General features: G+C 37.2%; 2 protein-coding genes and 1 pseudogene across 2 annotated transcripts; 1 reads left to right on the top strand and 2 right to left on the bottom strand.

Annotated features, from left to right (window-relative positions):
• Nucleotides 1–11,161: 11,161 nt before the first annotated feature.
• Nucleotides 11,162–12,094, bottom strand: LOC118935906 (olfactory receptor 4C16-like). Its single transcript, XM_036932552.2, has one exon. It carries the CDS (start codon nt 12,092–12,094, stop codon nt 11,162–11,164), a length of 933 nt encoding a protein of 310 aa, XP_036788447.2.
• Nucleotides 12,095–37,491: 25,397 nt separating this feature from the next.
• Nucleotides 37,492–52,687, top strand: LOC118935896 (olfactory receptor 6Y1-like). The gene is given in 5 exon segments (XM_057494856.1): nt 37,492–37,504; nt 37,823–38,386; nt 51,577–51,614; nt 51,705–52,347; nt 52,350–52,687. Coding segments are annotated over 5 exon segments (1,596 nt in total).
• Nucleotides 52,688–61,746: 9,059 nt separating this feature from the next.
• LOC118935898 (olfactory receptor 10R2-like) lies at nt 61,747–62,668 on the bottom strand (annotated as a pseudogene).
• Nucleotides 62,669–66,966: the final 4,298 nt, after the last annotated feature.

Below are 66,966 nucleotides of genomic sequence, written 5' to 3'. Positions count from 1 at the left end.
TGGAATGTCTGATGAGTGGGTAGTCCAGGATCAAGCATGAAAGGAGAGGGATGAAAAGGTCAAGTAGGCCCTGAAAGCACTAACTAAAGAGCCAGTTTACTGCAATATTGACATATCAGTGCTCCGACAATTAACTCAGACCCTAGTCCCCACTTACCAGGTCAACCAGGTCATTAAAGCAGCCTAAGAGTTAATTCAAAACATCAGCAGCCACATACAAGCCTACAGGCTTTGCTTGCCTTTAACCCTTTGGGCCTATATTGGAACCCCAGTGCCCCCATACTGAAGCTCCACCCAGGCAACCGAAAATAATATAGCCCAGAACCAAACATAACTAATTGGCCCCTTAGTCTACAACATCCAGCTCCACCCCACTGTAGACAACATAACGTGCCTGACCATCACAAAGGCAGGCAACATTAGCTATGGCTCCATCCAAACCTGGCTGTGTTCCAAAAACTACACCACCAATCAATCAAAAACTTGTGCCCTCCTGGGAATTTTTCTCCTGTGCAGAAGTACTACCTTCTGATGCCTCCAGATGAACTGGACAGGCCTATGCATGCCAGTCTTCCTCACCCCAGACATGTCTGTCCTGTCTGACCAAGAGGTTGAACAAGCTCTTGGCCCCTTCACAAGAATACAAAAGTGGGCAGTTCTAAGCATGGTTTTATAAGCATGGTTTTATTGAGCACGGGAACACTTGCAGGAATTGGAGCTGGGGCAGTTAGCTTAGGCTCTTCACTTTTATCTCAAACTTTCTCAAGAACTAAATGAGGACATGGAAAAGGTTGCAGACTCCCTCCTTTCCCTATGAGGTCAGATTAATTCATTTGCAGCAGTCACGCTCCAAAACTGATGAGCCCTAGACCTGCTCACAGATGAAAAGGGGGAAACCTGTGTATTCTTAGGGGAAGAGTGCTGTTGATTGTGTAAACCAATCAGGAAAACTACCCACAAAAATCAAAGAAATGAAAGAATAGAATATTAAAAAGGAGAAAGGAATTAGAGACAGGGGTGATGTGGGGACTTGGTCAGTGGTCCTCCTGGTTACTTCCACTGGCTGGTCCCCTCATCTCCATCCTCCTCATCGTCACTCTTGGCCCTGTGTACTCAATGCCCTCATAAAATTCATAGAAAACACTATTACAAATTTACACACCACTCATATACTGGCTCTGCAAGGATATCGGTCTGTCATAAATCAGGATGATGCCCCCCTGAAAACAAAGTGTTTAAAGGGGCTTCAGAGGGGGGAGTGATAAGGAAATATTTACAAGGACCACAATCTAGTTTAGGAGGCCACCTTATCTTCTCTAGTTAGCAAAGACAGCAGAAATGCCCATTTTCCCTCTCCCCTCCATTCCCTGCTCTTCCAGACACTTACTCCCTAAACTCACTCCCTAACCTCACTTCCTACACTTACTCCCCCTTGCTCGCTCATTTGCTGTGCACATAGGAATGTTGCAGATACAGAAGCATGAAGGTAAATACTGCTTCTCTTGACTTTGTTCAGGGCTCAGACCTTGGGAGATAACTCCCCTCTGAGCCTGCCTGTGTAAAATTAAAACCTCAACACTCCAAGTCCTCTGAATGCTGCTTGGTTCTTCTGTCAGTGATCCAGTCCAGGATTTTCAGTGTTTCCCATAACACATGGACTTTTGAGTTTCATCCATGAACTTCAAGTTAACACCTACAGTAATATCTTTTTTTTTCTTTTTAAAATTTTTTTAAATTAAGGTATGATTGATATACACTCTTATGAAGGTTTCACATGAAACAACAATGTGGTTACTACATTCACCCATATTACCAAGTCCCCACCCATACCCAAATGCTGCCACTGTCCATCAGTGCAGCAAGAAGCCACAGATCCACTATGTGCCTCCTCCGTGCTATACTGTTCTCCCTGTGACACCCCACACCATGTGTACTAAACACAATACCCCTCAGTCCCCTTCTCCCTCCCTCCCCACAAACCCTCCTGCACCCCTCCCCTTTGGTAACCGCTAGTTCCTTCTTGGAGTCTCTGAATCTGCCATTTTGTTCCTTCAGTTTTGTTTCATTGTTATACTCCACAAATGAGGGAAGTCATTTGGCACTTGTCTATCTCTGCCTGGCTTATTTCATTGAGCATAATGTCCTCCAGCTCCATCCGTGTTGTTGCAAATGGTAGGATTTGTTTCTTTCTTATGGCTAAATAGTATTCCATTGTGTATATGTACCACGTCTTCTTTAACCATTCATCTACTGATGAACACTTAGGTTGCTTCCATATATTGGCTATTGTGGAAAGTGCTGCGATAAACATAGGGGTACATATGTCTTTTTGAATCTGAGAAGTTGCATTCTTTGGGTAAATTCCAAGGAGTGGGAATCCCAGGACAAATGTATTTCTACTTTTAGTTTTCTGAGGAACTTCCATATTTCTTTCCACAGTGGTTGAACTATCTTACATTCCCACCAGCAGTGTAGGAGGGTTCCCCTTTCTCCGCATCCTCACCAGCATTTGTTGTTCTTAGTTTTCTCGATGCTGGCCATCCTTACTAGTGTGAGGTGATATCTCATTGTGGTTTTAATTTACATTTCCCTGATGATAAGTGATGTGGAGCATTTTTTCATGTGTCTGTTGGCCATCTGAATTTCTTCTTTGGAGATCTGTCTCTTCATATCATCTGCCCATTTGTTAATCGGGTTATTTGCTTTTTAGGTGTTGAGGAGTGCAAGTTCTTTATATATTTTGGATGCTAACCCCTTGTTGGATATGTCATTTACAAATATATTCTCCCATATTGTAAGATGCCTTTTTGTTCTGTTGATGGTGTCCTTTGCCATATAGAAACTTTTTAGTTTGATGTAGTCCTGTGATTTCATTTTTGCTTTATTTTCCCTTTCTTGAGTATATGCATTCAGGAAGAAGTTGCTCATTCTTATATTCAGGAGATATTTGCCTATGTTGTCTTCTAAGAGTTTTATGGTTTCATGACTTACATTCAAGTCTTTAATCCATTTTGAGTTTACTTTCATTTATGGTGTTAAACAATAATCCAGTTTCATTCTCTTGCATGTAGCTGTCCAGTTTTGCCAACACCAGCTGTTGTAAAGACTGTCATTCCTCATTGTATACCCACAGCTCCTTTATTGCATATTAATTGACCATATATGCCTGGCATTATATCTGGGCTCTTTATTCTGTTCCATTGCTCTATGGGTCTGTTCTTGTGCCAGTACCAAATTTTCTTGATTACTGTGGCTTTGTAGTACAGCTTGAAGTTAGGGAGCATAGTTCCCCCTGCTTTGTTCTTCCTTCTCAGGATTGCTTTGGCTATTTGGGGTCTTTTGTGGTTCCATATGAATTTTAGAATGGTTTGCTCTAGTTCATGGAAGAATGCTGTTGGTATTTTGATAAGAATTGCATTGAATCTCTAGATTGCTTTAGGCAGGATGGCCATTTTGACAATATTAATTCTTCCTCTCCAGGAGCATGGGATATGTTTCCATTTATTGGTATCTTCTTTAATTTCTCTCATGAGTGTCTTGTAGTTTTCAGAGTACAGGTCTTTCACTTCCTTGGTTGGGTTTATTCCTAGGTATTTTATTCTTTTTGATGCAATTGTAAATGGAATTGTTTTTCTGATTTCTCTCTCTGCTAGTTCATTTTCGGTGTATTGGAATGCCACTGATTTCTGTGTATTAATTTTTTATCCTGAAACTTTGCTGAAGTCAGATATTTGATATAGTGGTTTTGTAGTGGATTCTTTGGGATTTTATGTACAATATCATGTCACCTATGGTAATATCTTACAAAATGTCTGGAAATATCACTGTCACACAAGAACAATGTTAGTTTCAGTGGTTCTGAGCTATGGCATGATTTCTTTAAAAGAAAGAGTTAAGGATACTTTTGATAGTTATTTCTTATTCTGTTCTTAAAATAGAGTTCCCACGTTGACTATAGAATTGTATTAAAAAACATAAAAGGATTGCAACAAGTAAAAAGATATACCATGTCTGTAGTTAAAGAGGATCAATATAAAGAAGATGTCATTTCTTCACCAATTAATTAATACATTCAAAAATTATAATGAAAATTCTGACCAAAGTTTTCATGAGATCCAACAAACTGATTTAAAAATTCACAGACAGGTAATATCTGGAGTAATTAAGCCAACTATTTAAAAGAAAGAACAAGGAGGAGAGACATCCCTTTTCAGAATTGAAGTGTCTTATGCTAAGTGAAATACAGCAGTTGGATAAAGACAAATACCTTATTAGTGCACTTATATGTGGAATCTAAAAGAAAAAACAAAAGGAACCCTACAGCAGTAGACCCATAGACACTGAGAAGTAACTGGTGGTTATGACAAAGGAAGGGTTGAGGTTGGTGAGTGAAATAGGTGGAGGTGATAAAGCACAAAATCTCAATCATTATATAAATTAGTCAGTGGTAAGAAAGTACAGCATAGAGAATATAGTCAATGGTTCTGAAACACCTTTTTATGATGACAGATAGTAACTGCACTATATAATATGTAATATATATCAACTATACTTCAATAATAAAATTTAGAAAATGAAATAAAATGAAGCCCATCAGACGGACTAAAAATAACATAGTAAAGTTTTGGCAATTAAGGAGTTGATGGAAAGAGAGATTGCTGGGTTTTAAGATAGTAGATAAACACATGAATATTTTGGAATTTATTCTGTGTTTAAGCTGAAATTTCAGTGATGTGAAATAGTAGACTTTCTAGTAACTGACTTTGAATTTAATCTGGAGGAAAATAAATGCACCTTACAAGGCACAAAAAATTATATTTCAGTTGGTTGAAAGATACAAGTGTATCAAGGAAAACTAGAAAAAATATTTGAGAAATGATTAGAATAGGTTTATATCTTAAATAGGAACATTTTACAAAAAGAAAATTCTTAAAAATATATAATACATTTAAAATTTCTGTTTGACAAAATTCCATATGAACAAAATATTTTAAAAGTGGCATAAGACACATTTACAATGATACAAATAACTAGGGCATATATTTGAGCAAAAAGTAATGAAGTGCGACTTGAATGTTTAAAAAATTAACACCCACAGTACACCATGTGGTTTCTATGAGAACTTATGTGTTTGTAAATTAATAGGAAAAGGCAAGGAAGGGAAGATTTACTTCTTAGAAATAAAGGGATTGATGGTCAAGGGGGATTTCAGAGCTTTACAATATTTTGATTTCTTTGTTAAAAAGATTATATTTCAAAATTCCATACTTAAATAATTAATTCAAAAATTCATTATTTTTTAATATGGTTTAAGAAGAACGCAATACATAATGAATGAAATTAAACAAAATAAAAAGTAAACCATGATCCTTTAGTGGAATTCAGTAGGGTCAGATAATTTGGTCTTCACTAGTTACCACCCTGTTACCTCAATTACTACATTTAGAAAAATGCAGACACAGATGCTATTCCCTAAGCACTGTGTGCCATCAACTGTCATAATCAGTGTAGCATTTGTAGACAAATCACATTTCTACCCTCCCCCCACTCCTCTACAGGGAGGTATTTGATATAAGGACACAGGAAACACATTTATATATGTATCTGCATTTATCCCAGTATCTGCATCTCTTTTAACACATATATAACACCTTTTAACACCAAATCCAGATTTGCTTTGATATCAGTGTACAACATCTATTTATACTCTTACAATCCTGATAGGATTTAAATAAATTCCAACATGATCTGTTAAATCTATAAGCTGCTATTACTGAGAAGTCAAGTTTATAATTTGCTCTTTTTCAAGGTTGCTTGTTTTGAAGAACTAACACTATTAAGTCATTTAGTTTTAATGAAAGGAAACAATAAATTCATAACAGAGCATTCCAAATAGTCTGCAAGTTAACAGGCCCTGACATGCATGGACTCAATAAAATGCTACCAGATTAAAAACTTCTGATTCCTTGAAACCATCCTCTCTGCTGCAAAAAAGTTCATGAAGAAAATCTACATGGGACAGCATCCTAAAGGGACATCAGTACACTAAAGTTCACCCTACCTTCCCATAACCTCCAAAAAGTGGTAAAAAAGGAAAAAGCAAAAACTCAGAAACTGATTGTAAGGATCATCTTAGTTTTCTTTGTCTCACAGAAAATGTTTCTTAGGAAACAAGACTGACTAATGTTCCATTCCTAAAATAAAATTGGCTTTTTTTATCCACAAGAGAAACAGGTTCTCATGGGGGGTGAGGATGCTGGAATGAGATTAAAAGGGTTCTCATACCTGCCCACTGCTTGGGTTGAATGATACTAGACAAATTACATGCTCTCTGAGCTTTGGGTTTTCTATCTTTACAATAGTGATAACGTTTGTACCTACCACAGCGGGTACCTCTGAGAATCAAATCAAAAGATCCATATAAAACATTTAGGTACAGATATGTGCATCTCATACATTGCAAGAATTAAGTAAATATTAACTCTTTCATTATTAATTTAAAATTATTTTTATTGTATAAATGTTTCCCCATCCATAAGACAAGAGGGACTCAAGGAATACATTTTCTTCACTGAGTTTAACGTGCCATCAAATACAGATTTCTACAGTTGTATTTTACAACTAACTACTACTGAAAATCCCAAACTAATACCAGGACATGGTGCAGAAAATAGGATTTACCATTTTATAGTTTGGAGAACTGAAATCAAGGTAAAAATTTATTTGTAAAGACCTCCAGTACCCAACAAAGGAAAATCTCTATTTTTATAATTAGGAGTAATTGAATCCAATACTTAAAGAAAAGAATTATTTTATCCCTATATTTTACTTAGGTCATTTTGTAGTTTTCTTTAAATTTTAATAATATGTGTATGATGTAGCTTTGTAATAGAAATCGCCTTTAATTATATAATTTGAACTTTTTCGACTGTAATCACTAAAGTTTCCTTCTATACTACCCTTATTCATTTCAAATAGTAGGAATCATTGCAATGTATTACAGACCTATGATGCAATAAGGCAAGGAATGGAGGTTCTGATCTTTATCTGCCATTCTCTGACATGTGATTTAGGAAAAAGTCCCTCAAATTCTATAGACATTCATATCCTTAAGAATATGAGCAATTGTATTTTTCATGGATTCTTCTAGCTGAAAATATTAATTTTTAAGAAATCAACTGATTTAATAATTCATTTATCAAAATTATTAATTTCCACCATTTTCCTACTCTTTTCTTTTGCTTATTGCTTGCCTTATCCAATTATTTGATTTTTTTCAAACTTTTATCGTTTCTTTAATCATTGTTTTTCTAACCAGAGTACAAAATATTCCACAATTTCTCTTAACTTCTTGAACAAACATCTAGCAATCCCAAGTTTGAAACCAGGATTTCAACATAGCATTCTCCTTTTCCATTTTCTATTGGAATAGACTATTAAAATGCCAAATTGTGATATGAATTCATACTGTAAAATTCCTAAGAGTAATTGTCATCAAGCAGATATATTTTTAGAATACATGTTCATGGGAAAAATAATTGCCTTAGAAAACACATAGGTAAGTATAAATGACTATATAGCTATTCAAAGAGATGGCCTTTCATAGACTCAGCATGCCAAAATAAAAAAGGAAGAAGAAAGATGGAAAAAAGAAAATAAAATAATAACTACATATTATCAGCCAAATCCAATCAGTATATGAAGGGATATCCTTGTCTCCTTGAACTCATGACAACAAATGAAAAAGAAATGTGTCCTAAATCAAAGTAATAAATGGATCTCTTAGGGGAAAAAATAAATGACAGAAATCTCATGCTTTGTTTCTAGCTTTCAAATTATATTTAAAATAAATAGGTCATACAAACTTTATGTATATTCCAAATGGGAATAGGAATTATATCACAGAACTGCAAGGAAAGTGTCAAATGCACCTGAATCTTTCTCACTTGTCTTTTTCCCCTTCAATGCACTGATAAGGAGCAAGGTACAGTTCCCACCGTGCATGGCATTCGGGTCTCTTGGAGAAGCTGCATTGAAAGAGTCAGGAAGAATACATAAAGGCACTGGAGGGACTGGTGCAATGTCTATGGCAGTCCCTCTGCTTATTCTTGGACAAGGCTACTAAAAATAAATTCTCATGATTTAAATTTACCATTGGTTTGGCTTTTCAAGTGTGCTTTTAAAAATGTATCCTTTTAGATTGCTTCAAATAAATTATGTTAAATATCAAATGTAGATTTTATCATCAGTGAACCAAAAGTTTTACAAGTAGTCTTATTACATTCTACACAGGGAACAAACCATAACACCTTCATTATATTATTAAGAATCTTCCTCTGCTTCCATTACCAAAGCCAATTATTTGTTAATGTTGAAGGTATACAGATTTTTCTTACATAATTAGGCCAAATTTAAATATCTCAATTTCCATAAAGTGTGTCCTCATTATGTTATCTTTCCTGAAACCTAATTCTATACCCCAGGCCATCTCATTACACTCCCAATACCTAATTTTGCCAGATCATTTGATTCCCCTTTCATAGACAGACTGAGGTTCTTTTGTTTTGTGTTTTGGTAATTTTGTGTAAGTTTTTAAAATATTGGAGTTCTCTTATCTTCTCAACAGACAGTTAACTCAATGAAACCAGGATAAACTGTACTCTTGAATCTAATAATTTATATTTTAATGATAGAAAGAATAATATAAATAATTGAAAACAGTCATTACATTGTGCTAGTAATTGTGGTAAGGAATTTAAAAGGATGCTTAAATTTAAGGCACATAAAAAACCTATAAGATGATTCTATTAATCTTTCCACAGAGGCACAAATAAGTAATATAACAAGGCTAGCCAGTTGGTAATTAATATATTACAATTTGAGCCTGGCTAAGATGCTTTATTAATACTTTATGCATAGTAATCACCTAACAAATATATCTGGATTTTAACTTTATAATGAGATAATAAGATAATGTATTGAATATTTCAAAATCATGTTTATATTCTGAATCATGCAGTTGTTTCAAGCTATACATTTTTCTCCAAATTATACAGTCCACTCACAGTAGTACTTCAATAGCAACAAAATAAATTACTAAGATTATCTTCACAGTTTATTATTTAATGATGTAAAAGTAACAAACTATTTAAAGGAGTTACTTTTAAATTTTTCATGAACTACTCTTAAAGTTTTGTTTCACTGCCTAAACAACTTAGTTTCTGAGATTTTGATGTCAGAAACACCTACAAGGAGGAATGGTTATTCTCAAGTGGAGTGTGTGTGCATTCACACACGTGTGTGAATGGTAAGAGCAAGATGACTAAAAGTTGCAACACAGCAACAGAATCCAAACTAATTAGATACACAGCCTAAGTATTCAAAAGAAGAGGCTATTTTATGTGTGATGCATTCATCAGAGATCCCGGATGATTTAATGTTCACCACCTCAGATGTTGAAGCCAGGATATCTGAGTTCGAATTCCAGATGTGCTTTTAATCAGCTATGTGACATTGGGTAAGATGTTGTTTTACTGGAATTCAGATTCTTCACCCGAAGATACAATAAGAATGAGTATTTTACCATACTCAAGTAGTATGTATTCTCTGTTATTGTTACAATTAGTATTGTTGCTATTATATCTATTATAAGAAACATTGAAACAATTTCCAAGAAAGTCAGTGAAGAGAACTTGGACATAGTAAAAATACAAAGCATTTTGATTACAATCTTTAGGCTGAAATAAATGATATATAAGGATAAAATAAAACAATAGCTTACTATGCAAAACAATGTTAAATTGAAATTTCAGTTCCCCACTTAAGACCCATCCATGGAATTTACATGTTTATGCATGTAGATATTTTGTTAAAATGATTTGTAAGATACTTAATGATCATCATATATTTAATTGGATCCAGTGATTGTTTAGATTTACACAAAATGTCAACTATATTTCCCCCAAGACCCTTTTCCCTGCATAAGGGATAGTTGTATTTTGTCATAGATAACATTTTGAAGGAGGGTGCAAAGGTGCATATTTAGTAGAAGGAGTAGAACTATTTTCATTTTAGAAATATTGTTTTAAATTCTATGATTTCTGTGTTAAAACTATGATTTTTCCAAACTCAATTACCACTGTGGCAGACATATTTCCAAAATTCCCCTCAATATTTCCTTACATAACCTCTAGGACTATAAATATGATAACGCATCACACCTAGGTTGAATTACATGTGAAAAGGGATTGCAAAATATAATCAAGATTACTAGTCAGTTGACCTTTAGGTATAGACCCTACCTAATCCCATAAACTATTTAAAAACATAATTTTTTTCTGGTTATTAACAGATGAATAAGTAGAGAGATTCAAAGTACAAGAAGAATAAAATGCACCATTCCTGTCTCTGAAGACAGAGGGGCCACATGCAAGGACATTCAGTTTGAGAGAGACCATGAGCTGACAGGCAGCAAGGAAATTAAGGCTTCAGTCCTATAATCAAAAGGAACTGAATTCTGCCAAAAACCTGAATTAACCTGGAAGAAATTCTTCCCCAGAAGTACTTGATAGGAGTCCAGCCCATAAGATGCTCGATAAGAATTCAAAGTATAATCCCATGAAATATAAAGAAGATTACCTAGATGGTATATTGTCCCTTAAAATATGGAGAATTTTCAGTTATTTGTACCTAGCACCTTCTGCTGAGTCAGGGCTTTCAACAACAAAGTTGAAGGCCCATGATCAGACAAGATGAGACCACAGTGTCTAATAAATGAACTGTTTGGAAGGAAAACAGGCCAGGCTGTGGATATAAGCATACAGAAGTATAACTATAAGCAGAGAACACTTGAAGGCAACATAATGAAGAACATCGATCAAAACGACAGGACACTAGGCAGGCAAGAGAGGCAGAGACACAGCAGTGAAAATTAAGGGAACAGACTTCAAATACCTGTTTATACCTGATACTGTCGCTTCCTCTACATAGAACTGATTCAAAACTAACTAGTTACTGTCTGGTAGCATTGCTTACTTTCATTAAAGAAACTAACCTTCATGTCAAATGATAGGATTACATTAGCAACGTGGTAAGATGATAGTATGTTCTAGGGACTTCCTCTAGGTCAGTCCAAACTGTGAAGAAATTTTGAAACTTCCAGTCACCTTTTGTCTTCTGAGACTAAGTTCTTGTTCCATAATTTCCTCATGGCATTTTTCACTTCTGCATTCCTTAGTGTATAAATCAGAGGGTTGAGCAAAGGTGTTGCAAGTGTATAAAACACCGCTATCATCTTGTCCATGGAAAAGGTGGTTGCAGGGCGTGTGTATATAAATATGCAAGGACCGAAGAACAAGATGACCACAGTGATGTGGGAGATGCAGGTGGAGAGGGCTTTTCTCCTCCCTTCAGCACTGTGGTTCCTCAGAGAATGCAAGATGATAACATAGGAGAACACCAGCATGACAAAGCTCACTGTACAGATGGCCCCACTGTTGGACACCAAGAGGAGATTGACCACGTAGGTGTCTGTACAGGCAAGTTTCAACAAAGGCTGCAAGTCACAGAAATAGTGATCAATCACATTGGGACCACAGAATGGTAAACTCAAGGCCAGAAAAATCTGAGCTAAAGAATGCACACAGGACCCCACCCAGGCCATAGCCACCAACACACCGCAGACCCATCGACTCATGATGGTCACATAGTGCAGGGGCTTACAGATGGCCACATAGCGGTCAGCGGCCATGAGGATCAGGATGAAGATCTCCAGGCTGCCAAAAAAATGGAATGAGAAGACTTGGACTATGCATTCATTGAAAGAGATAGTGGCCTTCTTCAAAAGGGCATCCACAATCATTCTGGGGGCAACGGAGGTAGAGAAGCAGGTATCAGACAAAGACAAGTGGAAAAGGAAGAAGAACATTGGACTCCCAAGTGCCCGGCTGGTCTTGATGGTCGTGATGATCAGCAAGTTACCCAGCAACGTCCCCAAATAGAAAAGCAAGAAAGTGACAAACACTATTTTCTTCTTAACAGGATCCTGGGTCAACCCAAGCAGAATGAACTCAGTCACATTGTTGTTCAGCTGCATGATTTCATGAGTGAGGTGAAAGGGGTGAGTGTTAAATGGTTTATCTGTAAAAACAAAGGAATTAGTTCATGGTGATATGTGATTTTTAAACAATATTGTAAGAAAAATAAATATTCCTCATCTTGGACATTTTAGCTGTGGTTTCTTGATAATTCAATTCAACACTTCTTTCCTCAATCTGTAGTGACAACTTCATAGGGTTACTGTGAGTCTCAGGTAAGCTTGTGAAAGTTACACCTTCTTAGTACCTTTGAAATACAACCCTCTGTGTCTTTTGAAAGATTCTGATTAATTTTGCAAATTCAATGAATATAAGTTAAGAGATAAAGCTCCTCTTTATTATTTACTTGCTTTTTTTTCACATTCAATAAATTTTGGGAAGCATGTTTTGACAGGGTATCACTAGGCATTTTGTATTTATTTCACTGCCCTTAGAGGTTCATGATGTAAATATATTTATCCATATATTTGTTATACATATTTATATAAATGTATATTTTTATAAACATATAACATGCTTCACTTCACTGTACACCTGCTTCCAGATAGTACAGAGAAGAGGAACTCTTATAGCCCCTTGATAATATTCTGTTACCTTGAAACACTCATGATATTTAGTATCTGATACACATTAATGTAGAGAAATGAATGTTATTTGATAATTATTAATATCTAATATATCTCCATTCCTATTTTTTCCTCCAATTTTTGAAAAAATACCCCTTGGAGAACCCAAAGTTCCTGAGGATACATAAAAGTGAAAAGGGGGCATTATTACTCAGTAGTTCATGTTTCCACAATTTCTATTTATGCTTAGGCATTTTAGATCTGAAGGAAATCACTTCTGGAGGTGTAATCCATATAGAACCAGATTATGGTTTTAATCCCCCATAGAGTTTATATTATTCAGGTACATGAAAACCCCACATTCTCATAACAGAGCAGAGATTCAGAAGAGGGAGGGAGATATAATTTTAGACAAGATGAATGGTGGATGCTCAGGTACTTACTCCATTCAATTTGTTCTGTTCTGACAAGTTAATGACTATTCAACTTTGAAATTTCACCTCTTCTAATGAAGCTTTCTTCAAATTTGGAAAGGAAGATTATGAGTAGCTTCACTTCAAGAACAAAATCTTTTCTCTAGATATGTCTTGTCAAGATGATGTTGAAAGGGACACTATAGGCAAGTAAAAATATAAACTGAAAATTTGATGTATTTAAATATAACTTGGAAGGCTTACTTATCCCATTGTGCTAAACCCATCTATACCTTCATCTATACCTCTAATATTGTTTTGAAAGTGTATACAGCCAAAGCATGGCCTATGATAAACTAAATATACACAGAATTTCCCTTATATATTTTTTCCTCTCCCTCCCTTCATACATTTTCTTTTCCTCAAAAAACTTTAAATAATCTTATCTTCCTCCAAATTAAAAACTACTCTTGGGAGAGTGTCTGACAAAGTTACTTTAGTATTGTAGTAGGTTTTTTAAACTTGCTTTGTATTGTTTAACCTTTGGCAAAGATCTTAAATTATAAGGGAACTGAGTTTTGGAGTCTTAATCAATAAAATAAGTCCATTCTTTCCTTATTCATTTGGAAGAGTGATCCATCACAAAATATTTGTACTTGAAAATATGGCCCATGATTGTAGCCAGCGCTTTGAGAGTATGGCTTTTGTAATATATATTATTAACCCCTTTAGACTCTGCATTTATAGAACAAGAGTATTTATGCATTTGGACATACATCTTAAAGATAAATCAAGAAGCATAAACACATGTGGTTTCATTAACTCATTCATAATTGTGAATTCTCTTCTAATGGTTAATCAGTAGTCTCCTTCCTTCCTGGAACATCACTTCGTTTCCAGCTACTCCTACTGTCTCAAAACTTCAGGACACAACTGCTAAGAAATGTCCTCTAATGACCTTAAGTGATTACTTTGTGATAAAGGAAATTCTCTCTCCTGTTCTCTAAAGGCTTTTTTAAAATAACTTTTCTTAAATATTACATACTATGCTTAAATTAAATTATATATGTGCTTCCTATAGCTTCCCTCCTGGTATAAGAATCTTTGAGAACTACACATTCTCAGTATTTTATTCTCCATAGTTCTAAACTCCATGACTTGTATACTGCAGATACTTAGTAAGTGCTGTTAAGTTACACTTTTTCTATTACCTCTTAAAATAAATCACTTATTTGATTGTATTATTCTGATTAAAAAATACCTTCACATCGTTAATCTGTTGTGGTCTTCTGTATATACGGTCTATGTATGGTAGACATACCAAATGATCCCTATTTATAAATGCAGAAAAAAGAGGTCAGTTATATATAACTTAGTATATCAACTCCACAATTTCCAGTAGAAGTTGTCCTCTGAATGGCACCACATGGCTATGTAAGATTTTGAGACTCTGACACACATAAAAATAATCATCTTAAGCATTTTGCATTTCTTACACGAATCTTCGGCCCCTAAAGAATACAAGGAAAGCTTTGACATTTTCCCTATCCTCCTCCTACAGATGTACATTTTTGTGCATGTTTCTGAGGAAGACAATATGGCTGTTTTTTCCAGAGGCATATAAACACTTTTTATCAGGTTCTTAACAGAATTTGACATGAATACACACTACAACAATCTGGAAACAAAACTGCAATAATAAAATAGCACATCCTGTAATAACTACTGTACTTATTACAACTTTTCAAATAAGTATAAAATACTTTAGAATGCTAAATTTGTCAGAAAAATAATAAACTGTTTGGGGTTGGTAACAGAAGAGCTGAAAGGAAAGCATATAGAAAAAGGTGGAGAATTAATAAGGGTGGAATACAAAGTGTTAGGTGAATCCTTCTATCCTAAAAATTCTGTTTTATTGCAGAAGCCACAGTGAGAATCAATCCTTTCCTTAAGGACTCTCAAACTATTCAACCCTCTCTGATTTAGTTACACTAACCTTCTTTCTTTGGGACAATCCCTTGTTATTTTTACACAAAATTTGCCATTCTCTGTGGCAGGTTGTCACAAGATGCTTTATTCTTCAAAATCCCAAATTAAGTGATCAAAACTCCCCTCCAACATATAAGGCATGTTAGCTTTCACCTTCATTATAAGAGTTTTTAGTCTCCACATTGTTGTGTTTCCTCTGAACTTACCATAATTGTTTGATTTTCAAACTAAATCTCAAATGTGTTTCAACTGCATTAAATTCTTAGAATATTACTTAAGAACCATGCAAAGAGCAATAGTTTTATACTGTGATACACTACATTCTATTTAAAGCTGTCTTGTGGAGATACAAAAGCTGCTATTCTCTAGAAGCTACCTTACATGAAAAGTGTTTGTGACCTTTACATTCTGCCAACTCAAGAAACTCAAAAGACTGTAATCAGCCTTAGGACATGAAATGCTTCCTTCTATCCCCACACAACAATGATGGTTTTTCACAAACAGGGTGCTCATAAAATATTTGTTGAGTTCAAAAGATTGGTTTAATTGAGCTTATATTTCATTATATTTATTTACTACATTAATAGTAAACTTTTAAAAATATTTTTTCTGTTCCTTTCCAAAGGAAGTAGGAGTAATATAGTCACAAGACATATGGAAATATATTTAAAATTCATGTTGAATTACCTATAAGATGCCTGAATGCAAAGCTGTGAGGAGTCCATCAACTCCCTGTTGGAGTGCTCTGAATCCGTGTCAAGCATTTCCTTCCCATTTTGAAAGCAGCCTTCTCATAGAATACTGGGGAAAAAAAACATTCCCTTTCTGCCTTCTAGAGGGAATATTTTAAGATGTATTGACCTAAGGTATTAGCATCCTTGACAGCAGTATTCCCTGAAGTTTCCCTTCCCCTGTTAGTCAGAAACAACCCAGATGTTGTAGTGAATTTAAATTTTAGGTTTGTCCAGTTCGACCATAGATGGGGAAGTTAACCTTCCTCAGATTCAAGAACCAAATACAAATAGAAGGGTGGTGGACTAGGTGCCTCAGGCTGACCAAAGACACCAGGAAAAAAGAGGAAAGCACAAATGGATGGCAGAGAGGGTGACAGAGAACAGGGAGAACAAAAAATAGTGTATTTGGTTAAAGAAGAAGTAGATTACTAAAAAACTACTCTGATCCCATTCAGCGCCTGTGCTTTGAGACACAACATTTTCTAGCTCTTGTAATTTATTTGCAAGTACACTTTGGGGAAGGCAGTATGATGTCTTGAAACCAGAGGTTTAGGCTGTAGGCTATAGCTCTCCCCGACCAAGGAAACACAGGTTTGTCAGCCTGTGGTATCAGCACTAACATGTATGCTGAGCAAGTTAACTTCCATTAGTTTTGCTAATATCAGTAAAAGGAAATACATTTTATTGAAATAGTTTTACTTCTTCACCAAATATTTATTGAATGCCTTTTGTATACTGAGTTCTTTCTTGGCCACTTTACTTAAGTTATATCTTTTCATTTACATAACTCATCCATGAGGTAAAATTCACAATGACACTCATATGAGAGGAGACTAAAACTCCTGGAAGTCAAATAGCTCGCCCAGGTGGCATGTGCTAGGGATTTCAGTGTGGAGACTGGTACTGCTCCTTTTCTGATGCTTTGTTCTCCCTCCACACACTTTCCCAACATTAGCCTAGAATGAAAATCAGGGATAACAAAAAAATGATGATAGTGAAATAAATTTCTAATGGCTAGTAATGGTATCTCAGGTTGAGGAGTTTAGAATTTATAGTAGGGACAGGAAATGCCAGGTTCTTCCCATAATAATTTTCATGATGTGGTGTGGAATGCAGCATTAATAACCAGATGCATTCAACCTATGGTGGACTTTTGCTGTTTTGCTGAAGAAATATCTACACAGTTTTGCAGATAATATCCTATATGCTCATAATAATGTTAAAGATGAGTTGCAAAACTGTTTTAGTGGGTCTCGATTGTTTTTGCCTCACAGGAGCCCATTTTCTTTCTTTGACAAACTGTAGGTTCTCCATTTTCAGCATATAAAGTGTGAGTGTGACTGCCTCCCAAGGGTGCTAATATGGCCCCTGTGTGGTTGAGTGGAAAGCATTTCCCTAGCCTGTAATGACTGAGTCAGGGATCTGTTAGCAAATCACATATGGAATCAATGTTTTTTTGGACTATGGAGCAAAGTCATTACTTTTTCTCCTGATAGGGTTTCTGAGAGTACAGGCCTGGACCTCTGCTGGTAACCGCACCTCAAGGGGAGACAGCCTGATGGCAAACAGAGTCAGCACAGGGGGAGCAGAGCCAACAGATACACAGAAAAAACCCACTCTTACAAGAAAATTTCAACTGTATAATTCACCCATTATCAAACATTTTACCATCTTTTATTTTATTTATTTTATGTTGTTATCTTTTTATACTTACTAAAGTAATATAGTGAATACTGTAAACTTACTATCATCTCAAGAACTAAAATATTACCAATAATTAAATCTATTTTCAGATCCTTCCCTATCTTGTCCTCTGCCTTACCCTAAAGGTAACCAATATCCCAATTTTTTAATAGTCCAATTATCTTGATTCTAAAAAAGATCTTTACCACATATATATGTTTTTTCATCATTCCTGGTTTTGAATTTTAAAGAACTTTGCCTACAATATGCAGACTTCTAGGAACTTCTCTTGTGTTTTCATTCAATATTATGCACTAAATTTTCTATCAGTTGTTAAATATACTTGTAGACTCATTGCTAATGCTATACCATATGCTATTGTGGAATATTTCAAAATGTATTTATCCATTATCCTGTCAATGAATATTTATCTAGTATGAATAGTAACTCTGAAGATTTTTAAGCATGTCTCCTAGGATATTGTAATTGGTAGGATACAAGATGTGGTAATATTCAGCTTTATGAGATAATAGCATAAATTTCCACAAGGATTCCAGGAAATGCAATCTAACTATGTGCCAAAAAAGAAGAGGACTAGACTATTTGTGGTAAAATCTAATAACCACTACACAATGAGTGAAGGATTAGGCAAAAGAATGTCCTGTTTTGTTCTTGTTGCTTTAATTAAGAACATGGATAAATCTGCAATCCACAAAAAATCTGGGTTTAGATTTTTTATGTCAATTTTAGAGCTATTTTTTAGCCACTTTATCTGTGACATATGTAAAATAAAAATTTCCAAACACTAAAATATACATGTCCTGTGAAGGAAAGAGAGTTTCTTTGAGGCAAAAAAAGTTCCCCTTACTATTTAAATATTATTAAAATACTGATCTGGAAAGCTTGATTTGAGAGAATATGATTATGCTTCTGTTAATGAGAATATTTATAAAAATATAAAAATTTATAAATATATATAAAAATATACTAAAATTTATAATGTACTTATAAAAATGCTTTCATCTACTCCTGAATACCTACATATTAATTCAAAATGGCTTGCAGGGGTTAGGAAAGCCATGGTAATGAAGGACCTCAGATTATTGCATAGTATCATAAGGTTCTTTGTTCTCTAGAATATAGTCTAGGCTCAAATGCCTAGCCAAATAGAAAAAGATCTTCTGTATAAAAAATCATAATGAGATGTATAATATTTACTCTGACTGATTTGTTACAGAATTCTATAAGTAGATGAACTTCCAGAACTTTGAGTTGTAAGCGGGCATGATACCTTCCAGCAACAGACTGTCTGCAGGTTATTTAGCCTATAAGAAATTCCTTAAAAATGAGGAACTCAAAGACATGGCTTAAAGATAGATTTACCTTTATCATATTTCATAATTTAAAAAAAACAATATGAAGAGTTGGGGAGGAGATGAATAGGTGAAGCACAGATGATTTTCAGCGTGGTTAAAACTCTGTATGGCATACAATGATAGACACATGTCATTGGGCATTTGTCAAGCCCAAAGAATGTTCAACACCTGGAGACAACCGCAAAGTAAACTATGGACTTGGGTGATTATGGTGTGTCCATATAAGTTCACCAGTTGTAACAAATGTAAATTTCTAGTAGGGGATCTTGATACTGGGAGAGGTTATGCATGTGTCAGGGGCAGGGGGTAAATGGGGAAATCTCTGAGCCTTCTTCCCAATTTTGCTATGAAATTAAAACTGCTCTAAAAAAATTTAAGTCTCTAATAAAAAATCTAAAATGATTTATTATCTGATGTATATACTGTTATACACGTATATCAAGTGTTTCTCTAAAGTGTAATCTCTTGGGGTGATGAGCTACACTGAGTCAGTGGCAACGATGTACTCTTTAGATCACGCTTACTTACAGATGCCTTGAAACTCCAGGCCCTGCCTTTGCCTCATGAAGCAGTGAAGGAAAAAGTGGATTCCCTCAGGTTCATAACAAACTGGGGTCAATATCTCCTTTCAGCATGGTCTCTGGGTCTCCAAGGCTGATGTAATGTTTCAATTATTCAGAATACTTGGTGCCAAAACCACTTGTACACTAACAGGCCCTCTGGTTTATCAATGCCCCCATGATAATTTCTTCTAGCAACCACTGGTTAATTGGCAAGAAACTTCAGAGCTGAATCCTACTACTGAGCTACAGAAAATGACTCCTACTAGCAGGCTCCAATTCCCCCAACATAATAAAAGATTCTCTGAAGACATTACATCAGTCCCTTGAATAGTGTCTCTGTCTCCAGAGCCTTGTCCAGTCTTGAGTGGCAACTGAGACTTCTTTCCTTTCTCCCCATCTGTGAGTTCATGCCAGCTCTCACTTTACATGGAACATATTCCTGAGATCCCTCTTCTACCCCTTCCTGCCATTCAGAGCATGGGCACAGTGCCATCTTCACATTAAAGATTGTATGTCTCTTTGAAGTTTTCATTGTTTATATACATAGCACCCAAGAGTACTTTTCAAATGTGTAGACAACTGTTTCTTAAATTTGAGTATCTTGCAGAAGACTTTTAAACAGGGATGCTCAGAAGTGTAGCTTCAGTCTTGGGACTCAGCCAAAATCAATTAACAGCACACACTCTAGTATTTGAAAGGCTGAAGAACCAAATGCCTACATCAGTGTCATTTCTGATATCTCTGCCTTTCAGGGATATGAATAATTAGGTCACTCCCATGTCCACTCCACATAATGGTACTATTACAAAGTACTCATAGCATTTAGATTTATTGTTAGCATGTGAATATTTTTTCTCAAATGTAGGTGATCATTCTAGGTGTGACTTGGAAAGTGTCTCCTTATTTTGTTTTTCCACTTTGGTTTTCTTTTGCATATGAAATATTAAGCAGATCAATATTCTTATAATATCAAAAATTATAATACTAACCTGTTTTCCAAAACGTGATCACAGATGTGACAGCCACTGCTACAATTGGCAGTAAATCACTTCAAAAACAAACATAAATAGGATCACAAGCAAAATGAAATTGCACATTTTCACTTTTTTAACCAAACATCTCATGATAAAGGTGGAATCCTTTTCTAGCATCAAGCTAATTGATAACATTATCTGATAAGGCTGCCACGGTTCAATAATATTTAAGCAGGATTTAATTCTATAATATTTAAATCTGTTGAAGTACATGAAATTTATCTTTTAAAAATATCTTTACTTTTTGTTTTGTTTGGGGTTTGTAGAGCATGATGACCATTGGAAGGGCTTTTGATAAATTCCTATGATGAGATGATGAGGAAAGGTTACAGGGCAGTACAGAAAGAAAGAAGAGAAGAAAGTAATGGGTCAGGATAAAATGCACAATCTTTGGAGGGAAGAAAAATCAGCTGTTTGTGGAACTGCCTGGGATGGATGGTGGATACTCTAGGTATTACTTCCAGTACCCAAAATGATCTCTCTGGATTGCTTCTCAGCTGGGCATGTTACATTAGAAACTGACCTATGGTTCCCATATGGTAGAATAAGACTGGAGAACTAACAATTGCCAAAATGTCTACTCTTGCTGCGTGGCATCAGAAAAGGGTGCTAGTGAGTGTGTAGGGAGGTGACTGTGTTATCAGTGGTGTATGGGAAAGTTAACTCATGAGTGATATTTTTAATCAATCTGTGGGGCACATTGTATGGGACCTAGGCCTCTGGGAACACAGAATCAGAGCCCCTCCAAACTACCTCTCCATCCAGTTATTAGGTCATTGGAATCCACCATGAAATGTGCTCTAAGATTGGAGTGGACTTTGATTAGACTTGAAGTCATCAGTAGTTTGCTCTTTGTCATTTTAGTATAAGCTCTGACAATTTCAAACCTTAGGGCCTATGGGTTCTTTGAATGGAAGCAAATGCCATTCAACACATATTTGGCTATTTCTGTCCCCATCCCAGTTATCAAAGGCAACAAAACCAACCAGCTGTCTAGGTGAAAACTTCATCAATGAGTTTCTTTTTCTTTTTTTCTTCATATTCTATGTATCATTTACTGTGTCTGAATTTTTAAAAATATGATTTACCATGTATGCTACTTTTCCGCCTACTGATGTTTTCAGATGGGATAGCGACCATTCTGATTTTTTAATGTACCATTCATTATACAGGATGAGGAATTCTCAGAGTGTTTTTTCTTGCAGAAACCCTGAACTAAATGAAATAGATATTTTTAAATGAAAGAAAAATCTTAAAAGTTACTTTTGTCAATGTTATAAAAGTTAAAAGTCAAACTTTTATATGAAGACTAGAGTTTCGACATATTCTTATAACTACTATTCTCCTTGACTCAAAATTACTTAAATTTTTGAAAATATTTGTTGCCTCAAAAAGGCTATAAAATTCTTGCCAATAGTGTAGATAGCCAACATACTCTTTTTTTTTCCAGGTGATTATTTTATTTGTTTATTTTTTTTTGAGAGGGCATCTCTCATATTTATTGATCAAATGGTTGTTAACAACAATTAAATTCTGTATAGGGGACTCAAGGCACAATCATTAATCAACCCCAGGCCTAATTCTCAACAGTCTCCCATCTTCTGAAGCATAACGAGCAAATTCATACATGTGAACAAATTCTTACATAGTGAATAAGTTCTTACATGGTGAACAGTGCAAAGGCAGTCATCACAGAAACTTTGGTTTTGATCACACATTATGAACTATAAACAACCACGTCAAATATGATTATTCGTTTGATTTTTATACTTGATTTATATGTGAATCCCACATTTCTCCCTTATTATTATTATTATTTTTTTAAAATAAAATGCTGAAGTGGTAGGTAGATGAAAGATAAAGGTGAAAACATAGTTTAGTGCTGTAAGAGGGCAAGTGTAGATGATCAGGTGTGTGCTTATAGACTAAGTATTAATCCAAGCTAGACAAGGGCAACAAAACATCCACGGATGCAGATTTCTCTCAAAACAGGGGGGGGTTGAGGTTCTAAGCCTCACCTCTGTTGATCCCCAATTTCTCACCTGATGGCCCCCCTGCGACTGTGCCTGTCTTAGATTGTTTCTCCCTTGAGGAATCTTACCCGTCTCTGGCTAACCAGTCATATTCTGGGGCCATACAGGGAAATGAAAAGGTAAGTGAGAGAGAAGCCATATTGTTTAAAAAGGTTAGCTTTTTACTTCTTTGTAGATTTATGCCCTGTGGCTTCTATGCCCAGCATTTGTCTTGAGGTATCTTTACCACTTGGAAGAATTATGATACTCGGTAATTTCGATATGAGGCACGAATTCTATTTAAGGGTTGTAATTAGGAAGGAAGAAGAAAAGCTATAGAAGTAGCAGGCAGAAGAAAACATGGGAAGATTGACTATTTCTTTGACATATCTTCTTTTAGAGTAACATAAGCACAACATACTCTTTTATTTTGGCAAATTTTTAAAATTGAAGTATCAATGACATACAATCTTATGTTGCTTTCAAACATACAACACAGCGGTTCAATGATTACCCATATTATTAAACACTCACCCCCTCTAGTGTGGTTACTACTTATCAACAGAGAAAGATATTATATAATCACTACTATATTCTCCATGCTGTACTACCATTCCCATGACCAATTTACATGGTGATTGTGGATGATTCCCCTTCACCGCCCTCCCCACCCAACCCAGCCCAACCCCTCCCCTTTGTTAACCAGTAGTCACTCCTCAGTGTCTATGAGTCTACAATTTTTTTCTTTCTGTTTTGATTTGCTTTTATATTATACAGATAAGTGAAATCGTATGATATTTGTCTTTGCTTGGCTTATTTCATTTAGTATAACACCCTCTAAATCCATCCATATTGTTGTAAATGGTAGGAGTTCTTTTCTTTGATGTCTGAGAAATATACATATGCCTTATTTTAACTTATATTAACTCAATCTATTTTCTTCTTTAATTATTTGAAATTTCTTAATTGCCTGTAAGGTATTTAATACTCACAGCAATCATGACAATCACTAATATTGGAGCATCTTAACCTGCAAAAATAAATCTGCATCGACTGAAAGGAAGAAAGACCACCAGTAGTGGTAACACAGTTGGCCCTTGAACAATGTGAGCATTTTGGGGAGCCAATCCCCAAAGTAGTCAAATCCTCATATAATATTTTTGTCTCTACCAAAATGTTAACTATTAATAGCCTATCATTGACTGGAATTCTTATCAATAGCATAAGCAGTCAATTAACATATATTTTGCATGTTATATGTATTATACATGGGATTCTTACAATAAAGTAATATTGAGAAAAACATGTTTATTCAAATTGTCAAAATATCCAGTAAAATATTTAATATATTTACTGAAAACAATTCACACATAAGTGAACCTAAGTAGTTCAAACCTGTGTGTTCAAGGGTCAAGTATAATATGATTTCTATGTCAGGAAAGTCAACATTAGCTCATATATTCCTTATTATAAAATGTGTTTTGTCACAAAAGAATTTCTATCTTAATACTTTTCCATCCATGTATCAAATATTGAAAACCTAAATTTAAATGTTCACTTAAAATAGCCACAATCTCTTCCTAAATTCCCTGAAAGTAAAGTGTGTGAGTCCCTATAAGACAGCCCACAACTAGGCTTAAAGCAGAATGTATTGTAATTTTTCTCTAATTTTGGTATCATTAATGTACAATTACATGAGCAACATTATGGTTACTAGACTCCCCCTATTATCAAGTCCCCACCATAAACCCAATCAGAGTCACTGTCCATCAGTGTAGTAAGGTACTATAGAGCCACTACCTGTCTTCTCTGTGTTATACTGCCCTCACCATGCCCTGCCCCTACATTATGCATGCTACATGTAATGTCCCCTTTTCCCCGCTGTCCCTCCCTTCCCACCCATTCTCCCCAGTCCCTTTCCCTTTGGTAACTGTTAGTCCATTCTTGGGTTCTGTAAGTGTGCTGCTGTTTTGTTCCTTCCATTTTTTTCCTTTCTCATTATACTCCACAGATGAGTGAAATCATTTGATACTTGTCTTTTTCTGCCTGGTTTATTACACTGAGCAGAACACCCTCTAGTTCCATCCATGTTTTTGCAAAAGGCAGGATTTGTTTCTTCTTATGGCTGAATAGTATTCCCTTGTGTATATGTACCACATCTTCTTTATCCATTCATCTACTGATGGACACTTAGGTTGCTTCCATTTCTTGGCTATTGTAAATAGTGCTACAATAAACATAGGAGTTCATCTGTCTTTTTCAAACTGAGCGGCTGCATTCTTAGGTAAATTCCTAGAAGTGGAATTCCTGGGTCAAATGGTATTTCTATTTTGAGTTTTCTGAGGAACCTCCAAAATCCTTTCCACAATGGTTGAACTAGTTTACATTCCCACCAGCAGTGTAGGAAGGTTCCCCTTTCTCCACATCCTCGCCAACATGTGTTGCTGTTTGTCTTCTGGATAGTGGCCATCCTTACTTGTGTGAGATCATATCTCATTGTGGTTTTAATTTACATTTCTCTGATGACCAGAGATGTGGAGCATCTTTTCATGTGTTGTGGGCCATCTGCATTTCTTCTCTGGAGAAGTGTCTGTTCAGATCCTGTACCCATTTTTAATTGGCTTATTTGCTTTTTGTTTGTTGAGGTGCACGAGTTCTTCATATATTTTGGATATCAACACTTAATTGGATCTGTCATTTATGAAAATATTCTCCCACACTGTGGGATGCCTTTCTGTTCCATTGAAGGTGTCTTTGGCTGTACATAAGCTTCTAAGCTTAATATAGTCCCAGTTGTTCATTTTTGCTTTTGTTTCCCTTGCCTGGGGTGATATGTTCATGAAGAAGTTGCTCATGTTTATGTCCAAAAGATTTGGGCTTAGATTTTTTCTAAGAGTTTTACATTTGGGTCTTTCATCCACTTCAAATTTACTTTTGTGTATGTGGTTAGACAATGATCCAGTTTCTTTCTCTTACATGTAGCTGTCCAGTTTTGCCAACATCACCTGTTGAAGAGGCTGTTCTTCTTTCCCCATTATATATCCATGCCTCCTTTATTGTATATTCATGGGCCATATTTTTTTGAGCTAATGTCTGGACTCTCTATTCTGTTCCACTGGTATGTGGGTCTGTTTTTCTGCCAGTAAGAAATTGTCTTGATTACTGTGGCTTTGTAGTAGAGCATGAAGTTTGGAAGCAAGATCCCCCTGCTTTATTCTTCCTTCTCAGGATTGCTTTGGCTATTCAGGGTCTTTTGTGGTTCCGTATGAATTTAGAACTATTTGTTCCACTTCACTGAAGAATGCTGTTTATATTTTGATAGGAATTGCATTGAATCTGTAGATTGCTTTGGGCAGTATGGCCATTTTGACAATATTAATTCTTCCTAGCCAAGAACATGGGATGAGTTTCCATTTGTTAGTGTCCTCTTTAATTTCTCTTAAGAGTGTCTTGTAGTTTTAAGACTATAGGTCTTTCACTTCCTTGGTTAGGTTTATTCCTAGATTTTATTCTTTTTGATGCAATTGTGAATGGAATTGTTTTCCTGATTTCTCTTTCTGCTAGTGAATCATTAGTGTATAGGAAAGCAACAGATTTCTGTGTATTAATTTTGATCCTGCAACATTCCTGAATTTAGATATTAGTTCTGGTAGTTTTGGATTGGAGTCTTTAGGGTTTTTTACGTACAATGTCATGTCATCTGCAAACAATGACAGTTTGACTTCTTCTTTACCAATCTGGGTGCCTTGTAGTTCTTTGTTTTGCCTGATTGCCATGGCTAGGACCTCCAGTACTATGTTGAATAACAGTCTGGAGAGTGGGCATCCCTGTCTTGTTCCTGATCTTAGGTGAAAAGCTTCCAGCTTCTCGCTGTTAAGTATGATGTTGGCTGTGGGTTTGTCATATGTGGCCTCTATTATGCTGAGGTACTTTCCCTCTAAACCCATTTTGTTGAGAATTTTTATCATGAGAGGATATTGAGTTTCGTCAAATGCTTTTTCATCATCTAGAAATTTATTATATGATTTTTGTCCTTTTTGTTGATGTGGTGGATGATGTTGATGGATTTTTGAATGTTGTACCATCCTTGCATCCCTGAGATGAATTCCAGTTGATTGTGGTGTCTGATCCTTTTGATATATTTTTGAAATCGGTTTGCTAATATTTTGTTGAGTATTTTTGCATGTATGTTCTTCAGTGATATTGGTCTGTAGATTTTTTTTGTGTGTGTGTGTGGTGTCTCTGCCTGGTTTAGGTATTAGAGTGGTGCTGGCTTCATAGAATGAATTTGGAAGTACTCCCTCCTTTTCTATTTCTTGGAAAACTTTAAGGACAATGGGTATTATGTCTTCTTTACATGTCTGATAAAATTCAGTGGTGTATCCATCTGGCCTGGGTCTTTTGTACTTGGGTACCTTTTAGATTACCGATTTAAATTTGTTGATGGTAATTGGTCTGTTTAGATTAGCAATTTCTTCCTTGGTCAGTTTTGGAAGTTTGTATTTTCCTAGAAAGTTGTCCACTTCAAGGTTTTCCAGCATGTTAACATATAGATTCTCATAGTATTATTTAATAATTATTTGTATTTCTGTGGGGGCCATGCTGATTTTTCCCTTCTTATTTCTGATTCTGTTGATGTGTGTATATTCGCTTTTTCTCTTAATAAGTACAGCTAGCAGTTTATCTATTTTGTTTATTTTCTCAAAGAACTGGCTCTTGGTTTCACGATTTTTTATATTGTATTATTCTCAATTTATTTATTCTCTGATCTTTATTATGTCCCTCCTTCTGTTGACGTTGGGCTTTATTTGTTCTTCTTTTTTCCAGTTTCAATAATTGTGACATTAGACTGTTTATTTGGGATTGTTCTTCCTTTTTTAAACAGGCCTGGATTGCTATATACTTTCCTCTTAGAAATACCTTCACTGCAGCCCACAGAAGTTGGGGCATTGTGCTGTTGTTGTCATTTGTCTCCATATATGGTTTGATCTCTGTTTTAATTTGGTTATTGATCCATTGATTATTTAGGAACACGTTGTTAAGCCTCCATGAGTTTGTGAGGCTTTTTGTTTTCTTTGTACAATTTATTTCTAGTTTTATACCTTTGTGATCTGAGAAGTTGGTTAGTAGAATTTAAATCTTTTTGAATTTACTGAGGTTCTTTTTGTGGCCTAGTATGAGGTCTATTCTGGAAAATATTCCATGTGCATTTGAAAAGAATGTGCATCCTGCTGTTTTTCAGTGCAGAGTTCTGTAGATGTCTGTTAGGCCCATCTGTTCTGATGTGTTGTTCAGTGCCTCTGTGTCCTTCCTTATTTTCTGTCTGGTGGATCTGTCCTTTGGAGTGATTGGCTTGTTGAAGTTTCCTAAAATGAATGCATTGGATTCTATTTACTCTTCTAACTCTGTAAGTATTTGTTTCACATGTGTCGGTGCTCCTGTCTTGGGTACATAGATATCTATAATGGTTATATCCTCTTGTGGGACTGACCTCTTCATCATTATGTTACGTCCTTCTCTGTCTCTTGTTACTTTCTTTGTTTGAAGTCTATTTTGTCTGATACAAGTAATGCTACACCTTTTTTGTCCCTATTCTTTGCATGGAATATCTTTTTCCATCCCTTCACTTTTAGTCTGTGTATGTCTTTGGGTTTGATGTGGGTCTCTTGTAAGCAGCATATACATGGGTCTTGCTTTTTTATTCATTCTGTGAGTCTATTTCTTTTGATTGGTGCATTCATGCCATTTATGTTTAAGGTGATTATCAATAGATATATACTTATTGTCTTTTCTGGCTTTGGATTCGTGGTTACCAAAGGTTCAAGGGTAGCTTCTTTACTATGTAACTGTCAAATTAACTTTGTTATTAAGCTATTATAAACACAATCTGATGATTCCTTATTTCTCTCCCTTCTTATTCCTCCTCCTCCATTCCTTTTATGTTAGGTATTTTATTCTGTACTCTTTTATGTTTCCTTTGACTGTTTTGTGGATAGTTGATTTTATTTTTTGCCTTTAGTTTGTATTTAGTCTTCTTTCTTTGCTGTGATTTTATTTTCTCTGGTGACATCTGTTTAGCTTGAGGAGTCCTTCCATCTAGAGCAGTCCCTTTAAAATACCCTGTAGAGGTGGTTTGCGGGAAGCAAATTCCCTCAACTTTTGCTTATTTGGAAATTGTTTAATCCCTCCTTCAAATTTAGGTGATAATTGTGCTTGATACGGTATTCTTGGTTCAAGGCCCTTCTGTTTCATTGCATAAATATATCATGCCATTCTCTTCTGACCTGTAATATTTCTGTTTAGAAGTGTAATGATAGCTTGATGGGTTTTCTTTTGTAGGTGATCTTTTTCTCTCTCTGGCTGCCTTTAATACTCTGTCTTTGTCTTTGACCTTTGCCATTTTAATTATTATATGTCTTGGTTTTGTCCTCTTTGGGTACCTTGTTTTGTGAGATCTCTGGACTTGCATGGTCTGAGAGACTATTTCCTTCCCCACCTTGGGGAAGTTTTCAGCAATTATTTCTTCAAAGACACTTTCTATTCCTTTTTCTCTCTTCTTCTTCTTCTGGTATCCCTATAATATGAATATTGTTCCATACAGTTCTCTTAATATTCTTTCATTTCTGGAGATCCTTTTACCTTTCTCTGCCTCAGCTTCTCTGTATTCTTGTTCTCTGATTTCTGTTCCATTAACCATCTCTTGCACCTTTGCACCTCATCCAGTCTGCTCTTGTGCCCTTCCATTGATTGTTTCATTTCTGTTATCTCCTTCCAGACTTCATCCCTTAGCTCTTGCACATTTCTGTGCAGGTCCATGAGTATATTTATGACTTTTATTTTGAATTCTTTTTCAGGAGGATTAGTTATATCTATGTCACCAGACCCTCTCTCTGGGGTTGTCTGGGTGATTATTGACTGGATCAAATTCTTCTGCCTTTTCGTGTTGATAGAGGTGGTCGCAGGCAGGTGGCATGTGTGTCAGCTGGGAGAACAAAGTCCCTTCCTGCTTGTTGGTTGTCTCTGCCACATATCTGCATGCCAGGAGCAGCCTCTGGGATTATCTCCTGAGTTGCCTTAGATGGGGCTCTCCTGGGATAGCAGAGCATCCTCAAGGGGTCACAGCAATGCCAGGTGTGTTCTCCTGTGACAATGGCTCCTTCATGCCTTCTGGACCTTACCCCTTCTTCTGCTGACTGTGCCAGTTACCCACACACTCGAAGCCATTCTCTGGGATAATCTCAGGCTAGCCTAGAAAATTGCAGGGGGACTCAGCCACACTTGGTGTGTTCTCCTGCGGGAACGGTACCCCTTCAAGCCTTCTAGACTTTGCTCTGGCTTACTGCCTGTGCCAGTTACCCACACACTGGGAGATAGTCTCTGAGATGATCTCCTGAGTTGCCATGGGGTAGCCACCCTCTGGCCAGCCTAGGGCAGTGCGGGGGCTTGCAGCCTAGCTGGGTGTGTTCTCCTGTGAGAACGGTGTCCCTTCATGCCTTCTGGACCTTGCTCTAGCTTCCACTGCCTTTCCTGGTTAGCTGCGTGCTGGGAGGAGACTCTGTGTGATTGCTGTGGGTGGGGCTGCTCTCTGGCTGCTCTGCAGCTCTGGCAGGTCAGTTGGTCTGCTTGCAATGCCCGTCAGCAGGAACAAATGGGAGGCTGCTTATTGCCATTATGGGCTTCAGGGCTGCTTTACCCCCAGGGATTAGAGAGCCCAAAGTTCCTCAAGATTCCCAGCCTGCTGGGCTGAGTGTGCAGGGATGATTTTGTTCAGTTGTTGAGCCCTTGTCCCTTTAACACATTTAAAAAGCATATGATTCCCTTTTGTTCCAAGGGGGGCAGATGTGGGGACCCACTCACTGTCTCCATCTCAGTGCTCATGTAGGGCAGGGTCATGGCTTTGAACCTTACCCCCTCCATGAGATACTGAGTTCTCGCAGATGTAGATGTGGCCTTGCTGATGTACTGCATCTTCTGTTCTCTCTTTCAGGAATAGTTATATTTGTTGTGTTTTCAAAAATATATATGGTTTTCGGAGTTGAGTTTCTGCCACCTTACTCATACTGCAATCTTGAGCCTCCTTGTCTTGTAAGTTACTTTTACTTCCATTTTCTGCTTGGCAGCCATTCTGGCCAAAAGCTGGCACAGGTCAGCCACACTAAAATGCCACTAGGGCAGGCCACTGCTGGAAAACTCCCATGACAGGATAAGGTGGTCACAGATTGGGCACAGAGCATTAGTCTCCCTGCCACCCACAAGACAACATCTGTGCAATCAGGCACACAGTAAATCACACCCAAGTCCAACCCCTGGCCATCTCCCAAATAGGTTTTTTTGGATGCCTGACACTATCTCCTTTCCAGTTTAAATTTGGTTGAACCACCTTCCGGCTCCCACGAAGACCTTCTGCCAGCCTTGATTTCCACTGTCTCCAGCTGTTGGGATTATCTCAGATCATAGCAAGCACCCTTTTACCCTTCACTAGGATGCCACAAGATTAGTCCTCCATATCCATCTTGGAGACATCTAAGGTGGGATGCGTTAAAGTCCTGGGAAGCCAGCTGTGCCAGGACCTCTGGGACAGACCCTGGTATGCTGTGCTCTCTAACTTATTCCACAGGATTAGTCTTTCAGTCCTCCATCCTGTTGCCAGAGACATCCAAAAGAGGAATAAATTTACAGCTTTGGGGATGCTGAGATCTCCAGGATAGACCCTGGGATGCTAGGCTCTATAACCCTTTCATTTCTTCCTAGATGGGCAACCAGGGATCCATTCCAGCTACCATTCCACTGGGCTGTATCCTTTCTCATTGGTCCCAGATAGATGCAGAGACACTTAAAAAGAAAAGACTAGATAATTGGAGCCAAGATGATGGCGTGAGTAGGGCAGGAAAAATCTCCTCCCAAAACCCACATATATTCTTGAAAATACAACAAATACAACTATTCCTAAAAGAGAGACCAGTGGATACAGTACAACAGCCAGTCTACATCTACATCTGTGAGAACTCAGTACCTCACAAAGGAGCTAAGATACAAGCCATGGCCCAGTAGGATCCGATCACTCCCCCCACCCCAGCTCTCCTGTGGGAGGAAAGGAGTCAGAGTGGGGAGGGAGTGGAATCCCAGGAATGCTAAATAGCAGCTCTAGTAATCGGACTGGGAGCACAGACACACATTACATGGTGGGGTGGATAGTAGAGAAACGGAAAAGCAGAATCTGTGAGCAGGTCTCTGCAGCCATCTCCCCTGGAACAAAAGAAAAGCAAGTGCTTTTTGAAAATCTCAAAGGGACAGGGGCCTCAAAGCTGGACAAAAGGGTTCCAGCACACTCATCCCAGCAGGCTGGGAATTCTGAGGAACTTTGGGCAACCCAGGCACCTGGGTGGCAATGCACCCTTGAAGCCCCTCATGGCAATAAGCAGCCTGCCAGTCATTTCTGCAGCTCGCATGGCCCAGACACAGCGGCCAAGCAGCCAGAGAGCAGCAGTGCCTGCCTGCAGAGGTGGAGCAGCAGGAGAGTGGCTGCACACACAGCAAACTCCCAGAGTCTCCTCCAGGCATGCAGCTTCCCAGTCCAGATCCAGAGGCCACAGCCAGCATGAAACTGCCTGGTGCTGGCAATGGAAACTGAAGCAAGGTGTGAAGGGGTGCCGTTCTTACAGGAGAGCACACCCGGCATGCCTGCCCTCCCCGCAGGGCTCTGGGCTACCCTGACAGCAACCCCATCCATGGCAGCTTAGGGGATTAACCTGGAGGCTGCTCCAGGTGTTTGGGTACTGACACAGGCAGTGGAGAAGGGCAAGGTGAACATGCAGGAAAGGACTTTGTTCTCCAGCTGACACACATGCTACTTGCCTACAGCTACCTCTATTGCAATGAAAACACAAAAGAACTTGGTCCAGTCCAGAATTACCCAAACTATGACAGAGGACCTGGGGAAATAGATTAACCAATCTTCCTGAAAATGAATTCAAAATAAAGGTCATAACCATGCTAATGGACCTGCAGAGAAATGTGCAAAAGCTAAAGGATCAAGTTGGGAGGGAGAATACAGAAATAAAACAATCTCTGGAAGGACTTAAGAGCACACTGGATGAGGTGCAAGGGGCTGATAATGGAATAGAAATTAGAGAACAGGAAAACAGAGAAGCTGAAGCAGGGAGAGAGAAAAGAATCCCCAGGAAGGAAAGAATATGAAGAGGACTGTGTGACAAATCCAAACAGAACAATATCCGCATTATAGTGGTACAAAAAGAAGAAGAGATTGAAAAAGGGATAGAAACTGTCTTTGAAGAAATAATTGCTGAAAATTTCCCCAAACTGGGGGAAGAAATAGTCTTTCAGACCATGGAAGCCCACAGAACTCCAACACAAGCGGCCCAAGGAGGACAACACCAAGACATATAATAATTAAAATGGCAAAGATAAAAGACAATGAAAGAGTATTAAAGGCAGCCAGAGAGAGAAATAAAGGTCACCTACAAAGGAAATCCCATCAGGCTATCATCAGACTTCTCAACAGAAACCTTACAGGCCAGAAGAGAATGGCATGATATATTTAATGCAATGAAACAGAAAGGCCTTGAACCAAGAATACTGTACCCAGCATGATTATCATTCAAATATGAAGGAGGGATTAAAAAATTCCCAGAGAAGCAAAAGTTGAGGGAATTTGCCTCACACAAACCACCTGTACAAGATGTTTTAAAGAGACTGCTCGGAATGGAAGCACTCTTAAGGCTAAATAGATGTCAGCACATAAAATAAAATCACAGCAAAGAAAGCAGACAAACCAAATACTAACTAAAGGCAAAAAATAAAATCAACTACTCACAAAAGCAGTCAAAGGAAACACAAAAGAGTACAAAATAAAAGACCTAACATATAAAGAATGGAGAAGGATGAATAAGAAGGAAGAAAAATAAAGAATCATCAGACTATGTTTAAATAGCTTAATAAGAGAGTTAAGATAGACGTTTAGATAGTAAAGAACCTACCCTGGAACCTTTGGTAACTACCAATTTAAAGCCTGCAATGGCAGTAAGTGCATATCTTTCAACAATCACCCTAAACGTAAATGGACTAAATGCACCAATCAAAGGACACAGAGTAACAGGAAAAAGCAAGACCCAGCTATATGCTGCTTACAAGAGACCCACCTCAAAACCAAGACATACACAGACTAAAAGTCAAGAGAAGGAAAAAGATGTTTCATGCAAACAATAAGGAGACAAAAGCAGGTGTTGCATTACTTGTATCAGACAAAATAGACATCAAAACAAAGAAAGTAACAAGAAGGAAATTATATAATGATAAAGGGGTCAGCTCACCAATAGTGTATAACCATTATAAATACATATGCAATCAATACAGGAGCAACAACATATGTGAAACAAATACTAACAGAATTAAAGGAGGAAATAGAATGTAATGCATTTGTTCTAGGACACTTCAACACACCACTCACTCCAAAGGACAGATTCACCAGACAGAAAATAAGCAAGGACACAGAGGCACATAATAACACACTAGAACAGATGGACTTAACAGACATTTACAGAACTGTACACCCAAAAGGAGCAGGATACACATTCTTCCAAGTGCACATGGAACATTATCCAGAATGGACCACATACTAGACCACAAAAAGAACCTCAGTAAATTCAGAAAGACTGAAATTCTACCAACAAACTTCTCAGACTACAAAGGCATAAAATTAGAAATAAATTGTACAAAGAAAACAAAAAGGCTCACAAACACAAGGAGGCTTAACAACATGCTCCTAAATAGTCAATGTATCAATGACCAAATTAAAACAGAGATCAAGCCATATATGGAGACAAATGACAACCACAGCACAAAGTCCCAACTTCTGTGGGATGCAGCAAAGGCAGTTCTCAGAGGAAAGTGTATAACAATCCAGGCCTATTTAAAGAAGAAATAACAATCCCAAATGAATAGTCTAATGTAGCAATTATTGAAACTGGAAAAGAAGAACAAATGTGGCCTAAAGTCACCAGAAGGTGGGGTATATTAAAGAACAGAGAAGAAATAAATAAAATTGAGAATAAAAGAATAGAAAAAATCAATGAAACCAAGAGCTAGTTCTTTGAGGAAATAAACAAAATAGATAAGCCCCTAGCAAGACTTACTTATTAAGAGAAAAAGAGAATCTACACACATCAACAGAATCAGAAATGAGAAAGGAAAAATCATGATGGACCCCACGGAAATACAAATTTATTAGAGAATACTATGAAAATCTGTATGCTAACAAGCTGGATAACCTAGAAGAAATGGACAACTTCCTAGAAAAATACAGCCTTCCAAGATGGACCCAGGAAGAAACAGAAAATCTAAACAGACCAATTACCAGCAACAGAATTAAATCGGTAATCTAAAAACTACCCAAGAGCAAAATCCCTGAGCCGGATGGATTCACCACTGAGTTTTATCAGAAATGTAGAGAAGACACAATACCCATTCTCCTTAAGGTTTTCCAAAAAATAGAAAAGGAGGAAATACTTCCAAACTCATTCTATGAAGCCAGCATCACTCTAATACCAAAACCAGGCAAAGATCCAACAGAAAAAGAAAAACTACAGACCAATATCCCTGAAGAACATAGATGCAAAACTACTCTACAAAATACTATCAAACTAAATTAAAAAATACACAAAGAGGATCATACACCATTATCAAGTGGGATTCATCTCATGGATGGAAGGATGGTACAACTTTCAAAAACCCATCAACATCATCCACCACATGGATGGACATCCACCACAAAGAAGGACCAAAACCACATGATCATAGATTCTGAAAAAGCATTCGACAAAATTCAACATCCATTCATTATAATAAATTCTCAAAATGGGTATAGAGGGCAAGTACCCCACATCATAAAAAGCCATATATGACAGACCCACAGCCAACATCATACTTAACAGCGAGAAGCTGGAAGCTTTTCCTCTATGATCAGGAGCAAGACAGGGATTCCCACTCTCCCCACTGTTATTCAACATAGTACTGGACGTCCTAGCCATGGCAATCATGTGAAATAAAGAAATACAAGGCATAGTCCCACTTGTTCATTTTTGCCTTTGTTTCCCTTGCCCGGGGAGATATGTTCATGAAGAAGTCACTTACGCTTATGTCCATGAGATTTTTGCATATGTTTTTTTCTAAGAGTTTCATGGTTTCATGACTTACATTCAGGTCTTTAATTCTGTACAGCAAAGAACACCACCAATAGAACAAAAAGGTATCCTACAGTATGGGAAAACATATTCATAAATGACAGATCCAATAAAGGATTGACATCCAAAATATATAAAGAGCTCACATGCCTACACAAAAAAAAAGCAAATAATCCAATTAAAAAATGGGCAGAGGAGCTGAATAGACAGTTCTCTAAAGAAGAAATCCAGATGGCCAACAGGCACATGAAAAGATGCTCCACATTGCTAATCATCAGAGAGATGCAAATTAAAACCACCTCGAGATATCACCTCACACCAGTAAGGATCTCCATCATCAAAAAAACAAACAACAAATGTTGGTGAGGTTGTGGAGAAAGAGGAACCCTCCTACACTGCTGGTGGGAATGTAAACTAGTTCAACCATTGTGGAAAGCAGTATGGAGGTTCTGCAGAATGCTCAAAATAGAAATACCATTTGACCCAGGAATTCCACTTCTAGGAATTTACCCTAAGAATGCAGCACTCCAGTTTGAAAAAGACAGATGCACCCCTATGTTTATCGCTACACTGTTTACAATAGCCTAGATATGGAAGCAACCTAAATGTCCATCAGTAGATGAATGGATAAAGAAGATGTGGTACATATACACAATGGAATATTACTCAACCATAAGAAAAAAACAGATCCCACAATTTGCAACAACATGGATGGAGCTAGAGGGTATTATGCTCAGTGAAATAAGCCAGGTGGAGAAGGACAAGTACCAATTGATTTCACTCATATGTGGAGTAGAAGAACAAAGGAAAACTGAAGAAACAAAACAGAAGCAGAATCACAGAACCCAAGAATGGACTAATAGTTACCAAAGGGAAAGGGACTGGGGACGATGGGTGGGAAGGGAGGGATGAGGGCAGGGAAAGAGAAAGAGGGCATTACGATTAGCATGTATAGTGCATGGGGGTCACAGGGAGGGCTGTGCAACACAGAGAAGACAAGTAGTGATTTTACAGCATCTTACTATGCTGATGGACAGTGACTGAAGGGGTATGTGGGGGGGGACTTGGTGAAGATTGATGCCTAGTAAACATAATGTTCTTCATGTAATTATAGATTGATGATACCAAAATAAAATAAAATTTAAATTTAAAAAAAAGAATGACAGGCAAAAAGTTATTAACTATTCAAATGTTGCTGCCATTAGTCAGGGACCAGAGGAAAATCCTGTTACTTTCTTAGAAAGACAGAGAAACACTCTCATTTAATATACTGATCTAGATTTAGACACATATGAGGGACAAGTAATTCTGAGAGATAAAATCCTCTCACAGTCATCATCTGACATCAGGAGAAAATTACAAAAACAGATCCAGACAAACCCTAATAGCAGTGTAGATGAGCTCCTGCCCACGGCCAATACTGTGCTCTGTGACTGTGATCAGGAAGAAGAGGCTGGGGCTCAGGAACAGTAAAGGAGGAAGGACACCTGACATACTCAGCTACTAGCTGCCCATGTGGCTTGGTGCATGTCTAGAGGCCCACCAGGTCCTGACCAGAATTCTAAGAAAGATAGTAAATGTAAAATCTGTTGTAAGGCCGGGCATTGGGCCAAGAGCTGTTCTAATAGAGACAAGCCTCCACAGTCTCCCTGTTACAAATGTTAGGAAATGGGTCACTGGGCTGACCTTTGTCCCATGGGCCACAGGGTCCCTGGGCCATTGGAGCTGCCCATGGTCCTTGAGCTCCTTACACAGGAATGAAGAGGCCCTGGCCGGTCAGCCTCAATCCATGACATCGACATCACTGGACTAGAGTCTAGGGTAACCATGGACATGGCAGGTAGGACAATTTTCTTTTTAATTGACACCAGAGCCTCCTACTCTGTCCTCAGTTCCTATTCTGGACCCCTATCCTCTCGAACTTGTACAGTATTTGGAGTGACAGGGACCCATACTACTCGGCCCTTCACTCCTCCCTTAGGATATCTCCACCACAGCCATTATTTTTCACATCCATCTTTAGGTGTAAAAGAATGCCGTATTTCCATTCTGGGGTGAGACATACTAGAAAAATTACACACCAGGATGATTTTTAGCTTTCCCCCAGCTAATCAAACTCCTCTCCAACATCTAGTTGTTCCCAAAATCCCCTCCTGAGCTTTTCAGGACTGGGAGCAGTCTATCAATCCGGCCATTTGGGATACGGGAATACCAGGAAGGTCTAAGTATGCCACCCCAGTAGTCATCCAGCTCCAAGATCCAGCTAAGTTTTCTAGCAATAAACAATATCCTACAAAACCTGAGGCTCATAAAGGCCTGCAGCCTCTACTTTCCGAATACCTTGAACATGAGCTGCTAGTTCCAACTAATTCACCTTATAATACTCCAATCCTGGCCATCAAAAAGAATCTAGTCCAGGATCTAAGAATTTTTGGCAAGGCAGTTGTGCCACTCCACCTGGTGGTCCCTGACCCATGTACTCTATTAGGAGCTATTCCACCTGACACCTTGTGGTTTACAACTCTAGATCTCAAGGATGCTTTCTTCTGCATCCAATCAGAGAAACAGTCACAGTCACTATTTGCTTTTGAATGGACCACTCCAGGAAACACCTCTGGCGAGCTAACCTGGACTGTCCTCCCCCAGGAGTTTAGAGACTGTCTTCACCTTTGTGGACAAGCCTTGTCCCAGGACTTAGCCCACCTGCACCTGAACAATGAAGGTACACTCATACAATATGTAGATGATTTTTTAATCTGTTCCCCCACAAAACAAGACTCCATTAATCATACCATTCAAACCCTTAATTTCTTAGTTGAGTTGGGATAAAAAGTTTCAAGGGCCAAAGCTCAATTAGTACAACAAAAGGTCACTTACCTGGGAAAATCCTTACTCCAGGAAAGAGAGGCCTTTCTCCAGACTGAGTCAGGCCATTATTTCCCTTCCCCAACCTACTACCCACAAACAACTCAGGACTTTCCTAGGACTAAGAGGATATTGCAGGTTATGGAAATTATGGACTCATTGCACAGCCTCTCTATTAAGTCCTAAAAGGAAAGGATGACTCTAAACCTTTAAACTGCTTAAGGACCTGTTAACACGGGCCCCTGCCCTAGGACTCTCAAACCTAGCCAGGCCATTCCAGTTGTACTCCAGTGAAAGACAAGGAGTGGCCCTTGGATTTCTAAGTAAAAAATTTGGGCAAACTCACCACTTGTTTTCCATCATAACCAATTTCTGCCTCAAAAACCAAGCCGTTTTTTCTTATGTGGATTAAATACCGACTTGTGCCTACCAGCTAATTGGACTGGGACTTCTACCTTAGACCACTTGGCCCCAGACACTGACATAGTACCCAGTAACCAATCATTGACCATTCCTCTGTCTTCTGACATAAGAGGTCAATGAGCTATACAATTTATTCCTATCTTAATAGGCTTAGGAACCACCACAGGACTAGGCTCTGGCATAGCTGGACTATCTCTCTGTCCTGTTACCAAAGCCTGTCCAAAGATTTTTCTGACAGCCTAGAAGAAATTTCCCAAAGTATTATAACCGTTCAAAATCATATAGGCTCCTTAGCATAAAACTGTTCAAAACAGAAGAGGACTGGACCTCTTGACTGCTGTAAAGGGAGGCCTATACCTCTTTCTAAATGAGGAATGTTGTTTTAATGCTAACTAGTCTGGCTTAGTTAGAGACACTGTCCAAAAGCTTTCTGAACATGCCTCCTGAATCCAACAACAACTATCAGAATACTGGGGCAACTGGTCTCAGATTTGGACCTGGGCATCCTGGTTGCTTCTCTTAACAGAACACATACTGATGCTTCTACTAGCCCTACTATTTGGACCATGCTTACTAAATCTCTTAACTAAATTTGTTTCTTCCAGACTAAAGTCCATTGAGGCCAAAGTCCTATTGTTACAAGGATTCAAGCCCTTCCCAAAAATGTAATCAGCTATCTTCCTGGGGCCCCTAGATGGACACCCTTACTGTCCTAATCTCCACCATCCTGACAGTCAACAAGCAGAGGGACCCAAATGACCACATCATGCCTCACTTGCAGGAAGCAGCCAGAGAAGTCATCACCCCCCATTCCAGTGATTTGGGTCCCAACTGCTTGAGGGGGGGAATGTTAGGCAGAAAGACAGAAGTGAGTGGGATGAAAAGGAGAAAGGGCCCCCCAAAGATGACTCAGGGAGTTGATCAAATAGAGCCAGAAATCCAGAAATGACTCCGAGAGTTAATCAGATGAAATCACAGGGTCCAAGAGTGACTCAGGAAATGTCCAGGGCCACCCCGGATAAGAAACAGCTGAAGCACAGGCACAGCACAGCCCCTGTTCCCAGTTCACCAATCAGAACAAGCCTAGAGAGCTGACAGCTGTTAATCAAGGACCTCTCTTCCCTCCCAAAACCACACACAAGAAGCCTCAGAAAGAACGTCCACTCCTGCCTGTCTCACCTTAGGCAGGCCCACTCTGCTGCTCTGTGCAGAGTGTATTAAAACTTACTTTGCTTTCCTGACTTTGGTCTCTCATCTCACTTCCCTGCAGCACTGAGCCGAGTCCTTTCCTTTAACACATTCTTTTAGAATTTTTATTTTTTTAGTTATATTATTATACTTTTAGTGATTTTTATTTCAGGTTTTTTAAAAAAAATATTTTGAATGAAATATGTTTTTCTGATTTCCCAGAAAAAGATCATGACCCCAATATCTCATCTTTGTCATTTGTCAAGTATAATATTCACTCTTTAAAGCTGTAATTCACAGGCCTGAGAATTAGCCTGAGAAAGGCTGGATATTTCTCAGATACTACTTCTACAATTCCAATAGCTACTACAGGTCAGTTTCATTTCATTCTATTTTGACACACTTTATTTTATTTTACTTACTTTCTTAGGTTATGAATGTGTACTCAGTGTAGCCAACTTTTCACCAGAGAAGGAGAACACAAAGGGACCAAGGAAGTGGCATGGAGACAAGTTAATTATGATTCTTAATATAAAATTAATCTCTTTTAAAACTGCAGCACTGATAATCATAATTAAGAATGTGTTTGAGTTTAAAAAAAAGGCATAAATTATATGCTTTTAATTCATAAGACATTACATAAAAAGCACAAAATGTGGTTATCTGCCTCAAAATTTCTGTAACTTAAGAGAGAAAATTAAAATATATACAATTTTCAAAAATAATTGTAAAATATGAGGAAAAATATGAGTTTTTCCAATATACTTTAACTTACTTACAAATCACTCTATTTCTCCTTACCAAAAATAAATGCATATTCCTCTTGAATATTTCTCCAGTCAGACATACTACAGTATATAAGCTCTATACTTTTTCTCATTCTACTCAAGGGTACTGGCTCACCTTTTTAAAAATATTACCCCTTAATTAACTGCTTTTTTTCTTCTGCAGCAGGATACAAGAGACAACCTAAAATTCCTCTTTTTTTTTTGCTTTAAACTCCTATAGTTCTAACTGCAGGTTTTACATACCAAGGAGTAATTATATACAGTTATAATAAGAAAAGCCCATATTTTGTTTTTATGAGGGGTAAATTCACGATAGTAGCTAGGAAGGTAATTTTAAAAAATTCTGAGGTAGTAATTGTAGTTTTGTCCATAAACTTCCCCATGATGGTTTTTAATTAATCAAGTCCTTTTACTGTTCCTTGTCTTCCTCTACATTGAAACTGTACACTTATTATTATGCTGTATAAATAAAATAAGACCCTGTTCAATTCATTCATTCAGATACCCAACAGATTTTTAGGTGCCTGTAAGCACCAGACACTGTATTAACAAACAATGGGGAGGAGTCTCTACTCTTGAGAACTCTAAGTACAGGAATTTTTTAATTGAGTTTCTAAGAGATTCAATCATTCTGTCTTCTACCAAATTTTGCCAATTGAGTGAAGAGAACTTTCATTAAGGAGTAGCATATAGTGGGCTCCAGCTTTAGTTTAAAACGAATACTGCAGAGATGAGGCAATCCCTAGAGAATCCAGCTAATTTATGAGTCACTTAATTAGAAACAGCTTCATTATTTCATTCAACTATTTAGGAAATTCTAAAAATGTCCCAAATTCTCATGCTCACATGCAAGCATATTACAGATTAAATCTGAAATTAAATTAGTTAACTTTTGAACACCTTCAATTTGCTAGGAATGATACAAATACAAATAATAGCATGAATTAATAAGCCTATCATCATATGGCAGGTGCTATTCTAAACACCTTACATAGATTAACCCATGGAATGATCACAATAATTCTAAAATTGGTACAATTTTTACCCCACTTTTTCAATAAAAAGATGAGACAGTGTAACTTTCTGATGGTCATGTAACTAGGACGTGGCAGGGCCAGGCTTCAAACCTAGGGTTAGTCCATACTCCGAACTACTGCTCAATACTAACTTTTGGTTTAATGTTAGTATCACTTTAAAAAAATGAAGAACATCATGCTGGAAGAGGCTTGAGAATTTGTATTCCTCACAGAGCTAACACTGTGTTACTTTGATACATTTATATTTTGTAATATGATTGCCTTTGTGTCTAAGTTTATCACATTACATAATTATAGGACAATATTGTCTATATTCATTACACTGTGCATTAGATCTCTGGTTTATTTTACTACTCACTACAAATTTGTACCCTTAAACATCATCAGTCTTATCTCCCCACCCACCCCACCCATGGCAACCACCATTGTATCTGTTTTTGCAAGTTTGACTATTTTGTCAGAATCCACCTATAAGTGAGATAATGCAGCACAGGTCTTTCTCTGTATGACTTATCTCACTTAACATTATGTGTTCACAGTCTGTCAGTGTTGTCACAAATAGCAGGACATCCTCCTTTCCCATGGCTGAATAATCAATATATATACTGCATCTTTTTTATCCATTCATCCGTGGATAATCATATAGATTGTTTCCATATCTTGGCTACTGTGAATAATGCTGTAATAAACACAGGAGTGCTAATCTCTCTTTGAAATACTGTTCTCATCTCCTTTGGGTATGTACCCAGTAGTGGAATAGCTGGACCATATGATAGATCTATTTTTAATTTTTTAAGGAACCTCCATATTATTTCCCATAGTGGTTGGACTAAGTTACATTCCCACCAACAGTGCATAAGGGTTCCCTTTCAACTACATCCTCACCATACAGTCTCTTGTCTTCTGGATGATGGCCATTTTAGTAAGTGAGAGGTGCAGATCGAAACCATGTTTTCCTTAACTGAAAGTCACATTCTATCTATTGCATTTCACAGCAATTTTTAATATTCTGTATCACATTTTCTGTCTCTGGGTAAGGGTAATGGCATTAAAGCTGTGTTTCCTATTGACTGGAGTTTGGATGAGAGAGGAGGTTCTGTTTCTTGAAGTACATCAGCAAATGCCGAAGGGCTGAATACAACTATTACAGTGAAACTACTTGAAAGGACTACTGACTCATGACCAGCACAGTTCCTCACACTTAGAAGTCAATACTTATTGCATAAATGAATAGTCAGGCTTATACAGATGGTTGACACACCAAAGAACCACTAATGAGGTAGGAAACTCCCTGCAAATGAAATATTGTCTCAGTTTTCTGATTGACAAAAGTGGGAGAACTTTCCTTTTGAATTTTTTTATTTAGTTGGAAAATAATGAACACAAAATGGTGATGATTTTTCCATTAAACTGTAACTATTCCAGTAATAGTGCTTACTGGAAATATGTACTATGGCCCTTGGAATCTGAGGATTTTCCTAGTCTTCCTTAAGGGAATTCTGATATTTTAATAAAGACCTTTATTATATATTCGGGAAGGTAATTTTATCTTGATTAATCCTCATCTTTCTCCAACTCCAGAAAGGTACTAGCTCCTACACTGGTCAGCCGCCTTCATAGTGAGGCACATCAGATCCCAAAAGATCTGCTCCTGGTCTGCCCTGGTTCTGAGTCTGTAGTTCTCAGGCTGACCATTCCTGTGTGTGCAGGTATTGTAACCTGTGTGTAGAATACACACCTAAAGAGTTGTCTAATTGCCATGCCACTGTTTTCTATAGTCTCACTACCTTCTGCGTTCTCTAAATACCCTTATATACTTCTGAATATGTACTATTTACCGATGAGAGTAACTACACGTGTTCTAAATTCTTTCTGAAGGATTGTGTGTGCTCATATACTTGGTAAATACCATTCTTTTTCTGTTGAATGAACTGAATTATAGCATTATCTCCCACGACAAGATGTTATGATTTGTCAGACCATTCTCCAGAAAAAGAAGAGGACACACACACACACACACACACACACACACACACACACACACACTTTTCCCTCACCTTCCTTATCCCCAGAGTGTGGTGGGATAAGGGCAGTGTGTTTTAAATCACCTTAAGCTCTCTCTTGTGCTTCACTTAGTATGGGATGGATCCCCACAGTAGTCCCCTAGGGCACCCTTGAGCCCTACAAAGGCCAAATTCTTTCTTGAGGGCTGTGTCTGTTCGGAGGACCCTGTGGGTGGAGGAAGTTAGTTCATGCTCTCCCACAGCTTGGAAGCAAGCAGAGGCACAAACAGCTCCATCTGCATCTGATTTAAGCTGAATCAACCAGACTTGCCCAGCAACCCCCCAGTAAGGGGCTCTGCCTCACTCCTCCTGGTCTACATGGTTTCTTCTCCTTTCTCAGTGCCCTGGCGGTGCCTGACAAGGCCAAGAAAAGAGTTTAAGTTACATCACTGAGAAATGGTGAGTGGAAAAGAGACTCTCAGGTATTTCCAAAGGCAGAATTTGGCTGGCTTTTAATTACTTATTCTTATGAAGGGAAGCAGGGGACATCGGAAAATTATTTTTATTTAAATCATCAATTCTTTAGAGCTCTCATTTTATTGATTTTTTAAAATAGATTATCTTCCTTGAGCCTGTGATGAGCAGTATAGCAACAGTGCATAGCTGGGGAGAGAACTTAGCTCACATACAGATTAATTTCAATTCACAAAGATTTCTTCATCATCTATGTACATTGACCTATATGAAAATAATGTGAGGGTTTCAGAGATATTGTATAATATAGGGGGGCATGTGATTTTAAGACTCTATGATAGGATCCCACTCTAGATGAGAAAGGTTTGACTCTCCAAAATTGCTCTCCTGGCCTGCTCTCCTGAATACACCTCCATTTAATGCAGCACCAAGACTCCATGCCTTGCAAAGTGCAGAATCCAGGACTAATCTGAAGGGACAGAAAGAGAGAAAGTGGCAGAGAAAAGATAATTAATGTATGACAGTCCACAAATGAATCTGTGTATGTGAGGAATGGTGGGTACATCATAGGTATGAGAGTGCACGTGTGTTTTTATGTTACATGAGGGCAGGGGCTGGCAAAGTGAGGCTGGTTACAGTGTTTATAACTTACAATTCCTTAGAGGACAAAGACAAATTTCACTTCTCTTCATAGTACCATAAGAAGAAGAAGGTAATACTCTCTTTACCCTATGCTGTTTATTCAAAGAGTACATCATGTGATCACTTTTACCTTCAATTTGAGATTCTGAGATAAACTGCAAAGATTAATCATATACAAAATTGTACCAGTAGAAACAAACCACTTTCCTAAAACTACCTAGATGGGAAGAAAATTATTTCAAAACATAAGCCATGGTTTTGAAAAGTTATCAAGGGTTTAGGGGACCAGGGATGTGAAATATAGATTTTTCCCTAAAGTCTTCAAAACCAACTTATAATAGCAGCTGAGAGGTATAGAGGGAGTCACTACATGGCAGCTAATTATTATCCCCTGCTACACACTAGGGAGCTGCAATGCATAGATCCCTGAAGCATATTTGTTTCTAAGAGGTGCTAGGAAAAGGGAGATGGACTAGAACTACACCCCATTAAAACTGACTGGCACATGTAAAAATGTGTTTGTCCCCTTTAGAAAATGTCTTGTCATTGAGGGTCCAAGACTGATATGTCCACCTCTGATCAGCCGGTCATTTTTCCTCATCTACCTGCAAGAGATGGTGGATGGAGCACAAATAGTTGTTTCTCACTACCTACATTCCACTTTAGAGATTCTGGATCCCTCAGAGCTGGCATGACAATTTTTTAAATGTTGGCATTGTCAGGAGTGCTTTGACCACTTTTTCTCTCTTGCTCCTCACTTTTAGCTTAAGGCATCTATTTCTCTACAAACAACAGAGCAGAAAGCTTATCAGTCCCAGTGTGATCACCATGCTTATGGCCCACTACCTACTGGGAAAGCACCCCCATCATCCCTAGGAAATCAGAGCCAGAGCCTCCTGGCTCTTTTCATTGGAAGACTCAGCAGCATGGAACTATTCCTGTAGATTGTGTTTCAGAATGAAATTAAACTTTATCTTCCATGAGACTTTTACACAACTTTTCTGACACTGGTCCCCATTATATGCCTCAGTTGAAATAGTATCATTCAAGGAGGATAACCACAAACTTCAGGGGAGGTAAACAGCTTGATTATAGATAGATATAGATGGATGATAGATATAGATAGATAGATAGATAGATAGATAGATAGATAGATATAGATAACTTTCACACATATAGATCATATAGATCATATAGACATATATACAGAGGAGAGAGATAGAAATTGAATGTTTTAGTCTAAGGAAGGTAAACATAGGTAGAGGTAATAGATTGGTAGGGAGGAAGAGGGAGATTGGAGACTAAATGGACCTGGCAGATGTTTTCATAGATTTAAAGACTATCCTTTGAAAAAGAAATGACTTATTCTTTGCAGCTCCAGAAACCAGAACCAGAACCCACAAATGTGGCAGCATCATATTCTATAGGAGAAACCCCTGTTATGTCCCAATCAGAGATTACTTTTTTAAAAGTAAATCTTTGTTTGTAGATACTGTTTCCTGTTCCTGGAGAGGATCAGGCAAAGGTTAAGTGAATACTAGATTTATGCATTTGAGAGTCACAAAATTGGCAAGGAGTTAAATAATATGATTTCTCAGGTCCCTTGCAGCTCTAAGATCCTGTGTTTCTAGAGCTGAATATACCCTTCCATTTCTTTAGAGGTGTGTGTGCATATGTGTGTGTGTGTATAATTAATACATTGGACTATTAATTGTGACAGTTTATGCAAAGGCATTTTGAAAACCATCTTGACCGCAAGACTCATACTAACTCTTAGAATTATGTTCAAATCAAGCTAAAATTTAAGATTGTTTCTCCCTTTTACACCTACATCATTGGTCTAGAGAAGGAATTGAATTGCGTGGAGTGTGTAAGATAATAAGCTAGTTATGCTTGCTAGGGACTGAAACATCATTATCAATAAATTGCTCCTCTACCACTATATAGTTGTTTGATGTCAATGGGAAAATCACTTCCCTTTCTGGGATTCACCTCCCTTATTTGAAAAAAAAAAAACCTGAAATAAAATTCCACTGATTTAAAATACTGTTATCCTATCGGCTAAGACCACAATGGATAGCAGAGAGTTGGTTACAAAACACAGAGAGATGGTTTAAAGCTGCTGCTAGGTAATGTGTTTGAGATCCAGGGTACTGGAGTCTTTACCTGGATCTCACCTGTCTCCCGGCTCTTACCCTGGCACTTGGATTCTTTACTCCCTAAACTTCTATTCCTTAGGAGAGTTTTAGCAGTTTTAAATGGTACAATTTGAAGCTCAAAAGGAAAAAACACTCAACTCATAGATTATCTTCTGCTTACTCAAACAGAAAAAGTAGTGGGGAATAAAAAGTAATTTGGGTTTTTTATTTCAATTCTGTCATTAAGCAATTAGACTTGTGATCATGAGCTAAATATTTAATATTTCTGGGTCAAGTGTCTCTTAATATTTGTCCTTGCTAACTCTATGATTATGAGGGTCAAATATAATAATGTGATAAAAAGATATGCAAATATGGAGCATCGTCTGACTGTGAAAATACAGCCATATATTCAGCATAGCCTCCTCAGAGATCCACTAGCTATAGATCTTCTGTTGGAGAGAAGGTTGTTAGCCACTTGAGCCTTGCTCGCTTCCTCATATATCTGCCATATGGACTCTATAAAATCTTGGAAGCTATTAGATATGACTAGGATAATCTACCCCTGAAGATTTGGACCCTAGACCCATTACTGTATTTACATTGCATGTGACTTTTGGCAAAGCATACTACCCCCTTGTACATTAATTTTCTTACTATCAAATGCAACAATTATTTATTTAATATATATGTTATCTATACATGCCATATGGTACGTACATGCATACATATTATATATATGGAGAGTTTTAAGGATCAAATGTTATCATACTATACTTCTCATTCTTTTCTTCTTTTATTTGAGTAGTAGAAAGCTTGAAGTTAAGTTCCATGCCTAAATGATAAAGCTGCTCAGTCAGATGTTCAATACTGTATACATACTTCTTTATTTTATTTTTATTTTTTGTATCTTTACCTTGTGATTATTTGTCTGGTGGTACTGCATCTGAACTTTTATATTTCTGCTGGAATTAAGTGAAAGAATGCATAGTTCCTGTGACAACAACCTCCCTCCACCTTGTTTATTAATTATTTCTCTGAAAATTCAACGAGCTGTTTTTATTTCCATCTTCAAGTCTAAGACATCTTCTTTGAAAATGACAATATATATTGCTGAAGATCTGAGAACACATTACATTCTCTTATTTCCTAGAGCATTCTTAAAATGTTGTAGGTAGGCTAGGATTCTTCTGAAGGGCATTGAGGGTCCTAGAAAAAAGGATTTTCAGGCATAATGTCTTGTCTAAACATTTCTGGAATATAAAAATACATCGAGGGAATGAGTTCAGGCACAGAGCTCTGGAGACTGGGATCTTATTACTATGAACCAAGGCAGGGCTTCCCAAACAGTACTATTACTCCCAGGCAACAATAAACATGTTAATTTCATGTGTCCATTTGAAAAGATGGAGATGTAGTGAGAAAAAGGCAGTGAGGACAGTGGGTCTAAACTTTTGGGAAGTAGGTTTCATGTGGGTGGGACTCAAACACAGATACTAAAAAGAAGGAGACCCAGAGCAATCCTGAGAATGAAGATTAAAGTGGGGGGTATTACAGTCCCTGACTTCAAGCTCTACTACAAAGCAACAGTAATTAAGACAATTTGGTACTGGCGCAAGAACAGACCCATAGAACAATGGAACAGACTAGAGAGCCCTGATATAAACCCAAGCATATATGGACAATTAATATACGATAAAGCAGCCATGGTTATACAAGGGGAAAATGATAGCCTCTTCAACAGCTGATGTTGGCAAAACTGGACAGCTACATGAAGGAGAATGAAACTGGATTATTGTCTAACCCCATTCACAAAAGTAAACTGAAATTGGATCAAAGACCTGAATGTAAGTCATGAAACCATAAAACTCTTAGAAGACAACATAGGCAGAAATCTCCTGAATGTAAACATGAGTGACTTTTTCCTGAATGCATCTCCTTGTGTAAGAGAAGCAAAAGCAAAAATGAACAAATGGGATTACATCATGCTGAAAAACTTATCTACAGCAAAGGAGACCATCAGCAGAACAAAAAGGTACTCTACAATATGGGAGAATATATTTGTAAATGACACATCTGACAAGGGGTTAACATCCAAAATATATAAACAACTAACATGCCTCAACACCCAAAAAACAAATAACCCTATTAAAAAATGGGCAGAGGATATGAACAGATACTTCTCCAAAGAAGAAATTCAGATGGCCAACAAGCACATGAAAAGATGCTCCACATTACTAATTATCAGGGAACTGCAAATTAAAACCACAATGAGATATCACTTCATACCAGTTAGGATGGCCAACATAGAAAAGACTAGGAACAACAAATGCTGGCAAGGATGCAGAGAAAGAGGAATCCTCTTACACTGGTGGGAATGTAAATTAGTTCAACCATTGTGGAAAGCAGTATGGAGGTTCCTCAAAAAACTTAAAATAGAAATACCATTTGACCCAGGATTTCCACTCCTAGGAATTTACCCTAAGAACACAGGAGCCCTGTTTGAAAAAGACATATGCACCCCTATGTTTATCACAGCACTGTTTACAATAGCCAAGAAATGGAAGAATCTAAGTGTCCATCAGTAGATGAATGGATAGAGAAGATGTGGTACATATACACAATGGAATATCATTCAGCCATAAAAAGAAAACAAATCCTACCATTTGCAACAACATGGATGGATCTAGGGGGTATTATACTCAGTGAAATAAGCCAGGCAGAGAAAGACAAGTATCAGATGATTTCACTCCTCTGTGGAGTATAAGAACAATGCAAAAACTGAAGGAGCAAAACAGCAGCAGACTCACATAACCCAAGAATGGACTAGCAGTTACCAAAGGGAAAGGGACTAGGGAGGATGGGTGGGAAGGGAGGGATAAGGGGAAAAAGGGGGCATTATGATTCGCACACATAATGTAGTGGTGGGGGTTACACAGGAAATGCAGTATATACAGAGAAGACAAGTAATGATTCTGTAGCATATTACTATGCTGATGGACAGTGACTCTAATGGGGTATGTGGTGGGGACTTGATAATGGGGGAAATCTAGTAACTACAATGTTGCTCATGTGATTGTATATTAATGACACCAAAATTACTTACTTAATTGATTGATTAAGAAAAGAAGTAGCAGACCAAGAGAAAAGGTAGGGAAGATTCATAGGCCATGTCTTTTTTATAAGTGCCAATATCCCACTCCTAGAGAATCCTAGACTGTGGTGAGCAAGGTCATGTTTTGGGCTGAGTGTGTGTTTGTGTGTTAAGAGTTGACTATTCTGTTCTTTAGGATCCTAAAGCTGACATCTCAGCAGGAAGAGAGAAATGGCTGGGGTGGGCAGTGGTTTTCCAGCTCTTTTATTCCATCACCATTTTGTCATGGAAAAATCATAGTCTTCCAAAATTGTCCCACATATTTATGCCATAAAACAAGGTTGTTGAGAAATAAGAACAACAGTGACCGTTAGGGTCAATAGAAATTTAGAAGGGACTTAATGGCAGAAGGTATCTTGGTTTTTCATTTTTTTCAGATGTTTCTTCCAAACAAATCATAATTCTTTAATCTCATACCCTTGAAAGGTCCTACAGTCCTTTCCCCCTTTCTCATTAACAATGGCTTCTGATCCTACCATTAGATCTTTGTTATTTTTTTGGCAGAGTTTGCAGGTATTATTACTGTATTGTCATAAAATAACAGCAATATCCACGGGAACCTAATTTAAACTCTACAGCTCATTAGAAGTTCAGAAAATGTGATGTAGTCATAAACATCCACCTTAGAAATAATGAAACTAATATTCTGAAGGCTTATGTAATATGTTCACTTAGCTAAAGTAAAAGTGTTTAAAAACTCCTGATCTCTATACAGTGCGTTGGATCAGAGGAAACATTACCTTTTATGTTATCCATTCAGTTTTGTTCTCTTAGAAGCTGCTGAATATTCATATCAAATTTGCTATGAGTCCTGTGTGTTTGCTTACATATTGCTTCATTGAAGCTTTATAACCTGGTTAAATCGGTTTAAAAAAAGATTCTCCATTTCACAGATTAGAGGGGTCGTGTGACTGCTCCAGAGTCAGGCAAGTTAAACCTGGGGAATGAGCAATTGAATCTCCTGCCCCCTTCCCAGAGGCAGTACGTGGGGATCTTGCCTATTGTGAAAGGACGGCATGAACGCCATCCTCTCGTGCCCAGGAGTGTTGTATCGGCAAAGAACTGGGAGTCCGGAGGTTCTAATTGCATTTCTGCATGACTTTGGATGAGTTATCTCTCTTGGCATAATTTGAAAATATATATATATAAACTCCCTAAAGCATATTTTTGCTCAAAACTTTCGTTTCAATCATAATATAGAAGGAAGTAAAGAAAGAAAGGCAGGAGAGCTTCTCATGGTGAGTTTGCTGGCGGTGGCCTCATCAATGTCAGTAACCATAGGGTCCTTCTTGGGGTGTGGAAGGAACTGATTTTGTCTGGGCCCAAAGACGGTTGTGATCACCAAGGTTCTGGAGGTCTACAACCATATGGTGATGACACATTTCATTCTTCTGGGATTTCCAACATGACCAGGCTTCCAGCTGCTCCTCTTCTTTGTTTTCCTGGTGATCTACCTACTGATCCTAATAAAGAACTTTCTTATCATCCTCGGCATTCACAGTGATGGAAAGTTGCACAAGCCCTTTTCCTTCTTCCTGAGAAACCTCTCTTTCCTGGAGATGTGGTACATCAGAGTCATCAGCCCCAAGGTGCTGGTAGACTTCTTCAGCCATTCCAGGACCATTTTATTCAATGCCTGCATGACTCAACTTTACTTTTTTGTGACCTTTGTCTGCACTGAGTACATTCTCCTGGCTGTCGTGGCCTTTGACCACTATGTAGGCATTTGTAATCCACTATGCTACCCAGTTATCATGACCAACTGGCTTTGCGGTGCTCTGGCCGGGGGATGCTGGTTCTGTGGACTTGTGACTGCCGCCGTGAAGATGGTTTCCATAGCCCGACTCCACTGCCGTGGCACGCCTCAGATCAATCACTGCCTCCACAATATCACACCACTCCTTAGTGTTTCCTGCGAGAACTCCTCACAGGCAGAGCTAGTGCACTTCCTCTTGGCCCTCACAGTCACTGCCCGCCCCCCTGTGCAGTGGTAGCATCTTACACCACCATTCTCACCGCCATCCTCAGGATCCCTTCTGCTCAGGGCCACCAAAAAGCGTTTTCCACCTGTGCCTCTCACCTGGCAGCTGTAATGCTCTTCTACTCCATGACCCTTGTCACCTATACCTGTCCCAAGCTTATGTATGTCTACAATTCCAATAAAGCAGTGTCTGTGCTCTACTCCATCCTTGTCCCACTTCTCAACCCCATCTTCTACTCTCTGAGGAACTGGGAAGTAAAGGCAGCCCCCAAGAAGAACGTGCTTTGCCAAGGAAGTGGACCCAGGGAAAATGGGGCCTCGAGTAATTAAAAAGCTTCTAGAATCCCTTCAGGCCTGACTTGGGTGATTGCTGCACAGCTCCTACCACACTCTTGCCTTTGTTTACCTGTCAACCTCTAATACTTTAACACTGATGCTGTGTGCATGAGTGTGTGTGTGTGTGTGTGTGTGTGTGTGTGTGTGTGCATAAATGTGGCTAAATTTGGGGGATGATGTAGCTACTATCCCCAAAAAGTAGCTACTGCTTCTAGGTCAGCAGATAAGTTTTGAACATTTTCCAAAAATTACTTGAATTGAAGGCAGATTTTTCCATGTCACTAAAATACAAACCCTACATGAAGTTTTACTAATTTGCTAATGTATTGTCTGTACATTCAACTGTATCTGACACATAGTAGGTGTTTAATAAATATTTGTTGAAAGCATAATTGAATGAATACATATTTGAACACAGAAGATGAAGTTGGAAACTGTGAATAGATTCTGACTTTCTGGCCCTTCCAGTCCTGCCCTCCCACCCTTCTGATTTTCTGTTCTACCTTGTCATTTTTACCTGCTTTTTAAAATTCCCATCTAACTCTCATTCTTTCTGTTCTATTCTTTTCTTGTTTTTTTTTTTACAGATTTGTAGATTTCTCCTTCTCTCTTCTTCTTTCCCTCTGTACTCAATCTCTCTTTCCCCACTATTTTCCCACAGAAGCACTGGCTTATGTTTGTTCAAATAAAGTCCCCACCTTACCTTTTTGTAAATTTATTGAAGTAGTGTTGATAAACAATCTTATATTGGTTTCAAATATACAACACAGTAGTTTAACAGTTACCCATATTATTAAATCCTCACTCTCTCCATGAGGTTGCTCTCTGTCACCACAGAAAGATGTTACAGATTCATTGGCTGTATTCTCCATGCTGTACTGCTATCCCTGTGACCAACTGATATTATGATTGAGAATATTCAGCCATAAAAAGTCATCATCTTTTCTTAATTGGCTCCTTTGTAGATGAAAATGCTTAAACCGAACAATTGGTCCAAGATTTGTGAAAATCATACATTATGTATTTTATCTAACCTGATAACCTCTGTCCTTAATTTTTGTCTGATTTTTACAAGCTTTTTATATTAATTATTTTGTATTGATTACATTTTATATTATTTTTGGCTTGGTAGTGTTTGTTTTAAGGAATCCTTCTGTGTTAATAGAAATGATCTATATCTGTGCTGTTCAATGTAGTGGACACAAAAGCATGTAGCAATTAAGCATTAAAATGTGGCTACTGTGAAATGTAAAATGTAGAAAGCGTATCATTGTGTTTTCAAGATTTTAAGCATTAAATGAAAAGCTTTTCTTAACTTCCTTACCATAGGTTTTAATACCCATTACTTTTCACTTCTCATGTTACAGTTATCTCTTTAAAAATCAGTTTTGTAAAGTAAAATTCCATTCAATAAGTTTCATCTATTTAAATGTACTGTTTGATGAATTTTGGAAAAGCGTATAGTTGTAAGACAACAATCACCAAATAGAACATTTCCACAATCTCAACAAGTTTCCTTGTGACCTTTTTCACTAAATTTCTTACCCAAGCCCTTAGACCTAGCCACGGGTAAACTGATACACTTTTTGCCAAATTACTTTCCCTTTTCTAGAAACTCACATAAGTGGAATCATACACTATGTAGTCTTTTGTGTCTGGCTACTTTCACTTATCATAATGTCTTTTAGATTTTTCCGTGTTGTTACATGTATCAGTTACTTGGAATCAATGAGTACTACACCATTGTATTGACAGAGCACAATTTGTTTTTCTATTCACCAGTTTATGTACCTTTTGGTTTTTATTAATAAAGCTCTTATGATAGTTGTTCTGAATGTAGACTAGTTTCTCTTCAAGAGATGATGGTGGCAGTAGCAGTGTTGTTACTGGGTATTTTAAATTTTTGCTTAAGTTTTGAAAAAGTTACCAAAGTAGCTGAACCACTTTACATGTTTATAAGCAATGTATGAGAATTCCAGTTGATTTACAATATCACCAATGCTAAGAAATCTCAGACTTTTGATGTGGTCATTTTGTAGTGTACGTAATGGACTCTCATTGGTTTTCACTTGCATTGCCCTAATTTGAGCAATCTTTTCATTTACTTACAACTTGTAAATTTCTCTGTAGAAGTGTCTACTGAAATAGTTTACCCACCTTTTAAATTAAATTTTAAAATATTACTATTAAGCTTTAAGAATTCTTATACCATGATACACTTATTTGTCAAATACATGTTTTAGTCATATGTTCTCCCACTGGGTAGCTTGCCTTTCATTTTCTTAAGAAGGTCTTAAGAGTGATTCATTTTCTTACAGTTTTGGAGACTAGCAGTCCCAGATCATGGTCTCAGCCTATTCAGCTCCTGGTGAGAACTCTCTCCTTTTGGTTTCTATCCTGGGACACTTTACCTGGGGGCTCACATAGTGGAGAGAGAGAGCACACCCAATTTACCCTTAATTGCCTGCATAAAGGCCCTAAGTGCAAATACAGCCACATTGGGGTTGAAGCTCCAACATGGGAGTTTTAAGGGGACACAAACATTCAGTCCATTGATATGGACTTTCCCCTCAAATGTTTTTAAAAACTCACCTGTGAAGTAATCTGCAATGGAAAATTTATTTGTAAAATGTTTTTAACTATAAAATCTATGTTTTTAATAGATATAGGCATATTCTTATTGGTTTATTCTTGTGTGAGCTTTGAAAGTATGTCATTCAAATAACATGCCCATCTAATTTGTTGGCTTTATTAACATAAACTTGTTCATGATATTTCCTTGATAGTTTATGTAAAGATATCTCTTCTTTATTGCCTAATATTGACAATCAGTGTCTCTCTCTTTTGTCTTGATCAGTCTTACTAGAGATTTATCAACTTTACTGAATTTTCAATTGAATACTTTTTAATTTTTTTCATTTTCTATTGATTTTCTCTTCACTATTTCATTTATATATAAAAATCTATAAAATAATATATAACAAATACACACTTAAAAATATGTGTATGTGTGTATATGTATATCCTTTTTTTCCTATCTTTTGCCTACAAAGTTAGGTTTCTTCTTTTGTACTACAACCATTTAATCCTATAAATTCCCCTCTAAATACTGCCTTAGCTATATCCCCAGAATAATTTGATATGCCATGTTTTCATTTTTTTAAGTTTAAGATCATTAAAATTTCCTTTGCGATTTTTCCTTTGGCCTATGAGTTATTTAGAAGTACGTGATTTAAGTGTCGATTATCTGGTATGTTCTAGATATGTTTCTGTTACTGTTTTCTAGTTTAACTTAATTTTAATCTGAGAACACTTCTCATATTAACTAAATTTTCAAAAATATTTTGAGACTTGTTTAGGGCCATGCATGTGGCCTTTCTTGATAAATGTTCCTTGCACACTTGAAAAGAACATGTGTTCTCTTGTTTCCGGGTGGAGCATTCATCAATACCAGTGAGGTCACATGGGCTAGGAGTCTTGCCAAATCCTTCTATAGTCCTATATATTAGAGGCATACTTGCTCTAACAGTTACTGAGACTGAAATTCTAACACTTCTCTGTAATTGTGGATTCATCTATTTCTCAATCATTTTCATCAGTGTTTTACTTAATGAAGTTTCAATCTTGTAATGTGCATATACATGTGGGATTTTTATTTCTTTTATGTAAATTGAATATTTTATTTCAAAACACCACCTTTTTTCTTAAGGAATGTTCCATGCCGTAAAATTAACTAACACTCAGATTAATACAGTCACTCTAGCTTTTATTTCATTTATGTGTACATGGTATATTATTTTTCTGTCCTTCTACCTTCAGCCTACCTGTGGTTCATAATTAAAGTAGGTACCTTATAGATTTTAGATGAGTATATCTTGGTATTTTATCTAACCTGATAACCTCTGGCCTTAATTTTTGTCTGATTTTTACAGGCTTTCCATTTTATCTTATTTTTGGCTTAGTAGTGTTTGTTTAAAGGAAACATTCTGTGACAATAGAAATGATCTATATCTGTGCTGTTCAGTGCAGTGAACACAAAATAATGTAGCAATTAAGTATTAAAATGTAGCTACTGTGTCTTCAAAACTGAAATTTTTATTGTATTGAATGTTAATTAATTTAAAATTAAATATCCACATGTGGCTAGAAGCTATTTTATTAGCTAGCATAGCTCTAGATATATAATATACATCTATAACTTACCACTGTCACTATTCAAGTAATGTCATAATTTCATGTGAAAAACCTTATAATCCTTTCTTTTTACTATCATCACCATATATTTTACTTCTATTATTCTAAAGCTTACAATCCATTGCTTTTGCTTTAAGTAACTATCTTTCAGGGAGAAGAAAAGGCAAAAGAAAGTGATTTTATACTTACTAATATACTTAGCATCTTGTATTTTCTCATCTAACTTTGTGTGATTACAAACTTTTATCTGGTGTCATTTCCTTTATGCCTGAAGCTATATTGTTAATGTTTATTATAGTACAAATTACTAATGATAAAAGTTCACAGCTTGTGACAGTCTGAACAAGACTTTATTTTACCTTCATCTCTGAAGATCTTTCTCCTCGGTAAAAAATTCTGTGTTGACAGATTTTTCCCCGTACCTTTCACATGCTCCATTACACTCTAGCTTGCATCATTTCAGATAACAAGTCATCTGTTATTCTTGTTGATCTGTATGTAATGTTCCTTTTTCTCTCATTATTTTTAAGATTTTCCTTTTATCACTCATTTTCAGTAACTAGATTATTATATACTTTGGTGTCATTCTCCTTCTTAATCTGCTTGAGATGTGTTGAGCTTCTTGATCTGTGGGTGCATAATGTTACCTTGATTTGGAAATTTCTCAGCCTTTATTTCATCTAATATTGTTCTGACTCCCTTCTTGCTCCTCCTTCTGGGACCTCAGTCATGTGCATATTTGACAGCTTGATAATTTCCCACAAGTCATCAATCCTCTGGGTTTGTTTTTCTTTTTTTCAATTTTATTTCTTTGTATGCTATATTATAGAGAGCTCCTATTGTTCTGTTAAAGTTGACTGACTTTTTCTTCTGCATTGCCCACTGTTTACCTTATCCAGTGTATTTTTCATCTAGACAGTATTTATTTTCATCTTTATAAATTAGACTTGGATGTTTTTACATCTTTCACTTGTTTTATCATGCTCATATTTTCCTCTATCTTTTTAATCATATAAGATATGTTTAAAATGATCATTTCAATGTCCTTTTCAAATAATCATCTCATCTATGTCATTTCTGGATTGGTTTCTATTGAATAATTTTTCTTCTGTGATGGATTATATTTCTCTTGCATGTTTGAATGTCTATTATCTTTTAGTTAAATGTCAGAAATTGTAGATTTTGTTTTTGTGGCTAGATTTTGTTGCATTATTGTAAGTATGATTGATCCTGTTCTGGAGTGAGGTTTTTTTTTTCATTTACAATCAATTCAATCCTTCTAATTTAAAAATATGGATGAAAGGATGCTAAGAAAAAGTAAAAGGGAGCACCATTTACCGTGGATAAAAATATAACTTTCAGCATCTTTTATTTAATGCAAGAGAATCACTTACCTGCATAAATAGTTTGTTGAGTTCAGTCACAAATTCAGTATTTCAAAACAGGAATGATGTTTCTTTCACCTTTCTACCTTCCATCACATAATAGGTACTCAGTAAATCATTGAAGAAAGAGTAAATAATTAATAGAATCTGAGAGCTGGCCTTATTAATTCATTAGATTGATACCAGTCAGTTGATTCCTCCTCACTTAATTTTTCAGTATCTGTACTAAGCCTGCTTTTTCCTAAAAGATTTCAAAAATCACAGGGACATAAAAATATCTTCCTCTCATACCAGTTGTCTTAGTTCCTTTGAGCTTTTCCAGCCTTCCTTTAGGTCTGCATGTTGGATGGTATGAGCGGTTTGGTATAATAAGGCTGAGAATTTATGTTTTTAAATATGAAAAAATTTAAGACACCTTCATATTTTGTGTATATTCACATCATGTCATCTTGGAATCCCTGTTGTCCCAGATGAAAATAAAATAAAATAAAGTCCTGATTACATGGAGAAGTATTCAGGGAGCACCAATAAATAAGGAATAGACAAATGTAGAGAATATGAAATGGAAATGATATTGAGAAAGGTAACAGGGACTACTTCCACTGCAGGAAGAAAGAAGAAGAAAATGTTAGAACAATTGGGGTGCAAGTACATTTGTGAATGCAGTGACAAGAAGAGCGAGTTTCTGTCTGATACCTTGTGATTTTATCTAAAGTATGATGCAATGTCATCAGGTAGCATTGTATTTGGAAAGAGTGAGACAGAAGGCTCTGGAAAGGGAGAATCATTAATTGTTTTAATAGACGTGGGCATATGTGCAAAAGTTTCTGCAGAGAACAGAAGGTTTGATTTTGTTTCAGAAAAATTATGTAAAATTTTCCTGAATTGTTTTGGGCGTCCATTTGAGGGTGGTGATTATGAACTTATTGTAATAATCTGATTTATTATATAATTTTCTCCAGCAGCATTCAATTGGTAAAGGGGAATGATAGATAAGGTAAATTGCTGGATTTTTAAAGGTTGGGTGTTTCAACAACTTCTGTCTCCTCTTTTATTACATAAATTAACATTTTAAAAAGATCAGGGTCTACAGTGAAACTCTGAAGCTGGTAATCAGGTAGGATGGTTTGAAGTTCTGACTGTAGAACTAGGAAAGCTAATTTGATGAGGGACGGATGAGGAAAAGCGTGTTGTAGGGAAAAGACAATTTCAGAATGCTCTCGAGATCTGGGAAGTATTACCCTCTGTACCTTTTCTTGTACAATTGATTTCATTATAATGAGGTTTTGTTAAAATGATGAAAAAGAAGAAGTCTTTAACAATGGAACATTGAACATAAACTTTAACAATGTCTATTGGTAGTATAATTGTTATGGGGTTATCATTGTCACAAAATCAGCTTAGAAGAGGTATGTGGCAGGGGACATGAGAGATGGCACAGAGCACAAAACTATAGCATCTGTCTCTGTGACAACATAGGGACCTTAAATATCTCAAATGATTTCCTAATTTCAATTCTTTTTTTAAACCTAATTTCAATTCTTAAAGATATGTCCAATTTTCCCACAGACTCCTGCATCTACCATTCAGATTACTATAAAATTGCTGAAGTCTTAGTGAAGTACAGGAAATTCTTGTGGTTTTACAAATTAATCTCTTCTGCTTTACCTACCAATATAACTTTATTTCCAAGAAGGTACATTGTTAAAGGGATGAGTTATTACTTTTTAGAACTCACAGGTGTTGGAGAAGAGTATATATTCTATGCTACCCGTGATGCAATGGAGCCAAAGTCAAGTGTGAGGGCTTCTAAATTGGGACTTCTGGAGACTGGCTGAGCGACTTTATTTTGTGGAGCATCAAATACAAAGATGGAAAACATCTTGCCATACTACCATCACTCTCACAATAGGCCCTTGGCTAGTATTGGTTAACCATAGTACTTCTTGCCATTCACTCATAAATATGTATTAAAATCCAAGCATCCACTATAATTGTATTTTCAAATCATACAAATACTGTTTGCCATTCAAGCCTGTGGAAAAAGAGACAAAATGGGGTTATAAGAGTGGTCATCAATAGGCTAGATATTATAAGTGAGGTATTAAAGAGCTGGATGGCCTAAATAGAAGATATAGATTTAGGGGAACAAATATCAAATATGAGATTGCCTTTAACAATAATACAACTAAGCTAATCCAAATAGGCCTTTTAAGGATAGGATTGTGGGTATATAATACAAAATCCTTCAATCTAAAAAACACGAGTCAGAGAAGAGCACAAGTGTGCTAGTGCTGATGGGGAAAAGATGAGGAAGTAAGAGGATCTTAAAGAGGTACATGCTCTAAGTTATGAAATAAATGAATCATGGAGATGAAAGTACAGCATAGGGAATATAGTCAATAGTATGGTAGTGTGTTTGAAGGGTGACAGACGGTAACTTCACTTACCTTGGTGATCATTTAGTGATGTATATAATTGTAAAAGAACTATGTTGTACACCCCAAACCAATATAATATTGTATATCAGCTATAGTTATGTAAAAAATTGACTTCCAAAAAAGGAAGATGATGATCCTAAGTCACTTGGAGTAGTGAATCATTTCCTGGGGAATCATTTGGAGGATACTATTAATAAAATGAAAAATATCTTGAGAACAATCCAGAGAAAGATAACCAGGATTTTGAATGGCCTGTGAACTCTGACATATCATGAGAATCAAAGAAGTTATCAGCCATTTAAAAGTGTTGATATCCATATTCAAATAGTTGAGTTGCTGCTATGTAAGTGAAACATTTGATACAAGATACACATCTCTAGGTACAATGTCTATGACCAAAAGAAGCAAGATATGTAATGGCTGAACTTTATAACACTTTGGTAGTGTTATAATTTCCTACTCAGCAGTCAAATAAAGGCTATATTACTGCAGGTTAGACTCCTGCAATGACAGAACAATTGGAAGTGACAGACTTGGGTTATTTCCAACACTGATAGCTCATGGTCATATTAATGATGTTCAATTAGGTTTATTCTATTTTCTCCATGATTTTCTCTTTTTTTGTAAAGGACCTTACTAAGATTCTACTATACCATTGACAAGTTGTGATGGCTGAGCCTTCTACACTTATCACCATTCAAAATATGTTCCTTATCCTTCCTGGAAGAGACCAATTTAGTATTCTTAACTAAGTTACTAAGTAACATTCTTAACTAAGTATTCTGAAAGATCAAAGTACTTGTGCAAGTTTAAGACTATTTGAGACTTGTATCTAAATTAATAATTAACCCAAGTTTAAGGCTGTACTCCACTAAGCAATCAGAATAATGCCATGGAGAAGTTTGCTTATAGTATGAAGTTATAAAGTGCTATGTAAATAAAAGACAATAGTATCATCATCCTTATAACTATTGCTATGGCCTCAGAAAGGATGTTTCATGGATGTAAAGTGTTCTCATTATAGAGCTTTAGATTAAAATTCTCCTCTGCCAATCACTTTCCAGATAGCCATCTGGTCATCCTTGTTGCTAAGGCTTTACACCATGGGGTTCGACAATGGAGTCACGATTGCATAGGTCACTGTCACAAGCCTATCTTTGCTGGTCAAGTACTTGGCTGATGGTCTCAAGTAGACAAAGGAGGCACAGTCAGAGTAGACAACGACTACAGTAAGATGGGAGATGCAGATGGAGAAGGCTTTTTGCTTGCCTTCAGCTGATGAGAACCTCAGGATGGTATGGACAATGAAGCCATAAGAGATGCAAATGAAAGTCACGGGGACCATGAGTGCAGGAACTCCACCTATGATGATGAACAGTTAATTGATGGAGGGATCAGTGCAGGCAAGCTGGATAACTGGTGAGATGTCACAGATGTAGTAGTTGATCTTGTTGGGGCCATGGAAAGAGAGTTCAAAGAATAAGAGGGAGCCTATCAGTGAGAACAAAAGGCCAATCACAGCACAGTGGCTGCCAGTTGTGCACATACCTGCCAGCTCGTAAGGATAGAGTACTGAAGTGGGTGACAGATGGCCACATAGTGGTCATAACCCATAACCCCCAGTAACATGCAATTAGCAACAGCAAACCAAGGAAGAAAAACATCTGAGTGGCACAACTAATGAATGAACTTGTTCTGCGCACAGACAACAGATTTAGGAGCATCTTGGGCAGGATAACAAAGGTGTAGCATGTCTCAGAGATGGAGAGGATCCCTAGGAAGAAATACATTGGCGTGTGGAGGCTGCAGTCCAGGCATATGGGAGCAACAATGGTAATGTTCCCACTCAGGATACTCAGATACAGGCACAGAAAAACAGCAAAGAGGATGAGCTGGATTTCTCTGAGGTCAGAGAATCCCAGCAACAGGAACTCTGTGACAGAGGAGAAATTCATTCGGTTAACTTGGCCTGCACGATTGACCTGTAGAGAACAGGAACGAAGGAACAAATTGTTACCCTGTCAGATGCAGGTACTTAGGTCCATTATGCATTGAAGAACAATAAATAGGACAAGATCTTATTAACAAAAAACAGGAGAGGGACTAATCCAAGTAGAAAATGCCCTATTAGTCATGACAATTAACGGAATTGTTTCAAAGAACTTATATTAAATATTTCTAGCAACATTTCTGTATTTCTTACAGTGTTGAAGTAATTTTTCACAGTGCCTGCTTTGAATAGCAATGAAGGAATGGAAATGTCTGAAAATTTACTTTTTAACAATCCTGTCATTTATTTTATTTATAATTCTCTGTGCCTTGGTTTTCTCATTTGTAGTATAAAGATACAGCTAGTACCTCTCTTTAGGGTTTCTTATGAAAAGTACAGCACGTAGCAGAGCACATGCACATTGTAAGCTTTTGGCCAATATTAGGTTTTGCCATATATGTGAATTTTTAGGAAATTGTTGATAGATTTTCTTAAGTCTCTTTTTGAACAAACTTTAAGCGTATGTCTGCCTAAAGTGTTACTTTTTAAACCCTATTATTTTATTTTCACAAAACTACTAGACTGACATTCAAACCCAACTTCTATTTGTGTACAATTTTAATGATAATACTATTGTGTTGACTTTAGTGTATCCTTTCACATTGTCCCACAATCTCTTTGACTCACTTGATAGAGGGAGTTGGAAGCAATCTTATATATATATATATATTTTTTTTTAATAATTATTTTTTATTGAAGGGTAGTTGACACACAGTATTACATTACATGAGTTTCAAGTGTACAACACAGTGGTAGAACATTTATATACATAATTCTAGGTTCCAGCTATCACCCTACCAGGCTGTTACAATATCTTGACTATATTCCTTATGCTATACATTACATCCCGGTTACTTATTTATTTTACCATTGGAAGTCTGTCCTTTTTTTTTTTTTTTTTTTTTTTTTGTGAGGGCATCTCTCATATTTATTGATCAAATGGTTGTTCTCAATGCACAATCATTATTCCACCCCAAGCCTAATTTTTGTCAGTCTCCAATCTTCTGAGGCATAACAAACAAGTTCTTACATGTAGAACAAATTCTTACATAATGAATAAGTTACATAGTGAACAGTACAAGGGCAGTCATCACAGAAACTTTCGGTTTTGCTCATGCATTATGAACTATAAACAGTCAGTTCAAATATGAATACTCATTTGGTTTTTATACTTGATTTATATGTGGACACCACATTTCTCTCTTTATTATTATTATTTTTAATAAAATGCTGAAGTGGTAGGTAGATACAAGATAAAGGTAGAAAACATAGTTTAGTGTTGTAAGAGAGCACATGTAGATGATCAGGTGTGTGCCTGTAGACTATGTGTTAATCCAAGCTAGACAAGGGCAATAAAACATCCACGTATGCAAAGATTTCTCTCAGAACGGGGGGGTGAGGTTCTAAGCCTCACCTCTGTTGATCCCCAATTTCTCACCTGATGGCCCCCCTGCGACTGTGCCTGTCTTAGGTTGTTCCTCCCTTGAGGAATCTTACCCGTCTCTGGCTAACCAGTCATCTTCCGGGGCCATACAGGGAAATGTGAAGTTGGTAAGTGAGAGAGAAGCCTTATTGTTTGAAAAAGTTAGCTTTTTACTTCTTTGCATATTTATGCCCTGTGGCTTCTATGCCCAGCATTTGTCTTGAGGTATCTTTACCACTTGGAAGAATTATGATACTCGGTAAATTTGATATGAGGCACGAATTCTATTTAAGGGTTGTAATTAGGAAGGAAGAAGAAAAGCTATAGAAGTAGCAGGCGGAAGAAAACATGGGAAGATTGATTATTTCTTTGATATATCTTCTTGTAGAGTAACTTCAGCATGTATAGGTTTTAAGCTACTACTTAAATTGCACACACACATTAACATAATAGGAGTATAGTTACATAACCAAAGCATATCTGTAATTACCAGCCATCTGCAGTGAAACCAAGAAAACCAGTTAGGCACCTTAGGCATTTGTGAAAACTTATCTATGATATGGTGGATATTGTCCAACTGAACTAGAACAGTCTGAGAGAAATCAGACAAATTAAAACAACCCATTCCTGGGGACTGTTCACATGCCATATGTTCTTTTAACAGTAAATAGTTTTTAGTTGTAAGACTTTGGAGCGCTACAATTTGTACTTCTCCAAATTCTTGGTTGAGTTCCAACAGTATAGATCCAGTCCAATTTGTTGTTTTACTGTATGCACAGGTCAGCTTACATATCTCCTTCATAATTCCCATGGCAAGTCCAGGAACTGGTGGGATGAGTGCATCTACAGCTGTAGCAGTGCGTGGATCTTTGTTGGAGTTTTTTTTTTGCTGATCATCTTCTGTCATGAGTTTTCCCGAGAGTGCTGATGTTGGAAGTTCTTTTTCATATCGTATCTTAGTTCATTTTCGGGGTAGCCAAATTCGGCTTTGATCCTCTGTATAAACACAAACAGACCCTTTGCCTACACTTTTATATGCCCTTTATGTCATTGTGTAGAATTCATTGGAGGTCACCACATAGGAACTGCTTTTTTTTTTTTTAATCATTAATCTACACTTATATGACGAATACTTTGTTTACTAGGCTCTCCCTATACCAGGTCCCCCCTATATACTCCTCCATAGACACTGTCCATCAGTGTAGCAAACTGTTGTAGAATCACTACTTGTCTTCTCTGTGTTGTACAGCCCTCCCCTTTCTCCCACCCCGCTATGGATGCTAATCTTAATACCCCTCTTTTTCTGCCCCCCTTATCCCTCCCTACCCACCCATCCTCCCCAGTCCCTTTCCCTTTGGTACCTGTTAGTCCATTCTTGAGTTCTGTGATTCTGCTGCTGTTTTGTTCCTTCAGTTTTTCCTTTGTTCTTATATTCCACAGATAAGTGAAATCATTTGGTATTTCTCTTTCTCCGCTTGGCTTGTTTCACTGAGCATAATACCCTCCAGCTCCATCCATGTTGCTGCAAATGATTGGATTTGCCCTTTTCTTATAGCTGAGTAGTATTCCATTGTGTATATGTACCACATCTTCTTTATCCATTCATCTATTGATGGACATTTAGGTTGCTTCCAATTCTTGGCTATTGTAAATAGTGCTGCGATAAACATAGGGGTGCATCTGTCTTTCTCAAACTTGATTGCTGCATTCTTAGGGTAAATTCCTAGGAGTGCAATTCCTGGGTCAAATGGTAAGTCTGTTTTGAGCATTTTGATGTACCTCCATACTGCTTTCCACAATGGTTGAACTAACTTACATTCCCACCAGCAGTGTAGGAGGGTTCCCCTTTCTCCACAGCCTCGCCAACATTTGTTGTTGTTTGTCTTTTGGATGGCAGCCATCCTTACTGGTGTGAGGTGATACCTCATTGTAGTTTTAATTTGCATTTCTCTGATAATTAGCGATGTGGAGCATCTTTTCATGTGTCTGTTGGCCATCTGTATTTCTTTTTTGGAGAACTGTCTGTTCAGTTCCTCTGCCCATTTTTTAATTGGGTTATTTGTTTTTTGTTTGTTGAGGCGTGAGAGCTCCTTATATATTCTGGACGTCAAGCCTTTATCGGATGTGTCATTTTCAAATATATTCTCCCATACTGTAGGGATCCTTCTTGTTCTATTGATGGTGTCTTTTGCTGTACAGAAGCTTTTCAGCTTAATATAGTCCCACTTACTCATTTTTGCTGTTGTTTTCCTTGCCCGGGGAGATATGTTCAAGAAGAGGTCACTCATGTTTATGTCTAAGAGGTTTTCGCCTATGTTTTCTTCCAAGAGTTTAATGGTTTCATGGCTTACATTCAGGTCTTTGATCCATTTTGAGTTTACTTTTGTATATGGGGTTAGACAATGGTCCAGTTTCATTCTCCTACATGTAGCTGTCCAGTTTTGCCAGCACCACCTGTTGAAGAGACTGTCATTTCGCCATTGTATGTCCATGGCTCCTTTATCAAATATTAATTGACCATATATGTCTGGGTTAATGTCTGGATTCTCTAGTCTGTTCCATTGATCTGTGGCTCTGCTCTTGTGCCAGTACCAAATTGTCTTGATTACTATGGCTTTATAGTAGAGCTTGAAGTTGGGGAGTGAGATCCCACCTACTTTATTCTTCTTTCTCAGGATTGCTTTGGCTATTCGGGGTCTTTGGTGTTTCCATATGAATTTTTGAATTATTTGTTCCAGTTCATTGAAGAATGTTGCTGGTAGTTTCATAGGGATTGCATC

Source organism: Manis pentadactyla, chromosome 18 (genome assembly GCF_030020395.1).
Source record: "Manis pentadactyla isolate mManPen7 chromosome 18, mManPen7.hap1, whole genome shotgun sequence".
Taxonomy (NCBI): Eukaryota; Metazoa; Chordata; class Mammalia; order Pholidota; family Manidae; genus Manis; species Manis pentadactyla.
The sequence above is the reverse complement of the archived record's forward strand: the minus strand, read 5'-3'. Positions and strand labels throughout refer to the sequence as shown.

Coding starts and splice junctions, on each gene's coding strand:
- LOC118935906 (XM_036932552.2), bottom strand. CDS start 12,094: ATGCAGCTGAACAACAATGTGACTGAGTTCATTCTGCTTGGGTTGACC.